This window comes from Gossypium arboreum, chromosome 8 (assembly GCF_025698485.1).
Source record: "Gossypium arboreum isolate Shixiya-1 chromosome 8, ASM2569848v2, whole genome shotgun sequence".
Classification (NCBI taxonomy): Eukaryota; Viridiplantae; Streptophyta; class Magnoliopsida; order Malvales; family Malvaceae; genus Gossypium; species Gossypium arboreum.
This window is the reverse complement of record NC_069077.1, coordinates 129,918,247-129,990,335: the sequence shown is the minus strand read 5'-3', so window position 1 is coordinate 129,990,335 and position 72,089 is coordinate 129,918,247. Positions and strand designations below refer to the sequence as shown.

Here is a 72,089-nt window from a genome sequence, read left to right as displayed (position 1 = left end):
AATAACAACAAGAGTTCATCTAAGTCAAAGCATATTGACATAAAGTTCCTAGTTGTAAAAGAAAAAGTGCAAAATGGTCAAATATCCATAGAGCACATTGGGACAAACTCCATGATAACGGATCCGCTCACCAAAGGTTTACCACCCAAGGTCTTTCATGAGCACACTACTCACATGAGTGTTACATTATTTGAGGATATTATGATTTAGTGGGAGTTTATATTTCAGACATTTATGTATTTAGTTATTTTCTGATCAAAAATGAAGTATTCAGTTTATTCACTCTGTTTATTATTTTGAAATTTACCTCACTTAAGTTTAAAGATGACCAGTTGGAAATAGACATGTTTAGATCATATTGCATATAATTTCCATGCTACACATCCATACTTGATCTATGTCATTTGGTTGTGTTAATATACGTGGTCATGGATGGATTTAGTTACCATATTTGTAACAAAAGTCACCTTGGTTCTATGTTAACATAATTAATGGACGAGATTGTTCGGAATGCCTTTTGGATATGATAATAAAATTTTGAGCTTATAAGGTTATATAATTACATGTAATTATAAAATAATTAGTATATATATGTGGTCCAAGTGGGAGATTGTTGGAAAATTTGGACGTCACATATATAATAAGGATAATTACATGTTATTATTTACTATCATGATAGGTTAGCCCAAATTAAAAGTGATCTAATTTGGTTAGAATTTTATTGGGATTTTAATTATTAAATAAAGTATGGGTCAAATATGTATTGATACTCTTCTAATCAAATTCTAATTAATGGAATTTGATTAGAACTAATATGCTAAGCTTATAAATATTAGGGTTATGATCCCCAAATTATACACAAGATATCTTTTCTAATATCCACCATTAGGAAAAAGAGAGCAGATATTCTCTGAATTTCTTGTGTGCTAATTTGGAAGATCAAATTCCCAAGATCCAGAAACTTTCAAGGAATCCATAGATTCAGGTACGCTTCCGCATCTAGTTTTGTTCTTGATTTATTCTTGATGATTTGACATGACAGATCCTGGTTTATTAAGTTGTATTTTAGATTTATTTTATAAATCTAACAGTATATGTCGATTTTAAAGAAAATCTAAGGTTTTAGGTTAGTTTTCTCGAAGGAAATAGTTTTTTTTAGGGAGAAGGTAAACATGCCTCTTGCATGCAACATTTTCAGCTAACATGGTAGGAAAGAGGGTGAAAACGCATCCTACACTTGCCGTGTTAGCTTAAAATGCTCCTTGCAAGAAGGGATTTTGTCTCAACTGAAATGCATCCCCACGAAGCATTTTTTAAAACTGTAACCTAACCTTAAACTCGAGAATCCCGAGATAAAATTTACATTAGATCCTATCTTTTTCATGGAAAAACTAGAATTTTTAAAAGCTTTTCAAAAAAACGTTTTTTTCCAATCTTTTCCAACATTTTGAAATTATGTTTCATATTCAGTGGTAGAGTTTCCAATAAAATGAAGACATTTTGTGAAGAGACTTTCATAGTTAAGGAGATGATTGTTGATGTTAAAAATCTGAAGTTCAAAAATCGACCCAACAAAGTAAATTAGTTCAAGTAGATGTCGTTGTTTGATTCTGGTAACGAGTACTTATTTTTTGCATAATATTTTCGTTTTAAATATGTGAAACAAGTTTTTTGGACAAAGATGAGTAAACGAATTAAAGCCCTTATTTATTACAATGGTCAAATTTGTGACACAGATATTAGGGTTATTTTTGTATCATCCCAATCTACAAAAATGACTTTCAATTGGAGCATAAAATTTAACGAGCTTTAGTCAATAATTAGAAAAAAAAATGTTTGCTTCAAGCCGAGGGAGAATTTCGAGCTTGAAATATAGATATCTAATGTCACTCAACCCTGTTAGATATGATATATTTGAGCTCAAAAGCATCAAGGATGTCGAGGGAACACTTGATACGCATTGCTCTAGTGGAAATGTTATACTAGAGTTATATGCCCAATTTTTTGATGTCGAGGAAGGTGGTTCGAGTTTGACAATAGTTTTAATAAATTTATTTCGAGAACAGGAAGCAGAAAGTCCAACTACGCTGTTGTACAGTGGTTTGATGTTATTGTTACAAAACTCCTATCATGAAATGTCAAAATCATCAATGGAAAGGCATTCCTCAGTTTCAACCCTCGATTTCAACTTCAACGTACAGTCGGGGTTAGTTGGCAACCCAAACTTGGAGGCCCCGATACAAAAATTTTTAAGTGATTTTGATTTCAACTTTCAAATGTTGATGTTCTATGTTGGAAATACTTATGCAGGTATGCCACCAAGTTACATAGGTGAGTAATCAGTAAGTAATCTTGGTTTTAATGTAAGGTTGATGAGAATGGATGATGTGCTCCCTACAACCTGCATCGATGAAGAGACATCCAACCCTGGACATGCAACTAGGGTTGATAACGAAAAGGAAGCTAAGAATGAAGAGGAATCTAAAACCAATGATGATCCAATCCGAGAGTCTGGGCTAGATGGTTCAAAACTTGCATTATTTTTTAAACTAGAGGTTGTTCCTACTGAAGGAGGGAGTGGTTATGACGGTGAAGGTTCGAACAATGCTGAAGGAACCCATCCAGAGTTTACAACATATGCACCTCCATCCCACATGCTTAATGTCAACCTTAATGTTGAAGGTGGATTAGAATTTCCAAAAATTCCACATAGAAGACCGAACCATGCGAATTCTTCTACAAATTTCGACAATTTACAAGTTGGAATAGAGTTTTCCTTAAGATTTTTTTGTTACTGAAGTGAAGCAATATAGCATAAAACATTGGGTCAACTTCTATGTTACAAAATCACGTGCCGAAAAATATGAGGCAAAGTGCGCAATGCATGTAGTAGATGTTCATGGAAAATCATGACATCTATGAGAAAAAAAGATAGGGTTTTAAACAATTAAGAAATATAACGCTCCATATACTTGTGTTGTTGCAAGTATGTTACAGGATCATTCGAAATTAGATTCTGACCTGATCTCTAACATTGTCTTCGTATGAAAAAATACTTATGTTGTTGCAGGTATGTCATAGGATTATCCAATATTGGATTCTAACCAAATATATGACATTATCTTACCTATGGTGAAAGCAAATCTTAGAATTAAGGGTGAGAAAAATTCGATTCGATTTGAAAAAATCGAAAAAAATCAAATTTTGAATTAATCGACTCAAATTATTCATGTCAACTCAAATAATTAATTCATGTTTCAAGTTAGAATTGAGTAGAATTTTATAATTCAAATAATTTGAATAATGATTGGTATAAATGCCCTTTAGTCCCCGCCTATTTTGAAAATGAGCAAATTGGACTATCTTTCAACAAAAATACAAAATAATCAAAATAATTCTCATAAATTAAAAATAAATTTTAAAATTCTAAATATTTATAAAATCACAAAATTTATATATTTTTAAAAATTATAATAATTAAAAAATTTAAAGAATATATAAAGATAAAATTTCTAAAATAATAATTTTGGGGCCTAAATAAGTTAATTAATGATTCAACTTAGTCATACTAATGTATCTTTTATTATTATTATTATTTTGCTTTGAAAAAGTTTTCAAATATATATGCTTTCAAAGTTATGTTCTCTAACATGGAATTAGTTATCTTGGATTTTCATTTGACGTGTTTAATATTTTAATTTAACTTGAACAATTTCACTCAATTAAATTTGACTTGAATTTCATTTCATTTTACTTGATTAAAAAAAATTCAAATCGAGTTAGGATGATAAAATAGGACTCGTCAACTCAAAATTTTCCACTCGATTCGATCGAACGCTCACCCTTACCTAGGATTCTCATGTCAATTTTAATTGCTAATATCTATAGTCAGTACCACAGCACTATATCGTACTACAAGGCATGGGTTGCAAAATAGAAGGTTATGAAAAATATGTATAATGGGTGGGATAAATCATATAATGATCTGGGGAAATGGTTGAATGTATCGAATCAGTACATCTCAAGTACTATCATTGATCTGCAAATAGAATTTACTTATCATGGAAATCGAATGGTCCAAGGGAAAATAATTTTCCATTGTCTTTTTTGGACATTCAAGCCATGCATTAAAGCATTTTGGTACTATAAGCCATTAGTAAAAATTACATGGTTTTGCAATTGCTGAACAAGAAATAGCTAATTCTTAGGACTTCTTGACTAACTTGAGAAGGCACGTTATACCACAACCAGATATATGCATCATTTCTGATAGGACACCTGGAATACAAGCTGCAATTGATCGACATGGAATCCTATAGGATCGTGCACACTATAAGTACTATATACATCATATCGGGTCAAATTACATGGGCCAATTTTACAAGGATCATGAGTGATGATATGTTATTAACATAGGTAAGTAGTAATATTCTTTTCTATATCATTCTTTAACATATACATTGTTTGTATTCATGGATATACTCTTAACTTTGTTCAATAGGGTACAAGCTCATCAAACATTGACTCCACGAAATGTTGGACAATTTGGGGGCTATAAACAAACGTGGTGTTAAATACCTCAATTGGATATCCAAAGAACAGTGGACTCAATCATATGATGGAGATCTTCGATACGAGCACATGACAACGAACCTAGTGGAATGCATAAATTATGTATTGAATAAGACATGACATTTACCAATAACATCGGTGGTCAAAGAAACATATTTCTGCTTATCATAATTGTTTCCAAAGCGGTCAAAAAAATATGTTAGAATGATAAAGGGCAAACACATTTGGTGTGAGGGAGTGATGAAAGATATTATAAAAAATGCAAAAAGAGCGAACTTTATATATGTAGTCCAAATGAAATATTTTGGGTTACGAAGATCCATAGACTTGATAAGGGTATTATCAGAGGATTGTTTTATGTATACTTCAGAAAAAGTACTTGGGACTATAGGAGATTTCAAGCATTTTGTCTTCTATTAGCACATGCAATTGATGCATATGCCTCGACACATCTATATTGCATGAGGTATTTGATGAAGTGTACAACCTAAAATGGATATATGAATTATGAAAGTCTGAATACCCACCAGTCCTAAATGAAAGTGTGCGGCTGCTTGTTTCAAGCGCTCCGCTCGAATTACTACTAGATATTTCGTTGTGTTACAAGCCAAAAGGTCGACCAAAGTCTAGTTGGATATGCAACAATATATTTGGGAGAAGATAGACCAACCAAGGTTATGCAGTTATTATAGGAACCAAGGGCATAGTAAGACAACATGTCCACATTTAGAGGCAACATTGAGGCGAGGATCAAATTAGAATTTTTATTTTATTTTATTGAAAAACATACAAAAAACAAACAAACAAATTGTTCATTTTTTTTTCAATTTTTTAGGGTAAATTGTAAATAAGTATATTATTGATGTAAAAATATAATAGAATACAATACAAACAATTTTTTTTTTTGGTAAATTGTAAATAAGTATATACTATTGGTGTAAAAATTTATTACAATATACAATACAAACAATTTGTTCTTTTTTTTATAAACATACAAAATAAAAAAATAAACAAACACTTTATTGATAAAATGTGAATAAGTAGATATTGGATGTGAAAATTCAATGCAATACAAATTAAAAGTTAACTAACTAAATGATGATGTACATGATAAAAAATTAAAAACAAAAACCATCTCCTTTGCCGGCTCAAATGTGTGCCATAACTCGGTGGGTGTCAGTTACGAGGAGGATTCCATCGTCATTGGACTCTAACTCTTCATATTCTTCTTCATCTTCATTTCCACTTCAACCTACACCTCCACCTCTATCTTGATCTTCATCTTCATCTCCAACATTGCCTTCATCTTATTCTTTCGTGCTAGATTGCATTCGCATCCTAGGTTCTTATCATTTATTATTGATTGTATTAATAGGTGGTTGTGAAGATGACTCACCTTTGAAGAACAATTATTTTGGGTTGTTTGTAACACTATTATGAAAAAGTATATGGTATCGAATAACCTGGTTGTGCATAGATTGCTGAAATTGTAGGCAATGGCGGATACATAGGTGTTGTTGACGACAACATGTAATATGCTCCTAGAGATGGAGGTGGTACAAAAATTATTCCTGAAGAAGGTGTTGATGCATGGTATGATGGTACATATGTGGTGGTTGTGAAAAAAACATGAGGTTAGTAAAAGTACCAGAAAAATATGAACCATACTAATCAAGAAATGGTGCATCTGTTGGTAGAGAATTTGGGGTTAGAGATGAGGATGATAAAATCAACGCATGTACACCCAATCATAGCCTCATGTAGGGTCATTTAGCCTTCTATGACAAATTTGTCTACTCTTTTCCTCCTCTAGCAATAGATATGGCTTACCATGAAGTATAAACCATCTCTTGTAATTCGAAGATGTTTCCAAATTTGGTTGAAAAATTGGGTTGCGTAAAGGTAAGAAATCGTACCTATGTTCCCAAATGTAGATATAATTGGCATGAAATTTAGGCCAATCTTTATCAGTTTTTCTCCACAAGTCAGTCTTGTAAAGTTTATCGAGCTCCTGGATTAAAGGCGAAATATTTTGCACAAACCCAAACTACCGCATCACTTAAACAAATTCATGCATTTTAACCATAGAAAAAACTATCAATGGCACTTTGACATGCTAAATATTGCAATTCGTCAAAATTTTGGCCGAGATGCATTCTTGAATTCTCGGATCAGAGTATGATATTCATTCAAACCAAAATACGAAATTATAAATGTTATTACATGTAGAAAGTAACTATAATAGTTGAGATGGACTCTATGTATTCCAACTCAGTGTAAGAACTTGTAGACTTACTGAAAGGGATAAAACCCATAAAGTGTAAGTGGATCTATAAGAGAAAAAGAAATGCGAATGGAAAAGTAGAAACTTATAATGTCAAACTTGTAGCAAAAGCTAATACTTAAAAAAAAGGCATCGATTACGAAGAAACCTTCTCTCCGGTTACCATGCTCAAGCTAATTCGTATATTACTATCCATTACCATGACACTTGATTACGAAATCTAGCAAATGGATGTAAAAATAGTATTTTTGAATGGCTATAACAAATAGAGCATTCACTTGATGCAACCCACTGGATATATAGTTAAAGGAAACGAGTATAAAGTTTGCAAACTTTTTAGATCTATATATGGACTTAAGCAAGCATCCCGCTCATAGAATCAAAGATTTGATCAAACAACCAAAACTTTTGGATTTGAGAAAAATGTAGATAAACTTTGTGTTTATAAAAGTTTAGGGGGTGGAAATGTGGTCTTTCTTGTTCTTTATGTTGATGATATTCTACTCATTGGGAATGATGTAGGGACATTATTATCGGTTAAACTATAGTTAACTTCATAGTTTAGCATGAAGGACTTGGGAGAAGCTAATTTTTTTCTACGTATTCAAATCCTAAGGGATTGAAAAAACAAAGTGATAACATTGTTACATTGTTTCAGGCTTCATACATAGATAAGATATTGGAGAGTTATGCAATAACTAATTCGAAGGAGGAAAATCAACCCTCCATATCGAGATTTCATCTCTCTTTAGATGACTGTCCTAAGACAACGGAAGAAAGAGAAAACATGAGAAAGGCTCATTATGCATTGGCGGTAGGAAGTCTAATGTATGCTATGTTATGCAAATGCCCAGATATTTGTTTTGTAGTATGGTTGGTAAGTCAATATCAGAAGAATCAAAGACCAAAACATTGATAGGAAATTAAGCATATACTCAAGTATTTACGGAGAACGAGGAATTATATGCTTGTGACTTTAGAAGAGACCTTACTCCTATCGAATGTACTGATTCTGACTTTCAAACGTGTCACTATTTGACGTTAAGTCGTTTATGCTAAGGGTAGAAAATTAGTAAGTTAGCAAAATATTCGTTTTGGCTAGTGGTGTATTCTATGGGTTCATCATTTGGCAGACTCCAGGATTTGACAGACTCTTCTGTTAAGCAATCTGACAACCCCAGATGTTTTGAGTGAACTCTTGAGTTCGTATTTTGACAGATTCATTTTCGTGTTTTAATGTGAATACAATGGCTCTGTAACGCCCCGTACCCGAGACCGTTGCCGGAGTCGAACACGAGGTGTTAACGAACTTAATTCATTACTTAAACAGCTCATACAATTTATTTTAAAATTTCCAGACAAGCTGTCTAACTACATCACAGTCACTTTAAAAATCATATCTTGAGTTCCGAAACTCAAAATCCAATTCCGTAAATTTTTCCTGAAACTAGACTTATATATCTATCTAGTAATTTTTTTCTAGAATTTTTGGTCGGGCCAATTATTACAGTTTATTAGTTAAAGTCTCCCTTGTTTTAGGGTTCGACTACTCTGACCTCTGGGTATTACGAATCAGATATCTCCCTGTACAGAGCTTCAATGACTATGTAATTTGTTTCTAATAAAACTAGACTCAATAAGGAATCTTTACATATAAATAATGACTTCTAATTACCTTTGTACAATTTATGGTGAATTTCCAAATTCAGAACAGGGGATCCAGAAATTGCTCTGGCCCTGTTTCACAAAAATTTAAGCATCTCATAAAATATAACTCACATACCTGTTTTGTTCCATTCATATGAAAATAGACTCATAATTCTTTAATCACATATTTTATTCATCATCTAATTATATCTCTACTATTTTTAATGATTTTTCAAACTCACGTCACTGCTGCTGTCTTAATCTATTTTATGGTAAATTTTACCTATTTCATGGTTTCCATGAATTAGCTAGTAATTTGACATACATAACACCAAATATGATCATGATTAGCCATTCCAATGGCTAATCATTACCAAGCATTTCCACACCACTCAATAACCATATCATAAGACCATATATACAAAATGATTATAATGCTATACATGCCATACTCAAAATATACAAGCCATTATGCCAAGATGGTATACGGATAGTGTGAGCGAGCCTCCGACCGTTCCCGATTTCCGAGCTGGCTTGTCAAAACTACAAGGAAAGAAAAGGAGGGAGTAAGCATAAATGCTTAATAAGTTCACATGCAAAAAGCAAGTAACATAACCATATAAGCAAACATAAAACATCATTTGCATAATCATCACCAAGACATTCATATCACATTTTCATTTATCATCTTACCATATTGCTGTTATAAGGATTTTTCAACCCAAGGGTTAAGTACATACCTGTTCAAAGTACCCATTTCACAACACTTACCAATAAGTCCCTTTCATCTTGAGTATTCCTCCATTTTAGTAGAACTTTACCCGTTGAACACATCGGAATATAATTCGGATACATGGAAAGTTTGCACATAAGTGCCACATATGTAGCAAAGCTACCATGTAACCCGCCCATAAGCGAACTCGGACTCAACTCAATGAGCTCGGGTGTTCGCATCCATAAGTGAACTCGGACTCAACTCAACGAGCTCGGATGCCTAGTTACATCTCACGAACTCGGACTCAACTCAACGAGTTGGACGTCGCATCCATAAGTGAACTCGGACTCAACTCAACGAGTTCGGATGCCCAAATATCCCAAAGACATGTCACTTGTATCCTAATCTATTCCTAAGGTTCAAACGGGCTTTTTTCCTCGATCTCATATCTTTGCCGTCTTCCACGGAATATCGAAATCGATACTTCGGTGATAGTTCATACTCATCAAGTAATTCACATAATTACATATTATTCAACAATAACCACAAAGCATAATATTTCATGATAATAATCGGCATCATATCATATAAACAACATTAAATTGCTTAAAATGACAATTATGCTACTACATTTACACATGAACTTACCTCGTATGCGAAAATGGCTACTTTTACCATTTCGTCCACAACTTGGTATTTTCCCCATTTTAGCCCGAATTTCAGTTTTCCTTGCTCTATCATTTAAAATATAGTCTAATTAGGACTCACATTATTCAAATTGACCCAAACTCATATTTTGGAAAAATTATAATTTTGCCCCTAAACTTTTACATATTTACACTTTTGCCCCAAAGCTCGTAAATTAAACTTCAGCCTATTTTCTTATGTCTTATGACATGCTGATCATTTTTCCCTTCTATGGCAACATCAAATTCTCACTCTAACATGTACTTATGACTATTAGGTATTTTTACCGATTAAGCCCTTTTGCTCGTTTTCACTTAAAACTGAGTAGCACAAGTTGTCTAACATAATTTAAAACCTCATATTCTATCATAAAACACCAAAATACACAAATTTCACCTATGGGTATTTTTCCAAATATAAACCCTTGGTTAATTTATTGCTAGCATAAGCTAAATCGAGCTAAGGGACTCCAAAAGCGTAAAAATCATTAAAACGAGGCTAGAACGGACTTACAATCGAGCTTGGAAGCTTGAAAACCATAGCCATGGTTTCTCCTTACTATATTCGGCCATGGGGTTGAAGATGAGCAAAATTGGCTTTTAATTTTGTATTTTAATTCATTTACCCTAAATGACCAAAATGTCCTTACTACTAAACTTTCCAAAAATTCCATCCATGTCCAATTTTTGTCCAAGACTTAGAAATTGGTAAAATTCTATTTAAGACCTCCTAATTAATATTTCAAAACAATTTCATACTAGAAACTTCTAGAATGCAAGTTTTGCAAATTATTCGATTTAGTCCCTAATTTCAATTTAAGCACTTTATGCATAAAATTTCTTCACGAAATTTTCACACAATCATGCAATCATATCATAGACCTTAAAATAATCATAAAATAATTATTTCTATCTCGGATTTTGTGGTCACGAAACCACTATTCCGACTAGGCCCAAAATTAGGATATTACAGGCTCAGTAAGTATTGTTGGAGTTTAGTTAAGACCTAGTTAGAATTGAACTAAGGTACTGTAGAAGATTAGACTTTAAAAATACTAAGTTTATTCACGAGAATCGAGAGGGATAGTGGGATTTTTATGATTCTTCATCTAAACCTTGTCCCTGTTGTTGCCTGGGTATATAAGGATATCGATTGCCTGCATGTATTACTTTTACATCTTCTTCCTTGAATTATCCTTTAAGTTTCTGAAAAACCTTAAGGTAGAAAATTTCAAATGAATATGGTTCTCAGTAATTAGTTGACACCATTGTTAGTACCACATTACTGGTAAATTTCTGGTAAACCCTTAGGTTATTATTGAAGAAATTTAAGTATTTGCAATTTTGCATGCATGGGTTCTTAGAATTGGTTGTAAGGAGGGGAACTTATTGATTTTATATCTTTTTTCCCTAATACTCTATAATGTGATCCAACCCGATTCAGTTTTTCTATTTCCCAAAATAAACTTTAATATTTATATATAAAACAAATTTCTTATCCCTATTCTACCTTTAGCAAAATTTTGATTATTTTACCCTAAATAAAATTTTGGCGATTTTGCCATTGGTAAAATTTCTAGAAAATTTGTTCAATATTTCACAAATCAACATATTCACTATGAACAAATAATTTATTTTCATTTTGGGCTTCAAAATGATCAAAAAACATAAAATCATTCTTTCGATCATTTTTTAAGTAATCTGTAGAGGATTGCAAATGGATCATTTCCATTTTCATTTTCCTTTCTATTTCCATTTTTAGAAGCCTATATTTATTTTCAAATGATTCTATTAATCCATTTCAGAGAAAACCATAATCATTCCTCAATGTTTCTTCTTTCTCTTTACCTATTCATTTCGTTCATTTCCATTTTCAACGAGTTAGTAGAGAGACCGATTGGACATATATAGTTGAGGCTCAAATGGTTTATAATTAAGTTTAGAATTTTCACCTATTAATTATAAACTCACTTAGTCATGAAGTTATTCCACTGTAGTATCGTGACTGAGCTCTCCCCAATGACATACCATTACAAAAGCAACTATTCAGTACTTGTCCAATGACCTTGTCATAAGTGTGTTACCCTTATAGGATATCCTTGATCTCTTTGGGATAATATTCGTTCCCTAATATGATCCTATTTTACCTCATTGTAACCATTACATCTTCCTTTATGAAGAGTCAATCACTATCAAATAGTGATCAAGTCATCCATCACAAAGACGGATGACCCGTTGCCACATTTACTTTTCATCAACCATGTAATACCAATGAGAGAATATCATTTACACAAGTTTTAAGCTATGAATTCCACTATTGTGAATTACATTACATACTACAGAAATCATACACCCAATGTACTAGCTTTCGGTTCCTTACCTATTTAAACTCAAGCTTTTACTTACATTAAAATGTACGAGTCACGCATACATAGTTCACCATCCTTTCAAGATTTAGGTATGCCCCGCTATGAACGTTACAAGTGAATAAATCCATAAACAGATTCAAGATTTATTCTACTTGGGTCATGTCCGATGTATTGTCAATCTAGTTAGTCACATTTATGTCTCTATCTTCTAGAAGTCATCTCTTCTGATGCCTAAAACAAAACTTCTGCCCAATTAGACTTGATATACGACATATTAGTTTTTTAATCGGTTTGCTCATTTCCAATTAGACTAAAGACATGTTTAGGTTCATCTACTAATACAAGTTGTCTTTCTGTACTACGATCCAACCATGTAAACCCCTTAGTATTAGTTAAACATTTAGGCAACAAATAAGCAACATTTGCTTCCATTTTGCTTTGCGTGCAAAAACTATGTGAGGACAATTTTACAAAGTATATTAATGTAATCAATGAATTTGTTTTATTAACCATTTTGCTCGGAAAAAATACAAGTGTATATTGACGCAAATGTTACACTTAGGGCACCAAATCCAATAGTTTTGTAATAGCCCAAAATTGGGTCTAGTTGGAACAGAGGTTTTGGGACCATAAAATCTGAGATATATATAATTATTTTATGATTATTTTGGGGTCTATGATATGATTTCATGATTGTGTGAAAATTTCGTGAAGAAATTCTATGCATAAAGTGCTTAATTCGAAGTTAGGGACTAAATTGAATAAGTCGCAAAACTTGCATTCTAGAAGTTTCTAGTATGAAATTGATTTGAAATATTAATTAGGAGGTCTTAAATAGAAATTTGACCAATTTCTAAGTTATGGACAAAAATTGGACATGGATGGAATTTTTGGAAAGTTTAGTAGTAAGGGTATTTTGGTCATTTAGGGGTAAAATGAATTAAAATACAAAATTAAAAGCCAATTTTGCTCATCTTCTTCACCATGGACGTGTATACCAAGGGAGACTCCATGGATAGGGTTTTAAAGCTTCCCAAGCTCAATTGTAAGTCCGTTCTAACCCGCTTTTCAAGTTCTTTCGTTTTGGAGTCCGTAACTTGATTTAGCTTATGCTAGCAATAATTCAACCTAGGGTTCATATTTGGAAAAATACCCATAGGTAAAATTTGTGTATTCTAGTATTTTATGATACAATATGAGGTTTTAATTTATGTTAGATAACTTGTGCTACTCGGTTTTAAGTGAAAACGAGCAAAAGGGCTTAATCGGTAAAAATACCTAATAGTCATAAGTATATGTTAGAGTGAGAATTTGATGTTTCCATAGAAGGGAAAAGTGATCATCATGTCATAAAACATAAGAATAAGGGATGAAGTTTAATTCCCGAGCCTAGGGGCAAAAGTGTAAATATGCAAAAGTTTAGGGGTAAAATTGTAATTTTTCCAAAGTTTGAGTTAAGGACTGTTTTGAATAGTACATTAATTAAATAAGTAAGATATGATGTTTTAGATCCCGGAAATCGAGATTTGAACCTAGAATGAGAGAAAAATTGAAAATAAAGTTGGTAAAATGGCCGTTTTAATATCAAGGTAAGTTCATATGTATAATAAGCATTAATTTATGCATGTTTCAATGTAAAATTGATATATTTACTATGATCTCCGAGGTGTTGAAAGTATGTAAGTTGGTATGATAATAATACAACAATAATCTTGTAATTTATATTTGAAAGTTAAATTTAGTGAATTAATTGAATTATGTTAAATTAAATGATTATGGTGCCAAGTTTATGAATTGATTTAAAAATATGTCTATGATACATGAAGTGCATTGAATTATCATACATAAATGTGATTTCTATGATTATGGATATTATGGGAAATTGTAAGTTCATATGATTTTTAATAAGACAATGTGTAATTTAATGTTATTGCGTTGATATTAAATGAGATGTAAGTTTATATGTAAGTAGTACATCACTATTACTTGTATTATGATATTTTATAAAAATATTGGAAATATGTTTGTGAATAATTACTTGATTGGTGAAATTGTTGGAAAGAGAGAAATCCCGCTTGAACCTTCTGAAAGATTGGATGATCTGAGATGGTATGTAGCTAGGTCACATGTATAGTCTTTGAGTGCACATCATGTGTACAAGAGAGCTACAAGACATTATGATGTAGCTAGGTCGCATGGGTGATACTATTTGTACACCATATAGACAAGAGAGCTACGGGATATATGTAGCTAGGTCACATGCGTGGTTCCAAGTGAAGGACACCATGTAGACAAGAGAGCTACGAGATAAACTGGCTAGGTCACATGGGTGGTACTAAGTGTTCACCATGTGTACAAGAGAGCCGAACTATATGATGGGTGGAGCTATGTGCTGAAACCACCAAGTATCGAGGATTGATCCGAAGTGTTCAACGGGAGACTCTCTATGTATTGCTTTGTGAGTTTTGTGATGAATAAGTGCAAGAACTTGGTTATGTGAATGATGTATTCATTAAGTGACCAGGATGTGGTAAGGTTATAAACAAGTAAGTTATACATGAGGATGATTTTATGGTGACCTTGTGATCATGGGCCTATACTTGTGATGTATGAAATGTGGTGAAAATGATTTGTGAAATGTATGTTAAAATGAGGTTAATACAAAGAAAGTGTGAAAGAGTGAATTAGAAATAAAACTGTTTTTGACAGTAGCAGTGACGTGATTTTGAAAAATCACCAAAAATAGTATAAATTGAATCAGAGATTGAATAAGATATCAAATTAAAGCTTAATGAGTCTATTTTCATATAAAAGAAACATACAAGCAAAGGAGTTGTATATTTTGAGATATTTATGTTTTTGTGAGACTGATTCGAATGATTACGTGATCCCTGCTCGACTTTGGAAAATCACAAAATTTTGAGAAAAATAATTAGAGGCTAAAAATTATATTTTTAAAATCCATAATGAGTCTATTTTCAAGATAAATCAACAAGAACATTATCCGAGTTCATCTTGTGAGATAATTATTTTTAGTGAAGAGAGGTCGAACTATCGAAAGTGAAATAGGGAAAATTTTAATGAATAAACTGTACTAATTGGCTAAACCAAAAATTATGAAACTTTTATGGGGAAAGATATGTGAGTCTAGTTTTAGGGGAAATTTACGGATCTTAATTTGAAGCTCTGTAGCTCGAATTATAAATAATTAAGTGACTATGACTCGTGTGGACAGTTTGATGTGAACATTTATTAGTAAATTGTGAAATCGTAATTACAAGAATGCTATATACATTAAGGATGTGGAATGGAGAGGAGGAGGAGGAAAATAAATATATGTGGAATACATGGAAACTATGGTATATGAAATATTGATATAATGAAATAAATGATATGTGTTTATAAGAAAACAAAAGAGAATGTTATGTATCATGACATGTATATATATATATATATATATATATGACTAGTCTCAATGTAATGCTTGTTGGGTGCGAATTGAATTGAAATGTTTCAGCAAACATGTTATTCGCATCTGAATCGTGGTATTTTATAAAGATATGATCTAGCTTTAAATATGAATGCTTGATGATTAAGTGAAGATATTTGGTAAGATGATAATCTTGGTATAAATGTATAAGTGGTACTATAATAAACAAGGTAAAATGAGTATGAGAGACACATGTATGATGACATACAAATGCTATGTTTGTGGTTTAATTGAGGATGTTTAATCATTAAATGAATACCATGTTATATGCTTTTGATTTTGTATACGTGTAAGAGATCAAGGTTGACCAAAGCTTGGAAAATAGCCTAGGTATATTCCACAGTGAGACACGACCATGTGTCTCACCTGTGTATGGAACACTGACTTTGGGACACGGCGTGTGGAGCCTTAAAGCATGAAATTTCCAAGACTTTCATAAGTTCTCGGTTTAGTCCCAAACCCTTTCTAAAGTATGTTTTGGGCTCCGTAGACTCAAATAAGGGACTATGTGTAAGAGAATGAACGCTTTGAAATATGAATAAAATTTTGTGGCTCGTATTTTAGTTTAATGTTTGTATATTTGTCTGGTAACGCCTCGTACCTTAGCCCGGCCTCGGATACGGGTAACGGGTGTTACAAGTTTCCTATTTGCCCTAGTGAATTAGATTTGTAACACCCATGCTTGACCTGATCACCAGATTCGAGTATGGTATGTCACAACTTAAAACCATATGAGTTTGACAAAAACACTTGAAATTTTTATAGCTTTAAGGTCTCTACGTATACCCCTGAATTGGCGCTAACCCTAGTATAACAATAACAAAACAATCAAATCAATATTACGCCAAGTAAAATTAAACATAGTTTAAACAAATATCGAATGGAAACCTTATAAAAGTTGACAGGGTTATATAAAATGCAAAATGAGTTATTTCTCATGCAAAAGTTTCAAGTGCATCACGTGCAATTAAATATAATTTAAAACAGTTTGACATATATGTCTTAAAGATGATCTTATAAATCATAATTCACTAAGATTTATCACATATTGTAGGGGTACGCAAAAATTCTCTTAAAATAGTGATTTTGCGAAAAATGTAAATTTATTACAAAACTTGGTTATGAAAGGGATCTACACACTACCTACCCAAATAATCATGCATGATACAGAAATAATAAAGTGACTCACTATCAATAGTAACTCTAGCATAGTCCCTCTTCTACTGAATCCCTTTCTACTATCTACACACCTGAGAAAGAAAAAAAAACAAAGTAAATTCAATGAACTTAGTGAGTTCCATACAAAACGAGAAACATAAAAAATATATAGGGATATCGCCCGTAATCAAATATTAACACTCGTAAAGTGCATCAGACTTTTCGGTGAAACCATGAGTTACTAACACGATACAACAAATGGCATACACAATACTTGGACGAACCCTTTCTGCCAACATAGACACAACACATAGAAGGTCACAACTGCCAACTTAACCATGACTTTTCAAAATCATGTACGTTTGCAACTAACCTATCCTTGTGCCAGCTATAGACCCAGAACTTCAAAATCATATCATTCAACCATATTCATATACACATACCATCATTTCTATTAAGTGGAACATGTGTTTTCGTGATCTGCCTATCAGGTTTGCAATATAGCTACCCTACCGAAGGCATCACAAATAGATCTCCTTCTCATATATTACATATTATGTATAATATATAATCAGCATTGGGCTGTGCAACAATGAGGGTATTTACATTAGAAATGACCATACTCACATAAAACAAAACTGGTTGATATACAAGTATAACCAGACACCACACATTAACTTATTAGGAGTAAGAATACTTACCTTACACAGTTTATCTTACTTGAGAAGTTTATAATACAAATGAGTAAAAAGGAACTCACTAGAAACTCTAAAACAAGAATATACTCTGCAGGTCCTTTACCTTTATTGCTCGAACCTTCGCTAGCTTTTTGAGCTAGATGAGAAATAAATATAAATATCATATAATTAGACTATTGAAATTTAACATGCATGCATGAATCGGTAGCATGCAACCTAGGAAATACTTGTAATTGGACTTGATGTAAGAGAAGCCTAAAACTCTTCATGGACATGAAAAGGGCGACAACCGGAATACTAGGGTGTGCCATCCACCCTAATCCTATTCTAAGTAAGATGTTTTTCTATTTGAAATAAACCACTACAACTCAAAAAGGGTTTTATCTTTTCTTCCTAAAAATAGATGGCACTGGGATAACTATTAACACAACTTTGAGAGATTGTGATTTTGCTGAAAAATAGAATAAAAATTATTCTCAACTATTACATATATTTTTTCCGGAATAACAACTCAATCAGTTTCTATTAAGAAGAGATAATTTCATTTTCATCCCAAAAGAAGAGAAACTATTTTCTAGTTCTGTGTTTTGATTCAATTAGTTTGATCCTACACTCGTAATTGGACATGATGTAAGAGAAGCCTAAAACTCTTCATGGACATGAAAAGGGCGACAACCGGAATACTAGGGTGTGCCATCCACCCTAATCCTATTCTAAGTAAGATGTTTTTCTATTTGAAATAAACCACTACAACTCAAAAAGGGTTTTATCTTTTCTTCCTAAAAATAGATGGCACTGGGATAACTATTAACACAACTTTGAGAGATTGTGATTTTGCTGAAAAATAGAAAAAAAATTATTCTCAACTATTACATATATTTTTTCCGGAATAACAACTCAATCAGTTTCTATTAAGAAGAGATAATTTCGTTTTCATCCCAAAAGAAGAGAAACTATTTTCTAGTTCTGTGTTTTGATTCAATTAGTTTGATCCTACACTCGAAGCAGTTCGTGGTACAAGAATAAAGGAGAATATCATTTGGTTGAAAGTTGGAAACAATAAACGCTTTCTAAGTTGAAAACATAGATATGAATTTAGTAAAGGTTTATTGCTACAAATATCACAAACCAGGTCGATTTTCAAAATTTTAATTTTTCTTTGTTCAAGAAATCGTTTTTAAACTGGATTTTTTTTCCAACAAAACTATGGTAGAAGTCACCCAATTATGTTTTTTTTTGTCACTTGATTATGAAAAGTTACAAAATTGTCACTCAACTATAAGTAAATTTCCTTTTTAGTCATTTAACTATGAAAAGATACGAAATGGGTGCCCAACTATTCAATTTTGTCATTTTTTATCACATGTTGGCTAACTTTAAATGGAAACACTAAAAAATCTAAAATAGTTAGATGATTAAAAAAGGTAATTAAACAATCAAATGGTCATATCGCAATTTTTTATAATTAAATAAAAAATAACTACTAATATAATTTAGCTTGAAAAATCAGCTTTTTACCCTGATAATACAAAAAAAATTTAAATACCAAAATGATATTCCCCTGGCATTATTTACCAAAATGGCTTGAAGCGAACAGTGTCGAAAGGTGGTGTATGAATAAGTGGTGACACCATCCATTTTTTTGCCCAATCATTTATCCATCATTAGCCCATAATTTATTTTTTAAATAATATTTAAATGGTGGATGGGTTATATACAATAGCACATGTATCATACACCTATATTGGGCAAAATACAAGTTTTTATGGGTAAAAAAGGGTGGAAAGGCACTCACTAGCGGCATTAGGGTTGGAAGGCACATGTCAGGCGACACCAGTAGGAGAAGAGAGACTGTCAGGCGACACTAGTGGAAGGAGGGACATTGTCAGGTGGCACCGAACCATTTTATATTTAAATTGAACAGTTATAGCAATTTGTGTGTTTTCTTGAATTGTTGTAGTAAATTTTGTGTTTTGTTGAATGGTTGTAGCAGTTAACCAATAAGAACAAAGGAAAGGAAATTTTTTTTGTAGAAGAAGAGAAAACAAAGAAGAAAAGTCAGAAAGATTTGTAAGATGTAACACCCCTAACTCATTTTAGACACCGGATTTGGATTACTGAGTATTACGAAAAACTTACCAACAGTTAACCTTACATACAATTTTTATTCCTATGTAAAATTTAATAACAAAACACATTCAATTTAAGTCAAACATGCTTTTACAGTCTTGAACTGAGGTTGCGGCCTAATAATAAATTGGAAACATTCGAGGTTCAATTTGAAACAAACAGAAAAAGTTAAGAAAATTTTAAAAATTTTAGGTATAGGGGTCACACGGCCGTGTGATACAGGCCAGCCCTTGTGGCCAAAAGCATAGTCGTGTGTCAACTCACATGCCCGTATGGCTAATCTGCATGCCCGTGCTCCCAAACTCTGTGACTCATTGACTTGGGACACACAGCCATGTCGCAGGTCATATATCAACTCGTGTAACTCACTGACTTGGAACACATGGTTGTGTCGTAGGCCGTGTGTCGGACCATTTGAAAACTATGCATGAAACTTAAAAGAAACACGGCTGTATGAGTAGACCGTGCGTACCAAAATGTACCTTAAAAATCAAGTTTACCAAAAATATTTTCTTGGACCATAAGTATACCATTAGCCAACTCTTAGACCTATTCAATAATTCACAAAAATAAGACCAAAACATGCCCAAATCACACATACACAATTTATTCCCATTCACCAACCAATGTACCCTCATTAGTACCACATGAAAATATTTAATCAAACCCAAACACCAACAATTTCAATATATCAATTAGTGAAGATTATATATGCATAACACATTATACCCACATCAAAATGACCATTTCCAACTAACTAGTTCAACTACATATTATCTCATAATACTACAAGACCTTTTTATTACATGCCACTTTTAACCAACTCAAAACAAAACACAAAATAACTACCAAGGTATGGATGATAGTGTGTGAACTCTCGAACCGATCCAACCGACGACAAGATTCTAAGAGACCTACAAAATGAACTCAACGAAGTAAGCTTATCATAGCTTAGTAAGATCGGTAATTAACGTAATTACTTAACAGCTCAATTCAAAGTTTTATAAACATCAATAGACCAAACAACTTGATTCACTAGCACGAAGCCTAGTAGGCATTAAGCCCGATAACCACACCGGCATGAAGCCTGCTAGGCACTAAGCCTGATTAACACTGGCACATAGCCCTACTAGGCATTAAGCCTGAATAACATAGGCACATAGCCTGAATAACACAAGCACATAGCAGGCACTAAGCCCGAATAAAACTGGCACGAGGCTTGCTAGGCACTAAGCCTGATTAACACCGGTACGAAACCTGTTAGACACTAAGCCTAAATAACACCAGCACAACCAAATATTTTCGTGAAATACTTCTCCAATCATCAATTTGTAATACCATACGAATTTGAAGTGCAACTAATAATGATAATTAAAATGTAAACACAAATTATATAATACGAACTTACTTAGTAGCATGCGACTATGTCTTTATGGAGGTTTAGGCGTGGAGAAGATTAAACAAACAACAAACAACAAATAATAAAAATAAAAATAAAAATAAAGTGTTTTGTGTTTCTTTTTCTTTTACGTTAACTTTCTTATTTAATTATTAATAATATAATTATAACATATATAATAATTAAACAAAGCACTAATCGTGCATGCTACTAAACTTTGGCACAATTGCCATAAAAGCCCTTGCAACCAACTAAATTAACCTTTTAATACCTTTAACTTATAGAAACCAACTTTTGCAACTTTTTTTATATTAGTCCTTTTTAATTATTTAACTAACTAAACATTAAAATTTCATAACCAAATTAATACGACCTTAATGACCTTGTAAATATTAAGTAATTCATATTTACAGATTGACATGTCACCATTGTGGTCTCGAAACTACTGATTCCGACACCACTAAAAATCTGATTGTGACATAAGGTCTGTGTAGTGATTAATTTTTGTTATTATATTTTTTATAGTAGAATCTTGTTTTGTTTTTCAAATAATTAGTGAGAAACTTAATTATGTTTACATATTTTTACAGATTTAATATTGAAGATGAATAATCAATTATTCGTATGCGTTTATTTCAATGAAGTAATTTTAACAACAACAGTTCAACAGTTGGTTGTATATTTTAATGTCGCCAACAAATAACAATGTGATTTAATAGAAATGTGTCAGTTGATGATATCAAAGAAAGGATTAGTACAAAAATTGTTAGACATTGTAGAAGAAGGATCTTGAAACTATTCTATAAATTCCCAATTTCGTCAAATCCCATCAAATCTCCGAGATAGAACTTGTAGATGATGAATACGTGGAGACAATGGTTACACTTTATTCCCGAAATAAGAGTGGCCACATTGAACTAATTCAGTTGTTTGCTGAGTTAGCTGATGTGGAGCTAGTTGAAGATATCACTACATTAAGTGAAGAATATGAAGTTCAAGATCCGTGTACTAAGGTTTCGAGAGCGTCTGTTGATAGGTGATCATTTGTATGGGGGTTCGACATCAATCTTAATACTCCACATGCGTCTAAGAACCTTAACTCGGGTACCCATTTACAGATACATCCAACCGATGTGGATGGTGAAGATGGATATGATAATAATGCCCTTTCTGATCACAAGGTTGAAGATTTTAGTGATCTTGATCTAGATGAGGTCTCGGATGATATCAACGACGAAGGCATGAATGGCGATAGAAATTTTTATGCATCTTCATTTGGGAACCCGAGTCTAGGCATTGTCATATGCAATGTTATTGAGGCACACATGTCTATCATAGATCCCAATGTGGCGTATGCATCCAAGTTCTCTGAGTACCTTGATATACTACTTACTCACCAATTGACTGCAGATCTTGAACGTGAGGAGTTATTCGTGGGACAAAAATTCATGACTAATAAAGATTGTCCATTTGCTATCAAGCGTTATAACGTGAATGTGTCGATTGATTACAAAGTCATCGTATCTAAACTGATATTGTATATTGGGGAGTGTTGGAGGTTGGCATATCTTTCACTATTGGCATGATGTAGTTACAGATACTTTTCACATAAAGTTTTCGATAATCTTGTCTCACACCTACAGAAGTGGATGTGTGAGGTCCAACAAAATTTTGGGTCTCCCATATTTGCGACCTTTGGATAAATGTAGATCGTACCCGCTAATTTTATCCTTTTACCAACTTCCAACACATTCCAATATATAATGTCGGTTTAGACATGTCGACTTTATACTGATTGCCAAAATGCAAGAAAAATTCTAATACCAAGTGCTATACTGGAAAGTATGGATAATTAAATAGATGGCCATGGAGCAATTGTATGGAGATTGAGATGCGACGTACAATGAACTACAAAGGTAGATAGCCGGTATACGGGAGTACGTGTTAGAGACTATTGTTAAGTTGTAGATATGACCTTATTACAGCCCAAACGACCAACTACAATTGGAAAGAAGAATTTTCTACCAAATGTTTCAGACATTTGATCCATGCTTCTAGGTCTTTTCCCGCTACAAGCTGCTTGTGCATGTTAATGGAACTTGTCTATATGAAAAATATACGCTGATCTGATTTATTAAAATTGCTCAATACGAGAACCAAAACTTTCTCCTGATAGCATTTTCCATTGTGGAGTTGAAGAACATGGAATCATAGGAATTCTTCTTAATGAACTTGCAAATGTATGTTGTTAGAGACGCCAATATTTGCATCATATTTGATAGATCAAAGGGACTAATTGTCTTGATTAGGCGTTTATTAGAGATCCATTTACTAAATCCAGCATATCGTCACCAACTTCCACAAAGACTACAGGAATACAGACTGACGAAAACAAGTAGTGAACATAGGTAAATTTTAGTTTCAACATATTTTTTAAAATATTCTTAATACTTCTACAAATTAATTCGAAAAGGTAATGTGTCTTTTTGGAATACGTACGCAACGTACAAGCTAGAACAACACCATTTTAGGCAAAGTCTGACCAGGCTTGAGGGTGTTATACACGATGAAATGAATACTCCTTTTTTAGAGTGGTCAGAGTTTTAATGACGGGTTCCAATATGGTCATATGACCACCAACCTGAAAAAGGCGGTTAACTCCGTATTAAAGTGAATATAAAATCTTCCAATTTCATCTATTTTCTCAGTTATGTTCTACAGATTAACAACCTTGATACCAAGGATGGGGCTGAAACAAGTAAACCAGATGGAGGCGGGACATTTTGTCGAGGAGGTTAAGAAGGCAATGGATGCGAACCGTTAGAGAGTAAAGTCGATGAATGTAGAAAAATATTATCGATAGTTAGAAACTTTTCGAGTTACGGAGTCTATCAACTATTAACCCGGTATCCCACATAGGTCTTACGAAGTTTATCTTCGAAATAGACGGTATGACTGCGAGAAGTTCTAAACACTTCGTTACCTTTGTACGTACGTCGTTGTAGCTTGTGCTCGGCATCAATCAACATTGAACAATATATCAATAATGTGTACACTCTGGAATGCACATTGCATATTTGGGGAAACAAGTTCCCCATCTTGTTTGATTTATTTATATAGAAAGTGCCTCCGTCGACTTTTGAGCTTATCCTAGACAATGGGTTACGTAGGAAACTGAGAAGGTCGCCTACATATCATCAGGATTCATGGTGAAATGGACACGAGGGAGAAAATAGACCCAAACTTTATGGTTTGTGTAGAACAATTGGTCGTAATCATACTAAATGCCTACATTGAACCTACCATATTGGACAATTGTCTCGATCGAGTAGAATATGAATTAATGTATTCCATGTTCAAATGTATGTGAAATATTGTTTAAACATGTTCAAATATAAAAAAAAAATTCAATGAATATTATACAAACTTGAAAATTTGAATTACAATTACAAAACATAAGCAATAAAAATAATGATACACGTACTAAAATTGATGGTTCAACGGTATTGTCCGTGGGGTAAACTGTTGTGGTGCCCGGCGTTGGTGTTAAGAGTGCTTGCGATGATCATTGTTACCCTCATCCAACACATCGCTCTTAGCATCCATCGTGGAGTACTAGGGTGGTAATGGCTTGAAGATATCAAACATCATAAATGATCTCAGATCTGGATGATCAGAATCAGAACTGGGAATCTCTGACCCATACACGTAGCTAGACAACCCTAGAAAATAATTATCTATCCCCAATTTTTGATGAGAAGAACTACCCCCAGACTATGTATAAAATCGTTCTGGTTCAGGCTCAGGTTGCAGGGTAGGGGGCGAATAACCTCTTCGATGGTGTTGGTGCCCTCATCGGTGCATGTGTGAAAGGATTACCATCAATTATTCACCATATAAAAATGATTTCCTATTCTTGATGTACCAAAGTTGGTACTCAAATGAAGGCAGTAAATCAAGATTAAAATTCATCCGACGGTTCCACAATGCAAGATATTGTTGATGCTTTAGTACCCAATTATTTTATTTTTTCCTCCTTTTGTTAATTCCATGGATATCGTAAAAATTTTGTGGAACATCTGGAACATCTTGTTTGCACCCGAACTATCGCAAAACTCTATCCTCGTTGTACCACTCTACTGTTGAGAAATTCAACAGGGGTGCATTAATGCACCACAAGTGTGAGTGGATGAGAGCAGATTGAGGAATAACAACTGCAATGTCTAGGGCAGAATATGACATCCAAACGAACTACACAATTAATAACATAGTCATAGTAACATGAGTCAAATAACATATATAAAGTAATTACATGACATGAATATTAGGAAAAATTACTCTCCGACGCGTGTCTTAATTATCTGTCGATAAATCACAAGCGTATAAGACCTCCAGATACCAAGACAAGTGTACCATTTACAACAAAATTAAGTATACCATCTACAACAAAATTAATCTTGTTAGAACAAATTTTCATTAAAAAAAACAAAATTTTTAATGTAATGCTACAATTTTATTACCTATTTACAAGTGGGAAGATGTGTGTTTGGTGACTAACCAATGCTAAAAATGGCATCCTGTACAACGTTCAAAACTGTAGCAATATCAAGCACTCGCCTATGTCTTGTGTTGCATGCTTTGTCGCCTGACAAATCTCACGATACAACATTGCTAGTACTGTTGAGCCCCGACTATATGAACGAGCAAGCTTTAAATCAGATAACAGGGGCAAGTACATCAAGTGAACGTTATTGTTATTTGCATCCGACATGAGTACACCCCTTATTAGATGCATGATATACGCTTGAGCATCACACATCATCTCTTGCTCAGTGGAACTACTCGGTAAAGTTTCAAAATTTACCTTCAACCATGAAGATCTCAAACTCGTAAAATTATCTCTAAAATCATCGGACTAGCGTCCTAGTAAGTAATAGCAAAGTGTCGCTAGTTCGAACATTTTACTCATACCCATGACTGCACTACAGTCAATTGGGAGCCTGAGTTGCAGTGCAACATCTTGTAGAGTGATGGTGCACTCCCACACGACAAATGAAACATGTGGATCTCTGGGTGCCACCGCTCAACCAAAGAATATATCAAGTCGGCCTTTAAATCGAACATGCCACTGATTCTAATCTGGATGCCTCCGAGTATGGCATAATACATTCATTCGACCGATAGTGCGAACCATTGACATGGGCCTTCAATATGTGGTACTCACTCTGACCATATTAAAATACCGCATTAAAATCTCCCAATTAAATAAAAAATTACGTGTGACTTTATTAGGGGACCCGTGAATAAATAAAATTTTTTTATCGGCTGATTAATCATATTTGCTGTGTGAATAAAAAAATCCTGAAAACCTCAAACATACCATTCTAATATTTAATTAATTTTTTTATACTAATTAAGTAAGAAGCATACAAATAAATAACAATACAAAAAGAAAATCTAATATATACCATTTCAAAGATTTATTTAGTTTTTTATACTAATTAAATGACAAGCATACAAATAAGTAATACTACAAAACGAATTAAAACCCTAAATATACTTGCTATCTCCTCTTCTCTTCAACCTCAATAGATTTTTTTCTTTTCTTTCTCAAATAGCAGTTGGTCCTCGTCCTAGCTTGTTTTATATAAGGATAATGTAACACCCCCTAACCCCAAACCGTTACCGGAACGAGGTTATGAGGCATTACCGGACATATCAGACAACTTACTAATAATTTACAATTATTAAAAATTTTCATAGTATAATATAATAATTGAGTCCCTATCTTGAACTCTCGAAGTTCAAACACGTATTAAAAGTAGAACGGGACTTGTTCGAGTATTCCAAATTTTTTTATAAAAATTTCGGCAGCATTTCTGCTTATTTTTACCTAAACCTCCTGCAAATTCAAACCAAAACAACCAACACCAATATTTCACATTCATATACTAATATTTATATTATTAACAAAATTTTAATTTAATAACTATTATAGCATCATTCAAAATTGATTAAAAACTTCATTCATTTAACAACTTGATGTTCATGTATCAAAATATCATGTACTTTCCTTACCATTTCATTTAACCATCTAAATTTTATAATTCATCCTTCACTACCCAAAGTAATATACATATTCAAGTGACTAAATAACACCTATGTACATGCCACCTTTACCCAAAAGAAAAATATACATCACCAAGTTTGTGCTGGAGTCGGGATTGTTCGGATGCTTGAGCGGGACACTTGACTTCTACTAACTGCATGACGGAAACAACAGTCTGTTTTGAGTATGGATATACTCGATGGTATTACTATAATCCAAGACTATTTAACTTTAATAAATTACAAACATCAATTATTTACCCTATTAACAAATAATCTCATTTTCAAAATTTCATTTCAATTATTTACCCTATTAACAAATAATCTCATTTTCAAAATTTCATTTCAATTATTTACCCTATTAACAAAGCTCTGGACTATGATGAGATCACGCGGATTTCCACCCAAACACACCGAATATCCAACCCAAACACACCCGGAATATTGTAAATCCTCCATAACACACCGGTATAATATATCTTCTCAAACACACCAATAAGGCATTAAATGCCTATTCGAATAAACCGAAGTATATAATAACAGAAACATCTTCTCGGCCGAACTACAATCTCTTCATCACATCACAAATCCAATGGCATGCCATTTGTATCGAATCTAGTCCGACGAGTTAATAGGGTATTATTTTACTTTTTCTAATTTCAATTTCACATACTTACCTCAAGTCTTATTTACCATACATAACAATTAAAATTTCAGCAATCAATAATAATTAAAATTCGAATTATAGTAATACACACCGTAATTCTCCCGTTTTAGTCCTCGATAACTTTCTCCTTTCCTTTCAATGCTGATGCTTCAGGTTCTTTGTTGGCTACGAAAATAATAATTTATAATCATCAATACAACATGATTCAATTTAATTCATGAGCCTAAACATGCAAATTTAACCATTTTAATGTATATATATATAATTTCACCATTAAGCTGTCTACTTGAGTCATTGTTACTAAATTATTTATATCTTGAGCTACGAAACTCCAAATTAATATCCATAAATTTTCCTTAAAACTAGACTCATATATCTTCTAACCATAAAATTTCCAGAATTTTGGTCTAGCCATTTAGTACAGTTTATTCGTTAAATACTCCCTGTTATTTCATTTGACAGTTCTGACCTCTCTCTACTAAAATAAATTATCTCTTTGTACAGAACTCGAATAAGGTTCTTGTTTATTTATTTTGAAACTAGATTCATTAAGGAGTTCACATATATAAATTACACTCCATAATAATTTTTGTACAATTTTTAATGATTTTCCAAAGTTAAAACAGGACATCTCAAAATCACCCCGAACCAGTATTACAAAATTTCAAATATCTCTTGATTCATCAATTAATTGCTTACACTGTTTCTACTATAAGAAACTAGACTCAATAAGCTTTAATTCCATATTTTGTTCATCCTCTAGTTCAATTTATAAAATTTTTAGTGAATTTTCAAAGTCAGACCATTGCTACTTCCCAAAACTGTTTTGATGTAAAATGTTAATAACCAAATTTATAACACCAATTCACACCTTATTCCTATTCAAATTTCATTTAAACTCAAATTTAACTATTAAATTTTCAACATATTTTCTTAATTCCGAATTTTCCTCAATTTAGTCCCTAAAACACAAAACTTATAGCTTACTTTGCAATTCAATCCTTATATCTATTCTAACTTGAATTTCATTCAATTAAACCCCTATTTCATCATTTTATTCAACATGAACTTTGTTTAAAAACCTAAGAACTTCCAAACTAACAACTTAATTTCATCAAAAACTTGTTTTAAGACTTCTAAAATATCAAAATTATGAGAAAATGACTTGATTGAGCTTACCAATTAGCTCCAAGCTTCATAAACCCTATTTCCCCTTTTCTTTCTTCTTTCTCCCCTGTTTCTTCTCTGTTTTCGTTTTCATTTCCTTTTCTTTTAACTTATTTGTTTCTTTTATATATATAATAATATAATATACTTAATTATTAAATAAATATATATTTTTTTAATCAATAAAATTTTTGATATTTTCCACGTTAAACCGCCTCAGCTATAGGAAATAGTTTAATTTCCTCTTAAGTCCTTCTAATTTTTTTAGTCCATAATTAAACTTTTACCTTATTCAATTTAATCCTTTTTACTAATTACTCTAAATTAAGCTAAATTTACTTAATTAAAACCTAATTAAACACACTACTAGACTCATAAATATTTTTAATAATTATTTTCGAACTTATTTCACTAAGACGGAGGCCCGATAACATACTTTTCTAGTGCCCACGGATTTTGGGTCGTTACAGATAAGGGAAGGGGAGAGGTTAAGGTCAGGCGGCACCGATCTGATCGCATACGGTGGACGTGGCTGGATAGCCACGGGAGGTCTCTGTTTTTATTCTCAAAGTGGTGCCACTAGTGAACCGCCTTTAAACTTGTTCATAGGTCAGTTACCCACCTAAGCTTGAAGGCCCACCCTAAATTTAAGAGGGTTTGAGCAAAAATATTAGGCCCAAAAAATGGGTTTTGTCAAAAAAAATTAGGCCAGTTTAAAATATGGGCTGGGCTTGGGCTTGAACATTTTCAAGGCCCGACTTGACCTATTTTAAGTTTATAATACTTTATATTATGTAATTTAGAACACATTAAAAAAAACCTATACTAAATATATAATACCACTCTAATATAAACATTAAAATAATGTTAAGATGACTATATAAAAAAAATTCAATAAATAAAAAATGTATAAAAATATTAAATATTTAAATAAAATAAAATAAAATAAAATATTTTTTAAAAAAATAAAAAAATAATATAGGCGGGCCTAAAATAGGCTTAAGTTGGTCTTTTGCAAATATAGGTAGGTTTAGGCAAAATTTTAGGCCCAGATTTAGGTCAGACTTGGCTTGGGCAAGCATAAAGTATATTATTATCATGCTTAGACCTAACCTGGTTCATGAGCACCTCTAACCACCTTCCACCGATTAAAAACTATTTTTTAACTCGTATTTTGACATTATTTAATTCATTGAGTTTACTAGTGCCATCGTTTATGACCCCTTCACCATTTAAATATTATTATTTATAAACAAATTATGGGCTAAAATTAATTAAATGATTGTGCAAAAATGAGTGGTGACACCACCTATTCAAGTACCACCCCTCAACACGATTCACTTTAACCTATTTTGGTAAATAATGTCAATAGAATACCATTTTTGGATTTAATTATTTTTTTTATCAGAGTAAAAAAACTTGAAAAATCAGTTAAAGTTTAGTAACACAACATGAAGTTCCCTTCTAATTGCATCAATTAACGAGTCTGGATAGAAACATGAAAAGTAAATGCAGGAAACCACCACCAATGAAGTGACGGGAGGAATCGAATCATGTGATGGGTACGAATGATAAAAGTAGAGGGACCCATGATTTAGGGGGGTTGATCAGCCCTCTGCGTCCACTTGTCAAATATTCCACGTGTCTTCCACTCCCATCAACTAAATCATATGACCACATTTTATTGTTTAAACATCGTTTAACTACATTATATACCATCAAACTATAATTTCAATTTTAAAATATACTAAAAATCTTATCATACGCTTGTGCTTGTGAAAATTATAAATTTATAATACAAATATGTGTTTAAAAATATACAATAAATAATGAGACATATGGTTTGAAACTAATTAATCACAATAGCATATGAAATATACACGATATTAAAATAACAAATAAATCAGATCGTAAGTAAAACAAAAATTGAACACATAAATACATCATATAAACAATCCTAAATGCACTATAATTATTTATCATGATTTTGTCAACAATTGTGAATTAGTGTCGAGTTGACTTGTGAGTTATGACACCAACTGAATGAATAACATTATTAATATATATACATTTAATGGAGATGAAAACTTATGCATATTAAAATCAATTTTTAGTTGAGTGGTGAATTTAAAATTTTTATTAATTTAATTATTGTGGGTTCAATCACCATATGCATATTTTAATTAATTTTTGTTAAAATAAAATAAAAATAAAAATACCCTCAAATGGTATAATTTTTTAATTACAAAAGGATATTTCATAAATTTCTAATTGAGTTTGTGATTTGGTTGAGGCGACACAATTTTAGTAAAACCCTTCATAAGTAGTATAGATTTTTGAGTTTTAAAATATCAATATTGTATTAATTAATTAATTAATTAATTTGTGAATCTAATCACTAAACTATTTTTTTTATATAATGCTTAGAATTACTCATAAGTCATAACTCCTTTTAACCCTTAAATATGAGGATAAATATGCTTCACGAGACCTCGTCTTTCTGCATCGACAATAATATTAATACCAAACAGTAAAACTCAATCAATCATTAGACTAGAAGTTAAATGATAATTTAGACCTAATGAGAAATATATTTAAAATATATGGATTAAATTATAAATACATGTATACTTATTTTATAAAATAGCTTAGGTTTGACACGATAAAATAGCATCTTAAATTTTATTAACAATGTATTTTATTATTGTATCAAATTTAAATTGTCCAACTAATAAGTATATAGGTGTTTATGATTTGATTCATATATATTTATATATGTATTTGTTTAATTTAAACTTACATTTACTTATTAAATTGAAAAAAATACAATATGGACATTATAAAATTTAGAAGTTAATTTAAAATATCTTCTTTTCTTTAAACAAAATTATAAATTCTTAAAATTATGTTTTTGTCATTAAACTTTAAATAATTAGTATATGGTTATTAATATTATTGATTTATTATATTATAATCATTTTATCGTTAACTCCGTTAAAATTGAAACAGAAAATTGTTGTGGTAGATTAATGCCATAATTTTCAAATTTTGTAACTAGTTATTATTATTATTATTTAAATGAATTTAATTAATTTTCTTTTAACTTTCTTTTATTTGTCTTCCTTCTCGTCTTCTTTTCCCTTTCTTTGTCACTCTTTTTCAATTTGGGTTCAAAAATTTTAAAGTTGTTTTAAAAGAATTAGTATTTACCTTTACGTGGGGATTTGGGGCTTTGTGGGACAACGCAACAATAAGAAGAAAATAAAAGGAAAAAAAATTAATTCGCTCAAAACATTTATAGGTAATAGTTATACAATTTAACTAAAATATAGTCTAGAATAATCACACTAATGTCTACCGTCAATTTATTATTATACTCTTAACTTGAGTTAATGATAAAGTAATCCCTAACAAGCTCATAACGTTTGTAATTATATAGTGAAATTTCAAAATTAAATCATCAAAATATAATTTTAAGTAAATATAAGTGATTAAACTTGAAATTTTTCCTTTTATTAGATATACAATTCAGATCGCTTCGATTTTATTAATGTTTAATTTTGCAACTAAACAATTTTTTTCCTTGAAAAGGAAACTAAAACTCATCGGAAGAGTCAAAGTAACTGCTCGATACATAATTACTAGAAATGTTTATGGGTTGGATCGAATTTAAGCTCACATTCGATATAAAATTAAGTTTTTTGTTTTGTTTTGTTTTGTTCAAGTCCAGTTTAATTTAAGAAAAATAAACTTGGATCCAATCCGACCCGTCCATATTTGATTTTTAAAATTTTAGTTTTATTTAAAAATATACATATTTTAAATATATATATAATACACTAAATGTATTAAAATATTAAATTAAAAGTTTTCTAACACATTAAAAATACGTTAAAAAGTATTTATATTAAAAACACTATCATAAATATAATAAATGTTTTATTATATTAAAAAACATAGATAAATATAATAAATATTTTATTGTATTAAAATTTTGTATTTTGAGTTCAGTTATTTGGTTGAGTAAGATTTTATTTATTTATTTAAATTTTGGCTAATAAATCTAATTATTATTAAATTAATGATTTAATATAAATATATATAATTATTATTTAACATATATAATTAATATAATTTTTTATAATATAATATATTTGCGCTGAGCTGAACTCAAAAAAAAATCTTCCCAAAACTTAAACAATATAGAAAACGAATCATAATTCTAATCTAAAGTTATTTTTTAAATCTCGTATTTTATCCCAACCCTTCAAATTTTTTTAAAGAAGAAAACCATCTAATGATTACCCATTAGCATCATCCACTAACGCATGGAAAATAAAGACATCCAAGTAAGATGAAGGCCAAAATCACTGCCGAATCGTGCTAAAGCATAGATATATTTGTTCCAATTCAAAGAACATACTTTAATGTTTTAGAATTGACGAGAATGAAAACATCATGCATTAAATTAATAAAAAAAGAGCTCTTTTATGGTAACAAATAGTAGAATACTACTAAAGCTTGATTGTTGACTGGAAAGTCGAAACTAGACAGGAATAGCTTCGTAACTACGCTGTGGTACCTTCTTGAAGAGCGCCCAAGCCAGATCAAGGTATAGGGGAAACTGCGCTATGGCAAACAGCGTCACCGGCAGGCAAGTCACTGCATATACCGGAAATGCCGCGTATTTCAACTTATCTTTCAATATAAAGAAATGTCCTGCGCAAAACGATACTAGCACCGACGCGATCGACACGAACAGCGACGTCAGCCCCAGCAACAGCTTTCGCGGCAAATCTATGCCGAAATCCCTCTCTTGGTACCTAGACGTCAATATCGACAAGAACATTACCACCGCGGTCACAGAGAAGCAGAGAGCTATGAGAGACGAGATGGCGAAGACGTCGAACGCCGGATGGTTTTCCAAAGTTGGTTTCCCGCTCTCCGATTTCACCCCGCCCGGAACGGTGGTCGATGTGGCGAATGCCACGGTTGCGATCAATGCTGCTACAACGGAGCACGACTCGGAGGTGTTGGTTAGCCATTCGCCGCCCTTGTCGACCAGTTGTTTGTGTGTGTCGGTGAATATGTCCTTCGGGGTCTTGTTCTCCTTGTTATAACGAGCGAAGAAGTGGATCGGCATGGAATGCTTGACAAACTGAAGAAACACCCATGGTTCAAAAATCAAATGTAAGTTTTTTATTATTACCCATTGCTGATTTAAACTTATGTGAACATAGCAATTACCTCGTACCACTTAATTTCCCATTGCATTTGTAAAGCAGCACCAGGGATGAGCCAAGGCTTATGGTCACCAAGCATCGCGGCGAGGTGCAATGCACTATTCCCCTTCTCATCCACCGCTCGGAAAACACTGTCTTTCATTATATTTTTCTTAAGCAAGAGCTGGTAAACGTGAGGTTGCCGATTCTCCACCGCCAGCAACACTATGTTCTTGTTTTCCGAATTCATTTCATGGATTGCAACTGGGAAACGTTGTAGGATTTGATCCACCATCTCTGTGATTCCACTCTTTGCAGCTATTAGTATGGGTGTCTCTCGTTTTGCCACTTCTTTAGTTTTCTTCTTCTCTCCTGCTAGTTTAGTTAATTTTTCCAGTGTTCAACAAATTGAAATCAATAAATTACTTTACAAGCTTGATACATGTGCCACTAGTATTTTATATTTTACCTTCCAAAGTTTTTCCCTTGCTTTGGTCACGTTGTTTAGCTGGGTCTGAATCATCAATAAGCATTTTAATGTCACCATCTTCAGTGAATTCATAAGGCTTTATCTCATCGGCATCATATAATGATAGCTGAGGTCTACATCCATTGTCTTCATACTGGTAAATAGAAACATGTTGTAGAAGCTGATTCATGACCTGAACTGCCCAAGTATGCTTCTGTTTCTTCTCCCTTAACTTCCTAATTCTCCGTGATCCTTATAAACATGCAGCATTAATGAATTATCAAAGAGATGTTATGATTAGTAAGCGAGTAAAAGAGACCCGAAATCCAGTCTAGCTCGACCTACCTAATCCTAGTATAACCATCATTGCTTTGGATAACAGTTTGACAAAATCAACTAAGGTAACATAATTGGAAGGAAAGAATTGATGTCCATCTCCATGGCGTCTTCCGTCCTCTGTACAAGTAAGTTACAAGACAAGATTATTTCATTAGATGCCTGCAAACCGCAGGGTGGTTAAACAGAGTTAAACATGTAGATGTTGCTGATTTATGGTTATGGTACTGTTAAACATGTGTTTTTTTGGTAAGAATGGCTACCACATAATGATGTTGATTTAACGTTTAGTAGAGTAATATTAGAAGACAGCCTGTTATCTCTTTCCTTTGTGATTTCCTGCTGAGGTGTGTGGGTGATTTCAAGGTGTTGGGTTTCTTAATTTGATCTTATGCATTTTGTTTTGTGGTTTCGATGCTTTCTCCATCATTGATGTTCACTATGGACTTTTGCCACAATATCAACATATGGCAGGCTAAACAAATATTTGGAGGTTTAGAAACTACAATAGGTCCTATTGCATCATAGTATTTGGAGTCAAAATCAGAAAAATATTTCTATGCAATGCAGCTAATAAGTAACACATAAGATCCCAGTTCCTAGTTGTTTATTTGGTGTCTAATTTAGATATCCATGTTCAAAACCCTTTGATCTTAGGATCAAATTCTTAATGTATCGTTTCTCATAATGACTAATAGATTCGAATGATTGTTATTCCACAGATCCATCAGGAAAAAGAGTAGACAACGGATTGCTCACCTTTCGGTACTGTCTCAGAGGTGACATTAGGAGCTTCAATATTTTCATCCGAACCTCCTCCTTGGTTTGTCTTCCGTGAACTTCGTTTTGTCACTGGAAAATGTAATAACATTGAAGTGTCCAAAAGATGAAATGGGAAATAGTAATACTTGAATGGAACTTAAAAATAGCATCCCCGATGTCACATTGTTCTATTAGTCTCCTTAGCTTACCTACTTGAACCAGCTGCTTTAGTAGGTGAAATAAGTGCATGCATGTTTGGTAATTGCCAGGATAACTAATTCTCATCTTTTCCTTGGATTGACCTTTGCTTGAAGATTGTTTGAATGAAGTTTCCACCTTAAGCGGTTCCACAATTATACCTTCCAAATAAAAATCCATTTGTTCACAGTAGTAATGTTTGGTCTCTTGAAGTTACAAATTTTAAGCTTTTGACAATGAAAAATATGAATTATTTTTGTGTTTTATGAAAGTTAAAACTATCGACTAGCACTTACAATTATAGATAAGATGGCTGCAACGACCAAGATGGCTACCGCTTCTGAAGGCAGTAGGGTTGCTAGCCAAGAGATGCAGGGCTGATATCCCATTCTCGTTTACGTAGTTGACAAGATCTTCATAAAGGTAAATGATTTGAAATGCCAAATCTGTGAATCACAATATAGTTAATACAATGTAGTTTATGCTAATATGTTTGAGAAAAGAATTTGGGAAATTCTTACCAAAATAGTCTCCAGATATGGCACAGTGGAGAACATTTTCACCATCCTTTCTTCTACAGTAAGAATAGCCTTCTTCTTGGCTTTGACAGTAAGAGTTAAGACAAAGGAAAGCCTCTTTCTTGCCATAAAGAGCTGCCATGAATTGCGGGGTTTCTCCGACGTTGTTTCGGATTTCAAGCAATGATGAGTCTACTCGCAATATGGATTGGCACATCCTTACATTCCCTAGTGAAGCCGCAGCATGCAGAGGAGTATTCCCGTGCTCGTTTCTGATTTCCAGTGCTTTCCTGCGTTCGCTCTGCGCCGAAATCAACTCCACTAGCTGTTCTACAATGTCTTCTTGGACGTTGGAGACGGCAATGTGCAACGCGGTATCACCTGATCTAATGATCTTGGCCACATGTACTGACGGATTGTTCTTGTATATTCTTATAACAGTGTTCCATTCACCTTTCATGGCACATTTGAACAGTTCTTTCTCTTCACTAATAGCCTCCATTTCTTTTCTTCCTCTTCGGATCGGAAGCTGAAGTAGAGACACAGGTACATTAATATGATTGAAAAGTACTGCATTGATTATTATTATTATTATTATTATTATTATTATTATTATTATTATTATTTTTTGGCTTTTGAAAGGATATATTGCTGTCCATTAAAATCAATGGAAAGTACAGCAAAAGTGAAAGAACGGAAGGTTAAAGGTCATTCCATTTGCAAGAAAGGAATAATTTAGAGACTTGAGGGAAACAAATTTGTACAAGGACGTAGCTACTCCCAGTCTTCGTTTATCTTCAAATATTTTTATTGAATGGTCCACAAATTTGTTATTGCATGGAAGCTTATTACATTGCAAAACCAAAGGACCACTGTGCAAGACTCGTATAAATTTCGCAGTGAACAAAAAAAGCTTCCCCATGATTATAACCCTTATTATATTCATAATCCTCTATTTGGCCCTACTTTATAAAAATGCTTATTTTTCTATCTATTTATCTTTTCGTCTCTTTTAATTATTAAACTTGTATTTTCATCATACCACTCCAAAACGGACATATTGACATTTAATTAATTTTTAAAATTTAAAAATTCAAAAATATATAAAAATTATTTTTAAAAATTAAAATCATTAAAATCATTAAAATTTATTAAATATTAAAAATAATATTTTTAAAATTTTAAAAATTAATTAAATGTTGATGTGTTACACATCAATGAAGTTAATAATTGTTAATTTTTCTATATCTTTTGTGGCGGTTTGACAAAAATACAAAATCAAATGTTAAAAGAAACAAAAAATTAAATGGAGGATTAAAGTGACTTTTTTTTTAAGTTGGAGGCCAAAAAATTATTATACATTATTTATATTAGATTTTAACACAAAATATAATCATGTGACAAATATTTATAAAAATCAATATAAAAACTAAATGTGATTTTATTTGAAATAATAAAATAAAGATGTTGAGTGTTTTAAGTTAAAACTTATATTTTTCTATTGTTTTATATGAAAGATAAAAAATCAGAACACCATTAAAATAATATAATTTATTTTATAAAATAATAGCATTTTGATGATTACCAATTGAGTTGATGTCCCTTGATATATATATACATATCAATTATATACGGGTAAAAAGAACCATGTCCATTTGCATCTCATAGGTTTTGTTAAATCGTAGGTTGAGAGCTCGACCATTTTTTAATTGGATAAATTATCTTGTTCGTCATTTAACTATTTTTAAAAATTCTATAAAAGAAATAACTATGAAGTTTTTACTCAATTTGGTACTTGAATTTATCATTTTTCTTAATTTGGTACTTAAATTTGGTTTTTTTAATTTAGTACCTAAATTTATTAAATGTTATAAAATTACGTAAAACATTAACGGTGTTAAATTTTTTTTGTTATGCTACAAAAATATTGTCAGTTTTAGAGAAAATTCATGTTAAAAAAATAGGTATTCAACTATGCTTCACGAATGAATGTTAAATAAGAATTTTTTTAAAACCTCAAATTAAAAGAAATTCATTATTTTCAATTAATAAAATAATTAATTAAATAAATAAAACTAAAAGTAATTGAACATATAAAATACAAAAAATATCATATCATCTATCATTGTAGGTCATACATTGATTATTTCATTACCTCGTAAAAAAATAATATTGTTATATATTGGAGTAATTTGTAAAATGTTTGATAAGTACCAAATCGAATAAAAAAAAGTTTAGGTATCAAATTAGGAAAAAGAGTCAAATTCAGGTACCAAATTGGACTCCCAAAAAGTTTAAGTACCAAGTTAGGAAAAATGTCAAATTTGGGTACCAAATTAGACAAAAAAGTTTAAGTACTAAATTAGAAAAAGTATCAAGTTCAGGTACCAAATGTTATATTAAGCCTTTTATTTATATAACTAGATGGTATACCATGTCATGCATGGGTTAATTATATCTATAAATTAAAATATACTAAATAAATATTTATGTTTAATTTAAATTATAATAAATTAGGTAATTAAAAATATTAAAATTGTATACAAATTATTAGAAAAGTTTAGTTTTATAAAATTGTTTGTTTATATAGTTAAAACATATTTAAATAAATTTAATATTTTTTACATGGATTTAATTAAAAGTGATGCATGGGATGTATTTGTAAAGCGTGTAAACCAAAAATTTTTATATTGTATTTATAATAATTACTTTGATATTTAAATATTACTAAAACACTTTCACATTTTTTTAGTAAGTTTTGTATTTAGGAACTTTATATTATGATAATTTTTCAATTTGAATTTTTTTCGCAATTTCTTGTTGAAACATTTTTAAAATGATGAAAACAACCTTTTTATAAACTTATTGTCAAGCCCAATGAACCTTGTTCTTGAAAAAAAAAATAAACAATTTATTGGATTAGTCTTGGAAAGATCTATCCATATTTTAGGTAAATGGTAAATCCAAGAAATTACTAAAATTAACATTTTTAGGACTTTGTTATGGGATGTTTTATTTTTGCTATTGGGATTGTTTTCTTTTTGTTATTTCTACTAGTGAAACGTTGCGTTTAGTGTCTAAGTTCAAGTTAAAAGGTGTATTTTGTTTAAATGTCAAAACGATGTGTATGAGAAGTGTAATGGTGGGTGCTACTGTTTAATGAAATAGTGTGCATCATGCCATAGTTGTTACCTTAACGTCCTTAACCGAATTTCAATTTTCCCTGTAACTTCCTCCTTTGGCTTTTTAATATCAAAGGCAAAGGGGAAGTAATTATCCATTTAGTTATTGAATGAAATTCTCATTCCCTTCCTTCTTTTGTTGCTCTTTGCTTCTCTTTTTCTTCTCTCTCTCAACTTCTAGAAACTAGTCGTATCAAAGGTATCAAAGCAAGATGATCCTCAATGATAAAAGAAGGAATTACGGCTTGATTGTAAAAGGAGGTTAGGCATCTTTAATAGGAGGTTGCCACACTTCAAACTGAGTTTTTTCAATGGGACACCAGATTGGATGGTCACTTGAAGGAATTGAAGGATGATTTTCAAGGGGAGCTCAAGTTGGAACTACAAAGGTAGTTTGAGCATTATTTGAGCAATCAGACTTGCTCTTCCTTTACTGGGCAATCTCTAAATAAAGGGAAAGGAATTCTTCGTGGACCTCCACATAGTTTCCCTCCTTAGGAGACTCTACCACTATTTCTTAGGGTGGATATGGGGAGTATAAGTCTATAATAGCAAGTTTTTAGTGGTGTCGAAAATGGTGGTTTTGGAACTGTAACACCCCACACTCGAGCCCTACGCCGGGATAGAATACGAGATGTTACCACACTTAATCACATGTATACAATCATTTCGATGTCATTAAGACTTGGTCAAATTTAAAACTTTTTGAACTTTGTCTAAACTCCTTAATATGGGGCCAACGAGACCCCAAACATCCATTGGAAACCATTCAGGACCAACCCGGGTCCTTTAACTAACTTTAGAAAAATAACTCTTGAAATAGGGCACACGCCCGTGTGGAAGGGTAACACGCCTGTATGGTCATTATAACATGGCAGTGCTGATGGCCCGTGTGACACACACGGCCTAAGCATCTAGGGACACGCCCATGGTCATACCCATGTGAATTAAATTCTAAATTCAAACCTACATGGGTTTTCACACTGCCTGGCACACGCCAATGACACTCCCGTGTCCTAACCCGTGTCTAAAAACCTTGACATTCTGTTTCTGATGTCAGCATCCAATAAGGGGTACACAGCCAAGGCACACGCCCGTGGCCAGAGGCCATGTCTTCCACACGGCTGAGACACATGGTCGTTTCTCTGCCCGTGTGTTTACTACCATGCATACTGACTTGCAAATTTTACATGCAGAGGACACACGGCCAAGCAACACGCCCATAGGGCTGACCATGTGTCATACACGGCCTAGTGTGTCTACCCGTGTGGATAATATAAGGCTATCTACCAAGCCTTTAGCCACCCTAAAACACCATCTAATGCCAACTAACATATCAAAGTTTAACTTAATATGATTTCTCAACCAAACAACCACAGCTAAGGCCAATATACATTTCTTATATTAACCATGCCAACAATTTCACATTTATGAAAGACTATCTTGCATTTATATATAAACTTTCAATATTAGCCATTTTCCATGGCCTTATACAAAATGAATCAAATGCTAAAGTAAGCCAGCACATTTGGCCAATTAACAATGACACAAAACTCAAAAGTTAGGGTCATATACATGCCATAATCAAAATAAAAGATCTAACTATACCAAGTGCTTTGGATGATAGTGTGATTGGCTTCTCCGACGTAGGCAATGATCCTCAAGCTACTTTGGCGACACTATAAGAAAATGGAAAGGAAATGGGGTAAGCATAAAGCTTAGTAAGTTGCATGAAAATAAACATCAACTAATTATCATAGGATAATATACTCATAACCTTTCATAGCTTACTCATGAATACCATAAGTAGATATAAGCACAACTTACTCATCACCATCCAATACAATTCATATGGCATATACTGAGCCCATATCTCATACATTTCAAATAGGTACCTGTACCACTCACAACATGGTTCTACTTTTCTCGTTTAACTTAAACTGAAACTCTCACCGTTGAACCATTTGGAATGCTATCAAATATTCACTAAGCCTCAAACATAGGATATAATGCCGATGCCATGTCCCAGACATGGTCTTACACTGGCTCATCCATCAAGTCGATGCCATGTCCCAAACATGGTCTTACACTTACTATCGAAATCGAGGCCGACGCCATGTCCTAGACATGGTCTTACACTGGCACCTCTATACGTGCCGATGCCATGTCCCAGACATTGTCTTACACTGAAATATCTTGTAGCCGATGCATATACCAAACATGTCTTACCCTGGCTTACATCTCGAGGCCGATGCATCTCCCAAACATGTCTTACACTAGCTCTCGTTTCAATGCTGATGCCATGTCCCAGACATGGTCTTACACTAGCTCTTATAATGTGGCCAATGCATGTCCCAGACATGTTTTACTGTAACACCCCTTACCCATGTCCGACGCTGGAGCAGGGTATGAGGCATTACCAGACTTAAACATACACATTCATGCAAAAACTGGAGCATAAAATCTCTTTTAATTCAAAACCTTTCAAACACATGCATTCTTCCCTTATTTGGGTCTACGAAGCCCAAAACATTTATCGGAATTGATTCAAGACTAAACCGCAAACTTTGAAAAGTTTCACGAAAACTTAGAAAATTTTCCCATGAAACAGGGTCACACGCCAGTGTCCTCAGGCCGTGTAACTCTTTGTTTATGACGTCAGCATGCATATCGAACCACACGGCCAGGCTACATGCCCATGTCTCCAGGCCGTGTCCCTCACACGGTTGAGACACACGGCCGTGTCTCAGCCCGTGTGGCCAACACTTAGGCTATTTTCCAAGCCTTCATGTTACCTATAATCTCTTACAAACTTATTCACAACAAAGTCGCAAATCATGGCATCATTTTAGTGATTAAACACTCTTTATATAGACATATCCTTAACATTAACATGTCCTATACAAGTAATGCATCTACTCATGCAATACCAAGTCTAGATTCCTTATTTCATATTCATAAGACTTGTCATTTTGATGATCACTTTTACCATTATACTATGGTTACCAACTTATCCATTAAGCACTCATGTTCAATCATTATCACGTTGTGTTTATAACGTACAATTACTACATGACTATGACCACCTCAATTGGTCATAGAGCATACATCCAACACACATGTCATATTACTAACCATGCATGGCAAGCAAACATAATCACATTATAAACATTAGACATGACATGAATAGCTAGACTTACGAGCCATAAACAATATGAGCCACATCGCTTGGCCATATACATATAACTTAATATAAGCCAACACATTTGACCAAAGCAAAATAATACATGTCAATCAACTAGATTCCTATACATGCCACTCACTTGAAATTTCTAATATATACTTCATTATTCCAAAGGTAGCGATTTGATAGTGTAATGCTGCCTCCAACGATCTCCAACCCCGAGCTAACCTGAAAACACTAAAGGGAAGGAAAATAAGGGAGTAAGCTTTATAGCTTAGTAAGACCGTATGAAAATAATAAGCAATTTATCAACTTGCTTCTCATGGTAATACAACCCTATTTGCATTTTTACTCATGTTCCAGTCAAGCTATTTTCTCGATTCATAGTCACTAAATCATTTATATCTGGAGCTACAGAACTCCAAATTAATTTCTGATAATTTTCCCTGAAACTAGACTCATATATCTTCTTACCATAAAATTTTTAGATTTTTTGTTTAGCCAATTAGTACAGTTTATTCCTTAAATTTACCCTTTTTTAATTGTCTGATAGTTCTGACCCCTCTTCACTAAAAATTAATTATCTTATAATATGAGACTCTGATAATGTTCCCTTCTATTTCGATTGAAAATAGACTCATTAAGAATTATAATCATATAAATTATAACCCATAAATATTTTTTTACAATTTCAATTATTTTCTCAAATCAGAATAGGGGATTTTGAAGTTATTATGACTCTGTCTCACAATAATTTAAATATTTCATAATATGAAACTCTTTTCTAACACCGTTTCTTATATGTGAAACTAGACTCATAGGGATTTAATTTCATATTTCATTTAGCCTTTAACTCAATTTCCACAATTTTTGGTGGATTTTCAAATTCAGACTATGGTTGCTGTCTAAAACTATTTTAGTGTAAATTAATGATATTATGTTTATCACACCATATTAATTCATTTTCGCCTCATTGGTAAGGTTACATATTCATACATCATAATTATAGACCTATAATCACAAGGTCATCACAAATTCATTCTCATAGGCATGAATTACCTATTTACATCTTCACCAAATGTGCATCATAAATTGAAATCGTTTCTCATGAGCTTGGCATACATGCCTGTGTTACTCAACATGCTCATATTCATTCCTTACTAATCATATAACATGAATTGAATTCACGTCTCATCAATTTCATGTAAGTACCTGTACCACTCACAATATGACCATAACCTTTCTCATTTAGCTTAAACCGTAACTCTCACCGTTGAACCATTTGGAAAGCTATTGGATATTCATTAAGCCTCAAACATAGGGTATAATGCCGATACATGTCCTCGACATGGTCTTACACTAGCTCTCACATATCCGTGCTGATTCCATGTCCCAGACATGGTCTAAAACTGACACATCTCGTAGCCGATGCATGTCCCATACATGTCTTACATTGGCTTACATTTCGAGGCCGATGCATGTCCTAGACATGTCTTACACTAGCTCTCGTCTCGATGCAGATGCCATGTCCCAGACATGGTCTTACACTGGCTCTCATTATATGGCCGATGCATGTCCCAGACATGTCTTACACTAGCACACAAATAACCTGAATGTCATGGCATGAACATCCGAATTGTTTCTTAAGGTTCAACGGGAATTCTACTATATCAATATTCATCATACATAATCATTTCCACAACCAAGCAATTCATGCTATATCAATTTAAACACATATAATAACAATATAGTTATATTATTTACATAGAACTTACTCGTTTCAATGGAATATCATATTCCATCAAATCTCCAAGCATTCAATCAACACATAAATGTTATTTACATTTGACATCACTTTCTCATATACAATATCATCAACATAAAATTTAATACAATCACGGCAGGATGTATTTTCAAGTATAATAACAATGGCATAAATATCATGCTCATTTAATCACACAGACTTACCTCAAATGCAATTTCGGCTAATTATTCTCTTTTTGTCCTTAACCACGCACTTTCTTGATTTAAGCCCAAATCTCGAATTTTTTGATCTCACATGACGAAATTCACCCATTTAATCACTAAATAAGTTTGGACAATCAAAATTCACATTTTTGGCAAAATGACCATTTTGCCCCTAGACTTTCACAAAATGACCATTTTACCCTTAGGCCTGAAAATCTATTTTTATCGAATTTCCTTATTAGCCAAGCTTAACCGACCAATTATTACTCTTATGAAAACCCCAAATTTTCACTATTTCACACAATTACAACCTATTTTATAACTTTTACAAAATAGCCATTTTAGGTGTTTTCCATGAAAATCCTTTCACAAAAAGTTGTTTATTACACAACCAAGACTCATATTCTTCCATAAAATTTCAGTTAACAACACACATTATTTCATGGAAAAACCCTAAACTCTTAACCATTTTGTAAAATAGTCCCCTCAATAGCTAGATTAAGCTTTAGGGGTCCCAAAAATGTAAAAATCATCAAGAAAAGTCATCAAAATCACTTACTTGCAAGAGAATAACCTAGCTGAAAATTTAAAGCTTCAAAAAGCCCCTATTTGCTCGTATTTTTGGTGGAGAAAGGGATGAGAAGAAGATGATATCATTCCCTCTTTATTTTATTTTCTTTTTAGTCAAATAAACCACCAAATTCCACCTAACTTTGAAAATTGTCTTATCTTTGTCTCTATGGTCGGCCAATCTATATTTAAGGGTCTATTTGCACTTTAAAGACCTAAAATTATGGTTCTTTAGCTATTTAACACATTTGGGTAGTAAAACATAACTTTTGCCCTTTATGCGATTTAGTCCTTTTTCATAATTAAGCTCACAAACATTAAAATTAATTCACCAATTTTTTCATGCACCTATATAATCATGCTATAACACATAAAATAACATTAAAAATAATTTCTCCGGCCCTGGAACAGTGGTTCCGAAACCACTGTTCTGACTAGGCCCAAAATCGGGCTGTTACACTTACACTAGCGCACAAATGACCCAAATGTCATGGCATGAATATCCGATTTGTTCCTAAGGTTCACCCGGGAGTTCTATTATCTCAATTATCATCATGTATTTTCATTACCACAATTAAGAAATTTATGCTATAAAAATTCATGCACAATTGGCAACAATGTAGTTACATTATTTATACACAACTTACCTCGAATTACAAAATGTAGACGACTAGTTTGGCTTAGTCCACTTGCTTTGCTTTTCCTCGGTCTAGGCCTGGATTTTGTAATTCTTGATCTATAATGATAAAAATTCAAAAATTTAATCATTTTATTAATCTAGGTGCTCAAAAATTTAAAAATTGGGCAAAATGACCATTTTGCCCATAGACTTTTACAAAATGACCATTTTACCCCTAGGTTCGAAAATCGATTTTTATTGAATCGCTTCATATCTTAAGCCTAGCCGAACCCCTTTTACTCTTATAGCAACCCAAAATTTCCATTATTTCTTACATTTATCATCAAATTTTCAACTTATACAAAATGGTCCATGGTTAGGGTTTCCATGAAAACTACTTCACAAAAGTTGTTTATTACACACCTATAACTCATTTTCTTCCATAAAATTTCAGTTAAAAACACATATGCTTTTATGGAAAAACCCTAGACTCTCAACCATTTTGCAAAATTGTCCCCTTATTAGAAAGCTCATGTTACAAGGATCTCAAAAGTACAAAAATATTCAAGAAAAGCCCTCAAAATCACTTACTTGCAAAGGCTTTAAGTTGCTGAAAATTTTCAAGCTTCCATGACCATTTTCTTGGAGGAAAAATTGGTGGAGAAGAAGGAGCAAAAAAAAGAAAAAATGAAAGCCTTTTTCTTAGGTTTTATTTTAATCAATTTAGGCCACCTAACTTTGACTTTCTCATCCCTTTTTGTCCCTATGGCCGGCCAACTCTATTTTAAGGGTCTATTTGCCCTTTAAATACCCTCAATTTTGGTTCTCTAGATATTTAACACCCTTAGCTATCAAAATAGGACTTTTGCACTTTATGCGATTTAGTCTTTTTTCACAATTGGGCTTACAATCGCTAAAATTTATTCACCAAAATTTTCATGCACCTATATAATCATGCAATAACACATAAAAAAATATTAAAAATAATAAAATAGTTTCTCTAACTTAAGATTTGTTGTCTCGAAATCACTGTTTCGACTAAGCCCAAAATCGGGTTGTTACAGGAACCCTATTCTCCGATGATTTAGTTAGTAAATATTATTATTTAATATTTATGAGTCTGTTTTAGTATTATATTGAATTTTGGTATAGTAATTTTATTTAATAGATAGTTAATTGTGGTACAAGGACTATATTGTAAAAGTGATAAAAGTTAATCGCTATAGATTTTTAACCGCTAAAGGGATTATTTAAGAATTAAATCAAGGATTAAGTTGAAAATTAGATCATTATGAGTGCTATTGGATGGTTAGTGGTCCTTTTTATTGATTAAATTTGTGTAAATTATATTATTAATTGATAAATAATGATAAAACATTAACATAGTTTAAAATGTAAAAGAAAAAGAAAACATTCATCATATTTTCTCCTAAAAAACTCGATTCTAAAGAAGGGGAAAGACCTAGCTCACATCCAAGCTTTGTTCTTCAATTGGTAAGCTGATTTTTATTCGTTTCTTGTTATTTTTATGTTTTTTATATCCCGGGAGCATGATTTAGCTAGCCCGAAGACTATTTTGAAAGTATTTTAAAGTTTATAAAAGTTTTCATTGTTGCATCTTGAATCTTTTAGTACTAAATTGATAGATTTTGAGCTTAGATATGAAAAAGAACTAATTTGTAAAGTGAAAGTTATTAGTTTTGAACATAGGAACTAAAGTGTAAATATTTAAAAATTAAGGTTAATTTTTTGCAATTTCAGATATTAGAGGGCTATAGAAGGATGAAATTGAGATCAGTTTTAAAATTGAAGCTCAAAATTGAAAGTTATGATAAATTTAATTTTAGGGATTAAATTGAATAAAATGAAAATGAGGAATATCTAATAAATGAAATTGAATTGATATATAGTTATAGTTTGTCGTTAAATGATGTTTCAAATTGATAATTGAATTAAATTATGATTTAGATTGGGATTTAAACCAATCAGAGGATATTCGCAAGGAAGAGAAAATTGAGGATTAGTCCTTGATGCCTTATCGATTTTCATTTTTCCAGGTAATTTCATATGGTGTAATTATGTTTAAATCCTTGTGTATGTTATATTATGGACCTATGTATTTATTGTTAAACTTTGAATTAATTATAACTTAGTACTAGATGGTGAGATTTGGATTAAATTGAAAAAGTGTTAAATATGAATTTACATGATGGAATTACCTCGATGAAACTTTGTAAATGTATCATACACATGGTTACAAGTTGATTTCCGATAATTATAAGACCCAAAATTTTATTGCAGACTTGAATATACATGTGACACAGGTTTAGCTCGGACGAGTAACCTGATGTCGTTTTATAGGTTCAACTCGGATAGGTAGCCTTACATGTATATACAACTTCGGCCAACTATTTGATGTGCTGATAAGGTTTAGCCTAGATCGGTAACCTAACACTAATATCTATATTCAATTCAGACGGGCAACCTAAGGTTGTTTTAAAGGTTTAAACCGGACATGTAATCTGACCTTAACATTATAGCTTTGGCCAAGCTATTGATATGTCATTAAAAGGTTTAGCCCGGACAGATATCCTAACACAATTGGATATGATTAGCTCAGATGAGCATCAAATGTGATTAATGCTAGTGTATTCGAGTTCTTTCACGATGTTTCATACGGGTAAAATTATAAAATGCAAAGTGTGAGAATTGGATTACATATTGTGAGCTTAATGATTAAAGGTGTCAAACATATGATTTAAAGACAAGTTGAGTATACATATGTGATTGAAAGATAGGTTACTTGGAGTTCAAGGATATGAAATGCTATGCTTAGTAGTTGAATTCTATGTGTTGAATATTAGTTAAGCTCACCTTATTGTGATTGTGTTTTGGTTTGTTAAATAAACGTGGATTATACAAATTAGATTAGCTTATGTACTTGTCATGTGAGGTAAGTTAATTGTTTATATCCATATGAGCTTACTAAGCATTTCGTAATTCTTACCTTGTCACTTTTCCTTTTTTTGTATATTTTAACTTTGGAACGTGTTGATTGGATCCTTGAGGAGCTCTAATTATCAACCTTCGATTTAGTAGTCTTTTAATTATTCTGGACTCGGTTATGTGACATGTATATAGGTTTTGTTGTCACTTGGATGATGGTTGAGCTAGGCCTTGTAAATGTTCAAATATGGGATGATTGTGTCGATAGTATAATGAGATATATGTGAATGGCCTCTAAACATTAATTGTGTATGTAATGGCATGAAAACATAGTGATATAAGATGATGAATGGTATGCTTTGTTGGTATAGAATGAACATATATGTGTTATGTTTGAATGTTAATTATGATATGTTAGAATTATGGCTTGTGGAATGAATGAATTGTAGTATTTTGGCATGTTTTGGATTGATTTTATTCAGGTAATAATGTGTTCAAACGTGCCTTATAAATTTAGGTTTTTTTTTTTGGCATGAAATAAGATTAAAATGTATTGATAATATATTGACCCGGAATATAAGTTGAAGTTGTAACACCAGGGTACCTGTATTGGCTTGAAACCTAAAGAAAGTTAGGACTAAATTGAAAGGACTAGTGAATTGCCAAACTCCATCGAGAAATTTAGAAATTATAGTGGCCAAATTTTAATTACTTGGATCTTAATCCTTGATCGGTTAGGATGTAGCCGGTTGTTTCCAAAGTGGAAGACAAAATTATTAGGGATGAATGGTAGAGACGGTTGGTAAAAATCATGCTAACAGTGTATATATATAAGAGTGCATGGAGACATAATTTTCTCAATTCTATTTAACAAATTTCCACTCTAAAGATGTATATATATAAGAGTGCGTGAAGACAAAATCTTCAGTCGTTGAAGAAAGTTATGCATGCTGCAACAATCGTGTGAATTGAAGTCTAGTAGTGGAGAAATTGAGGAATTGGTAAGCTTTCTTACCCATCTGAACTCGTGGATTAAAGGAAGAAGTAGAGTAGGAAATCTTAAAAGCTTCTAGGTTTTAAGGGTTGAACACATTTAGTTTAACCAATAAATGGTTGTTATGCTTAGCAACTAAGACAAAGAAGGCTCTGGTGTTTGGATAAGCTAAGCTGAGGAAGATAAATGAATCCAAGTGAGTTTCTGTACTCTGCCTTTTTTGGTGGTTTATGGTGCTGAAATCTAGATCGAAATACCTTTTTGTTTGTTATGCATTGTGCTTAGGACTCTGGTTGTGAATGAAAATTGATAAATGGGTATGTTACGATTGTAGGCAAATGTTGTAGGAACAATTGCTTTCAGTCTATTAGATATGTTTCAATGTTCGAATATTTGGCGTATTATGTGTATGGAATGCATGAATTGCATGTTTTTAATGGAGGAGTATGGTAGGGAAATTATTAATGGGACAGATGAAGTTAGGACTTGAGGGATGAGAATTTCTGTTAGATACTGTCATACGATAATGCTGAGTACAAACCGTGATGTACAAAGCTCTACTGCCTTGCGGTGGGGACACCGCGATGTTTGAGCATCAATGTTAGGAATGGAAAAATATAGGAATGGGTGGATGAATAGAGAAATGGAATTCCATTAAGATACTGCCATACAGTGATGTTGAGTGCAACTGTGATGTGCAAACCTCCGGGCCTTATGGGGGGCACGTCAGTGTTCAAGCATCAAGGTTAAACATAAGATGAATCAATATCGATGGATATTAGGTTCTGTAGTGCAATACCGCAACGGCAATTAATAGGTTTTGTGGGGCAACATCGTGACAACGATAAGGCTGCATGGGACGACACCTCAAAAGAGGTTTAAGATGTAAGATCATAGCTCGTCTATGTCAATATATGGAGTTTATTTGAACAATAAAGGTTACAAGGTGTAAGACCATAGTTTGGCTACAACAACCAATGGAGTTCGCAAATACAGAAAACATGAGAAATAATGTGTAAGACCATGATTTGGTCATGTCAGCTTAGGTAGTCCATTGGAACACTAAACATGAGGTGTCTTCCGGGACATTAAACACAGGGAAATCTGTCAAGGTGTAAAACAAGGGGTCTCGCTAGGGAAGTTTGCAAGTCTGTATACCCAGGGAGATACCAAAGTTTAAAGTAGAAATTGCGATGTGATTGGTGCGATAAGTCACGAGAATGAATGAGCTTGGTGCATTTGAAGAACACAGACCATCGAGACAATGAGAGAATTCTCTAAAGGGGATAATGAACAAGGCCAAGGAAACATCCTAACCCGGTTAGGGAAAAGAGGAAGAGATTCTTTAAAAAAAGAGGTATACATAGTGTAGATCAAAACGAGTTCGTCAGGGAAGCTACGAATTTGATATGAACTGTGTGTATCTACTCCGATAGTAGTTGTAACACCCTCTAACCCTAAACCATTACTGGAATAGGGTTACGGAGCATTAGCGGACCTTTCAGACATATTACAAACCTTACACAAATAAATAACATACATATTGTAAAACATTCATAATGTCCCTTTTATGGACCCTTGAGGCCCAAAATATGTGTTAGAAGTAAATCTGGACTAATTCGAGTGCTCGAAAAATTTTTCGTGAGATTCTAAAATTTTTTTCCTACGCACAAGGCTCACATGCTTCTGTGCCAGGCCGTGTGGACTCAATATAACCCCTTTACAATAACCTAACCAACCCTGCAAATTTTAAATCGCAACCAATTCAAACCAATATCACAACTAATTCAATTTTAATATACAAATACATTTAAAAACATATCAAGATATCAACATGATAATCTATTCACTAAACATTCACAAGCAACATTAAAATTAGTTTAGAAATTTCATTCTATTCCATTTGAAAGTTTAGTATCATATGTGCCATTTTGTCTTTTTATCCTGTCATATGACCATTCAAAACAACACATGTCATCTTTTACAACCAAATCCACCATAACAAAAGTACATAACCTAGGTACATGCCACATTTATCAAAAAGAAATACACATCACCAAGTTTTTGAGGTCGGGATCAGCTCTGGATGCTGGACCAGAACATTTGAATTCTACTAACTTACCCACGGAAACAATCGTACGTTGAGTATGGTTATTCTCAGTGGTATTACATCAAATTATATAACAATTAATTCATAAATAAACTATTTCATATTTAACTTTCACTTTTTAACAATAGAAACTCAATTTAGCTATTCATTAATTTGATATTATATAACATCTCATTTGAATATCAATCACTTCATGAACCTTTGATTCGTTCATTTCCTTTTCATTTCTTAATTTCAATTCACTTTTCATTTTATAAACAAAATCATTCATTTTCAATCAATTTTGCTATTTCATTTATTTACTCGTATTAACAAGACTCAGACTTTTACGGATACACAGATCCAACCAAACACTCAGTATGGCACCCAGTGCCTTATCGGATGGTTTGAAGCAAATTATTGACACCCAGTGTCTCATCAGCCAAGTCAAAGTAAGTTGGTACCTAGTACCTCATCGAATCTATCCGAAGTAATATAATGACACCCAAAGTCTCATTGACTTGAGGTCAAAATATCCCTGAACACTTCTAATCCTATGGCGTGCCAACTATATCTGACTTAGCCCCGACTAGTTAATAAGGTTTCCAATTCACTTTTCAATTTCAAATTCACTTTAAATTCAATCACAATTCAATTCAAATTCACTTTTCCACTTTCTAGTCAATATTCGATTCAATGCCAATGCATATTTATCATTCAATTCAATTTCCATTCGATTCAATAATAACACTTACCTCATAATTCACTTACCATACACATACTTTAAATTTAACATTTGATAATAAATAGCTTGAATTATAGTAATACAAATCGGATATTTTCTCGATTCAATCCTCGTCCACTTTTTCCTTCCCTTTCTTCGTAGATGTCTCCGGTGTAACGTTGGCTACGAAAAATTAAATCAATTTAAAATTATTAATATAACACTATTTCACATCAAATACTTAAATTTCCTATTCAACTTTTACCTTAATTCCAATTTAGTCCTAACTATATTCATCCATTTTTCTATTTTAATTCATACTATATTCTTACTCAAATTTCAGCTAAACTTCAACTTAACTATCTAATTTTCATCATAAAACCGAAATTTTGAATTTCTTTCAATTTAGCCTCTAATACTCAAAACTTATAATCTATTTCACAATTTAATCCTTCATCCAATTCCAACTAAAAATTCGATCAACTAACTCCTAATTCATCAATTTGTTCAATATGAACTATGTCTAAAAATCTAATATCTTTCAAAATTTTAACATAAATCCAATAATACTTTGTTCTAAGACTCCAAAAACATCAAAATTATAAGAAAAGGAACTAAATTGACTTGCCAAATTAAGCTTGAAGCTTTAGAACCCTAATTCCCCCCCTTTTTTTTTTCTTTTCTCTTTTCTTTATTTCGATTTTGTTTCTATTCTATTCTTCTTTCCTTCCTTTTGTTTCACTTAATTTATTTTATTTCTTATATGTTTTATTATTTAATTAACATAATATTATAATAATATAATATAAAATATCTTTTACTTAAATTATAAGTAAATACATTTTATAATACAAGTGTACATATATATTATTACCATTACACATGTATAATTTTATCACCATACATTTGTCATTATTTTATTTATTTGTAATATAATAATGTTATAATTTAATTTTTTATAAATTAATATAATATACTTTATAACTAAATAATATATTTATATAGTTTTAAACATAATAAAAATCTAATATTTTTATCATGTTTGTCGCTTCATGTAATGCATTAGGCATAATTGCCTATTTATTCCCTTTTATTTTCTTTTGATCTTTAATTAAACTTTCACACCTATTTCAATTTAGTCCTTTTTTTCCTAATTATTCTTAATTCTAGCTAATTCACCTAACTAAAACCTAATTAAACACACAACTAGTTTCTAAATATTTATGAACTCGTTTCACTAAAATGAAGGCCCGATAATGTACTTTTCTAATGCCTTGAATTTTGGGTCATTACATTTCTCATCCCTAATAAATTTCGTCCTCGAAATTTACCTGAGAAGAGATGGGGATTCTGAGCTCTCATTGTTTCCTCCGGTTCCCAAGTTGCTTCCTCCACATTGTGATTTATCCACAATACTTTTACTAAAGGAACTCGTTTATTTCTTAACTTTTTTACTTCTCAAGCTAATATCTAAACTGGCTCTTCTTCAGAAGATAAATTAGGTCGAACCTCTATATTTTCAGTGGAAACGATATGAAAAGGATCCAATTTGTGTCTCTGTAGCATGGAAATATAAAAACATCATGGATTTTCTGTAACTCTGGAGGGAAAGCTAATCGATAAGCAACCGGTCCAATTCTTTCTACAATCCCATATAGCCAGATATAATGAGACTTAATTTTCCCTTCCGACCAAATCTCAAGATTTTTTTCCAAGGCGACACCGTAAGAAATAATTTATCATCGACAAAGTATTCAATGTCCCAACGTTTCAAATCCGCATATGATTTCTGTCTGTCAAAGGCTGCCTTTAACCTTTCTTTAATCTTCTTAACCATATCTTCTGTTTCTTGAATTAACTCCGGCCCAATTATTTTTCTTTCACTCAATTCCGTCCAACACACTGGTGATCGACATCTTCGACCATATAGAGCTTTATATGGAGCCATTTGAATACTTGATTGGAAACTATTATTATAAACAAATTTTACCAGTGATAAATAACGTTCCCAACCTGATTCAAAGTCAAGGATACAAGCTCGTAGCATGTCCTCTAAAATCTGAATTACTCGCTCAGACTATCCGTCAGTTTATGGATGGAAAGCTGTACTAAAATTAAGTCGAGTACCCAAAGACTCATGCAGTTGTTTCCAAAACCTTGATGTGAACCGTGGATCCAGATCGAAAATTTTGGATAAAAGAATACCATGTAATCTCACAATCTCTCGAATATAAACCTCAGCAAGCTTCTTAAGTGACCAATCAGTCCTGATTACTATAAAATGAGCTGAATTTGTAAGTCGATCAACAATCACCCATATAGCATTCTTTTTACTTGCTGATAATGGCAACCCCGTAACAAAATCCATCGTGATGCAATCCCATTTCCACTTGGGAATATTAATAGGCTAAAGCAAATCGGAAGGTACTTGATGTTTTGCCGTTCCTTGTTGACAAGTCTCACATTTACCAACATGCTCAACTATATCTCTTTTCATCCCCGGCCACCAATACAACTCTCATAAATTCTGGTACATTTTTGTTCCTCCGAGGTGTAAAGCAAACACGCTATTATATGCTTCTCGGAGAATCGACTCTTTTAGCTCAGAAACAGCTGGAACACAAATCTGATTTCAGAACCTTAAGCAATAATGTTCATCAATACTAAAATTTTCTACCATACCATTCTGTTCCATTTCTCTTTTCTTCATCAACTTGTCATCTTCTAGCTGTGGTGCTCTAACCTGATCAAACATCATCGGTTTAACTCTCAACTCAGCCAATAGACTTCCATCATCACTGATACTGAGCTGTACAAACATTGCTCGCAATTCAACTGCAGCTTTCCTACTCAATGCATCAACTACTACATTTCCCTTTCTCGGATGATAATCTATAACACAATCATAGTCTATAAATATAACATTTCTCACCGTATAGGTAGTGTCTTTAGATCTTCAATGCAAAAATTACAACAGCTAACTCTAGATCATGTGTTGGGTAATTAGGCTCGTGTGGTTTCAGTTGATGAGATGCATCAGCTATTACCTTTCCATCTTGCATCAATACACAACCCAGACCACTCAAAGAAGCATCACTATACATAATAAAATCTTTTTTCGATTTTGACAATGTCAAAATCGGTGCCTCAGTCAACATTTGCTTTAACATCTCAAAACTTCTCTGACACTGATCATCCTAAATAAAAGGAACACTCTTTTGTAGCAGCTTCGTCATCGGCAATGTTATCTTCAAAAACCCATTTACAAATCTTCTTTAATATCCAGCCAGTCCAAGGAAACTACGTACCTCATATACATTTCTTGGTACTTTCCACTGAACAATTGCTTCAATCTTTTTTGGATCAACTCTGATTCCATCTGCAGACACAATATGTCTAAAAAATACCACCTCTGATAACCAAAATTCAAATTTGCTAAGTTTCCCATATAACTGTTTCTCCCGTAATATTTGTAGCACAATTCTGATATGCTAATCGTGTTCAGATTCTGATTTCGAATAAACCAATATGTCATCAATAAAGACCACCACAAACTGATCTAAATATGGATGAAAAATACAGTTCATAAGATCCATAAAAGCGGCTGGGGCATTAGTCAATCCGAAAGGCATTACTAAAAATTCATAGTGGCCATACCATGTTCGAAATACTGTCTTCGGTACATCACTTTCTTTTACCTTTAACTGATAGTAGCCTGATCTTAAATCAATCTTTGAAAACACAGAAGCTCCTTTCAACTAATCAAATAAATCATCAATGCGAGGTAACGAATATTTATTCTTGATATTCACTTTATTTTACTGCCGATAATCAATACAAAGTCGCATCGAACCGTATTTCTTTTTAACAAATAAGACCGGCACTCCCCACGGTGAAATACTAGGTCAAATGAAGCCACAGTTTAAAAAATCCTGTAACTGTGCCTTCAACTTTTTTAATTCTATGGGTATAGATATTGGAGTTGTACCAGGATAAACTTCAATCGCTAACTCAACCTCTTTGTCTGGTGGTAATTCTTCAGGAAAAAGATCAGGGAACTCACAAACAGTTCAAATTTTGCTGCATTGGCTTTCAACAGAATCAAAATTGATAACATAAGCCAAATAAGCTGCACAACTCTGGTGAAGTAGTGTATTAGCCTGAATCGCTGAAATGATATGTGTTTACCTATTAGTACGAATACCATTTACCTCAATCTTGCCTCTATCTTCAGTCTGAATACTAAACTTCTTTTTATAACAATCTAAAAACACCCCATGCTCAGACAACTAATCCATTTCCAGAATTATATCAAAATCACCGAATGGTATTATCAGCAAGTCAATAGAGAAAATTCTATTCTGTATCATTAAAGGGCATCTTTGACATAATTAGTTTACAAACACTGTTTGTCCCAACGGACTAGACACCTCTATAGATACTCTAAACATTTCAGATTCTAACTTTTCCGACTCAACTAGTTTTGAATTAATGTATGAGTGTGAAGACCCGGGGTCAATTAAAACATAAACAGGTTCTGAATACAGTAAAAATATACCTGTTACCACGTCATGAGCATTACCTTCTTCTCGAGTCCGGACTACATATGCTCTAGCTGGTACTCTAGCCTCTGACTGCTGAGTAATATATCGCTCCCTCTCCTTGCACCCCCTCCTTTAGAAACTGAACTGCCTCTACCCGATCTTCTGCGTCTAGTAGTAGATACTGACCTTTGTGATGTCACAGGTGCAGCACTTTCACCTTTCGGACAATCTCTAATAAAATAATTTCTAGACCCACATCGGAAACAACCTCTAGTCAATTTCCAACATTCACCTCTATGTTTCTTCCCGCAGTGCTCACAATCTAGAATCTCAATGTCCCGAGATGGACCTTTCACACTGCTAGTGGAGACTGTAGTCTGTTTCTTTCGACTTTTATCACCTCTGTCTGATCTAAAACTAGGTCTCCAACCACCACGAGATTCTCTTGATCTTTTCGGTTAAGGATTTGAACTAGTAGATACGGTACGTTTCCCAGGCGATCAAGTAATTTTAGGCTTTTTATCGAGACTTAAAACTTGCTCCACCATTTTTGATCTTTCTACCAGATATAAAAATTCAGTAATCCGGTAAGATACCAACTGTACCTTTAATTCATCTCGCAAACCTCATAGAAATAGTTTACAATTGTCAGCTTCTGTCGTTATAAATTCTGAGGTATATCTATTAAGTCTAGAAAACTCCCGTTCATAATCCACCACTAACATCTCGCCTTGTTTCAGCATAAAAAACTCTTGATTTTTATCTTCTATGTATAATTTTCCAACATGTTTCTTCTAAAATTCTTTCTGAAATAGATCCCATGTTACCTATTCTTTCGGTAAATGCCGAACTACTGATTCCCACCATAAGTAAGCTTCCCCTTGTAATAATGAGACAGCACACAGTAAACTCTCCTGAGGGTAAATCAAAATCACTTACTTGTAAGAGTAAAGAGTGGCTGAAATTTTAAAGCTTCAAAACCCCTAAAATGGCTAAAATTTTCAATGGTGAAAAGAAGGGATGAAAAGATGAAGCCTTTTGTTTTATTTTAATCTTATTTCTAGTCAAAATAGGTCACCAACTTCACCTAATTTTGACTTTTCTATTTCCTTTATATCTAGGGTAAGCCACTCTTTATAAAATGGGTCTATTTTACCTTTAAAGACCCCTAATTATGATCTAGCTATTTAACACCTTTAGCTAATAAAATAAAACTTCTCCCTTATGTGATTTAGTTCTTTTTCGCAATTAAGCATGCAATCGCTAAAATTATTTCACCAAAATTTTCATACACTCATATAAACATGCTATAGCACATAAAATAATATTAAAAATAATTTTTCCAACCTCGAGTTAGAGGTTCCAAAAACACTATTCTGACTAGGCCCAAAATCGGGCTGTTACAACATAAATACTGTACCACTGAATTTTTGGGTTTGAAAGGAGTTGATCCATCCACAGCTGAAAATTGGATGGAGTCAACAAAGAGACTTTTATAGCAGATAGCTAATGAGGGGACTATTTTGTAAAGTGGTTGAAAGTCTAGGGCTTTTCCATGAGAGTACTCATGTTGTTTGCTGAAATTTTATGGAAGAAAATGAATCATGGTTGTTAATAAACAACTTTTGTGAAGTAGTTTTCATGAAAACCTTAATAAGGACCATTTTACATAAGTTATAAATTATGTGGTAAATGTGTGAAATAATTGAAATTATGAGATGCTATAGGCTTAAAGTAGTTTCAGCTAGGTTTGGTTAATGTGGAAATTAGATAAAAATCAATTTACGAGCCTAGGGGTAAAATCATAATTTTGTGAAACTCTAAGGACGGAACAATCATTTTGCAAAATTATGAATTATAAAATGGATTGATTAATATGATGATTAAATTAGTGAATTTTTATCATTTTAGATCAAGAAATACGAAATCTGGAGCTAGACCGGGGGAAGGCCAAACCAGTAGACTAAATCCAACTAGTCGTCCACTTTTTGTAGACTGAGGTAAGTTGTACGTAAGTAAGGAAACTTTATTGTTATTATGTGTTGAATGATTAATTTTGCGTAATATGGTTGAAATTGCTTATGAATAATGCATGATGAAATTTAATGTAGTAGAGTCCCGATTGAACCTAAGAATAGATTGGATATCCATGCCATGACATTTGGGTGATATGTGTGCTAGTGTAAGACCATGTCTGGGACATGTATCGGCCACGATATGAGAGCCAGTGTAACACCATGTCTGAAACATGGCATCGACGTTGATATGTGCGCTAGTGTATGACCATGTCTGGGACATGGCATCAGCCACATTATGAGAGCCAATGTAATACCATGTTTGGAACATGACATCGGCAATGTTGCGAGAGCCAGTGTAATACCATGTCTGGGACATGGCATCGGTATTGATATGTGCGCTAGTGTAAGACCATGTCTGGGACATGGCATTGGCTACATTATGAGAGCCAGCGTAAGACCATGTTTGGAACATGGCATCAGCAATGTTGTGAGAGCTAGTGTAAGACCATGTCAGGGACATGGCATTGATATGTGCGCTAGTGTAAGACCATGTCTGAGACATGGCATCGGCCTCGACATGTGAGCCAGTGTAAGACCATGTTTGGAACATGGCATCGGTATTTCAGCCTCTTGTGTAAAGCTTGTCAGATATCCTTTAGTATTCCAAAGGGTTACACGGGTTATTTTTAAGGCTTATCATAAAGATACGGAATGATATATTCATGTTGTGAGTGGTACAGGTTTTTATTCAAAACTCATGAGATATGAGTCTAGTTATGTTGCCTTGATGGTAAGAATGACATGAGTAAGTTATAGCTATGAAAATGATTTTGGGACGATATTGTAATGTTTGGCTTATACTTGTGATATATAAGCATGTTGTGATATTTACCTTTGTTCACTCAAGAATGTTGTGTTGATTTATAATATGAATGGTTGATGTTGTTACTTATTTATATGCAACTTACTAAGCTTTATGCTTACACCATCTCTTTTCCATCTTCATAGAGTGCCGCCAAGTTAGTATCAGGGATCAAGGGACGTCGGAGGCATCGATCACACTATCACCTAAAGCTTTTGGTATAGCTAGTTTAAATGTTTTGAGTGTGGCATGTATAGGGACTTGATCTTTTATTTAGTGTCATGTTAGTTTAGCCACAAGTAGGGGTGAGCGTTCGATCGAATCGAATGAAAGAATTTCGAGTTAATCGAGTTAACGAATCATATTTTATCATCCTAATTTGATTTGAAATTTTCTTAATCGAGTCGAGTGAGATGGAATTCGAGTCGAATCGAATCGAATATATTTGTTCGAGTTAAAATTTTAAAAAATAATTTTGAGTCCTTATAACCACTGTCACCCATCGTAGTAAAATTTGTCCACCTTAATCAAATCTTTTATTAACTTTCATTACCTCATAATTTATTTATTAATCTTTTATATATGAGTTAGCTTGTTTGCTTGGTTAGTTGTCTCAATTATCTTGATTCTTATCACTATGTATTTTGGAATTAAAAATATATTAAATATAAAATGTGATTTTTAATAAAAGTTATTTTAAAGATAAAATGTGAAATTGATACCAATATAAAATTTTAACACAAATATTTTATGGCATAATTAATAATTCAATTTTAATATAAATATTCAATATCACTAAAAAATTTAATAATATAAATAATATAAAATGTGAAATTTAATTTAATAATATAAATAGTAGATATAAATAAAATTATTACTATTTATATTTATTGATTTTTTTTTGGATAATTTTGATTTTTATTTGAGAGTAAAGGGTGAGAAGTAAAAATTTAGGGGGAAAATAAAAAGTTTTGGGGAATAAATTTTGAGGGAAAGTAAATAGGATGGAGTAAAATTTTGGAGGGAAAATATTAAAAAAATTGGGGGGGATGGGTTTGGGGTAGATGGGAGATGGAATGGGAAGGAAGTAAAAGTTTTAGGGGGAAAGTGGGAGGGAGTAAAAATTTTGGGGGAAAATAAAAAGGTTTGAGGGCTTTTGGGAGTAAAATTTTGAGCGAAAGTAAATGGAAAAGTAAAATTTTGGTGGGAAATTGACTTGGGGTAGATTGGGGGGTTGGGATGGGAGGGGAGTAAAAGTTTTGGGGGGAAAGTGGGAAGGAGTAAAAGTTTTGAGGGAAAAGTAAAAAGGTTTGGGAGTTTGGAGTAAAAATGTAAAATATTGTAGTTTGATATTCGAATTATTCGAATTTGAAAACTCAACTCGATTCGAACTCGAAATTAAAAAAAAATCAAGTTGACTCGAATAACTTGATTAACTCAAATAACTCGATTTGTTTAACTCGAAATTCAAATTTTTTTTATTTTTTTGAGTTGAATCGAGTTTTGCTCACCCTACTACAAGTGTTGGCTCTTATGGACGTAATATTCATTTTGTATAGGCCATTAATGTTGGCTAATATTGATTATTATTAAATGCATTTGATGCAAATTTCTCATGGTTGTGGTTGTTTTGGTTATATGTGTTATGCTTGGATTGGTTTTGGTTGATGTTGTGTAGGTCAGTGCAAGTAAGAGTGGCAAAAAGGCTTGGTAAATAGCCTTGTTTTTGTCCACATGGGCAGACACACGGGTGTGTGTCTAGACCGTGTGTGACATACGGCTTGCCCTATAGGTGTGTGGTAAGGTCGTGTGTCCCCTACACCTAAAGTTGGCAAAACAAAATGCCCAGTAGTAACCACACGGGCAGAGACACGGTCGTGTGTCCTAATGTGTGGAGGACACAACCTAGTACACGAGCATGTACCACGGCCGTGTTCCCCTAAAGGGCTATTGACGTCAGAAACAAAATGTTAAGGTTTTTGTACACGGGCTGAGACACGGGCATGTTATAGCCGTGTGGGGGACACGGGTCATGGGCACGGGCGTGTGCCAAGCCGTGTGAAAACCTCTATGGGTTTGAATCGAAAAATAAATTCGCACGGGCTAGGGACACGAACATGTCTCGATATGTTCAGGCTGTGTGAGCCACACGGGCCTTTAACATGGCCATGTTAAGAAGACACACGAACGTGTTGCCCTTCCATACAGGCGTGTGCCCTTGTCAACTTGAAATTTTACAAGTTTTTTAGAGTGCACAGATTAGTCCCGAATCAATTCTAAAGTGTGTTTAGGGCCTCATAGGCCCATAATAGGTACATTAAGATATCGTTAAAAGTTTTAATTTGGAGCAAAATTTCAAAACAAGGAATTGTATGTTGGTATGTGTTTAAGTCCGGTAACACCTCGTATCCTATTCCGGTGTCAAACTCGAGTAAAAGGTGTTACATTTAGTGGCATCAAAGCTATGGTTTAGTCAATTTTTGGACTAACCTAGCATGAGTATGAATCTAGCTATACATGCCATAAATATATTGTGATAATGTGACGACTCCTGACAAATTTAAATTTTGTTTTCATATAGTAAATGGATCCTGACGGAGTAATGGCGGACGATGTAAAGAGTAACGTACCGGCTCTCGCCGAAGTGATCACGCTAGTAGAGAGTGGGCCCGTGGAAATGAGTAAGGGCAGAAGGGCTAGGGAAACCTACCTCTATATGATGGATGCTTGGTATTCGAAGTTTATTCGTGAAAATCCGAACACTCCACCTCCCCCACCCCCTCCAATCCCTCAACCTAACCCCATAGCGCCCCAAGGGGTGGAGATGCTAAGAAGGGAGAAACATCCAATTGATAGAATTAGTAAGTAAGGATCTGAGGAATTTAAGGCGAATATGGGTGATAACCCAAAGAGGGCGGAGTTCTAGCTAGAAAATACCATTAGGGTATTCGATGAGTTGCCTTGCACACCTAATGAGTGCATGAAGTGTGTTGTGTCACTCCTACAAGACTCGGCCTACCAATGGTGGAACACCCTTGTGTCGGTTGTACCAAGGGAAATGATTACATAAGAGTTCTTCCAAGAGGAATTCCAAAAGAAGTGTATTAGTCAGAGGTTTATAGGTCAAAAGAGGAAGGAATTTCTAAAAGTGAAGCAAGGCCGAATGACAGTAACAGAATATGAGCGTGAGTTCGTAAAGCTCAGCAAATACACTAGGAAATGCATATCTACCGAAGCCATTATGTACAAGAGATTTGAAGACAGATTGAAGGAAGATATCTGATTATTAGTTGGCATCCTAGAGTTAAGGGAGTTTATGACGCTGGTTGAAAGAGCTTGCAAGGCAATAGAATTGACCAAAGAAAAGAGAAAAGCTGATATCGAGTCTCATGACTAAGGAAAAGACAGAGGGGGAAATCACATCAGTCCTCATCTAAGAGATTGAGAGAGTTCACTACTCGATTGAATTCTTCTGTGGGATTCTTGAGTAAAAATAAGTATAAGCAGTACACAACGTCTAAGGCTCAAACCACTTCTATCGAGTGTCAGTAGTGCTCGACCAAACAGACCAGAATGTTCATAGTACGGTAGATGCCATTTTGGTGAGTGTCGTGGGAATGAAAGAGGCTGTTTCAAATATGGGTCGTTAGACCACTTCATCCGAAACTGTCCGAAAATGGGCAAGAAAGATGAAAAGCAAGATGTGAGAGCGAGTAATGCTCCTTCGAGAGGTAAACCACAGAAGAACCCGGGAAGAGGGACTAGTAGAAAAGGTACGCCTAGAGATTCCACCATGAGGTTCGAGGGCTGAGCGCCTGCAAGAACTTATGCCATTCACGCTCGCAAAGAGGCATCATCACCGGATGTGATTATGAGTACTTTCTCTCTTCATGATATTTCTATTGTTGCTTTAATAGATCTGGGGTCTACCCATTCATATGCTTGTGTGAAACTGGAGTCTAGCATGAATATGCCTGTCGTGTCTACAGAATTTGTGGTAAAGGTGTCGCACCCATTAGGCAAGCATGTATTAGTTGACCAAGTATGTGGAAATTTTCCCTTCACAATTAGAGGTCATTATTTTTCAGCTAACCTCATGTTATTACCGTTTGATGAATTTGACATTTTCCTTGGTATGGGTTGGTTGTCTACCCATGATGTCATTGTAAATTGTCTGAAGAAATTCATTGAACTGAAATGTGAAAATGGGGATATTCTTCGGGTTGAATTAGGTGAATCGGATAGCTTACCCGTAGTGATTTCTTCAATGACTGCTAAGAGATATATGAGAAAAGGGTATGAGTCTTATCTCGCATTTGTGTTGAATACCCAAGTAATGGAAGTGAAGATGGAGTTAATACCAGTGGTATGTGAATTTCCGAATGTGTTTCCAAAAGAGTTTCCCAGACTGCCTCCGGTTAGGGAAGTCTAATTTGGTATCGTGTTAGTCCCTGGTACTGCGTCTATATCGATAGCCTCGTATAGGATGGCACCGTTGGAGTTAAAAGAGTTGAAGGCTTAGCTACAAGAATTAACGGATAAGGGTTTTGCGAGACCGAGCTATTCCCCGTGGGGTACTCCAGTACTTTTTGTGAAAAAGTAAAATAGGTCGATGAGGTTATATATAGACTACAGACAGCTCAACAAGGTGACGGTGAAGAACAAGTACCCCTTGCCAAGAATCGACGATTTGTTTGATCAGTTAAAGGGAGCCACGGCGTTTTCTAAGATAAACTTGAGGTCTGGTTATTACTAGTTGAGAGTTAAGGAACAGGATGTGCCGAAAACTGCATTTTGGACGAGATATGGGCATTATGAGTTCTTTGTCATGCCCTTTGGCTTAACAAATGCTCTTGTCGTGTTTTTAGACTTAATGAACTGTATTTTTTGGCCATACTTGGATAAATTTGTTGTGGTTTTTATTGATGATATATTAATTTATTCTCATGATGAGAGTGATCACGCGGAGCATTTGAGAACTATTTTATAGAATTTAAGAGATAAGAAGTTGTATGCCAACTTTTGCAAAAGCGAGTTTTAGCTCCGAGAGGTCAGATTCTTAGGACACATCGTGTCGGGTGATGGAATTAGAGTTGACCTGAGTAAGATCTCGGCTATTGTTGAGTGGAAACTGCAGAGAAATGTATTGGAGATTAGGAGCTTTCAAGGCTTAGCGGGTTACTATAGAAGATTCGTTAAAAGATTCTTCATGATTGCTACTCCGATGATGAGGTTGCTATAGAAGGATGTCAAGTTCGATTGGACAAAAAAATGCCAATAGAGTTTTGAGAAGCCAGAACCGGAACCGGAAAAAGAATTTGTAGTGTATAGCGATGCATCCTTGAATGTATTAGGATGCGTGCTCATGCAAGAAGGTAAGGTGATAGCATATGCCTCGAGACAGCTGAAGCCACATGAGAAAAATTATCCGACACACGACTCAGAGCTAGCAGCCATAGTGTTCGCATTGAAGATTTGGAGACACCACTTGTATGGTGAGAGATGCCGAGTATTTACTAACCATAAAAACCTCAAATACTTGATAAATAAAAAAGATTTGAATCTAAGGCAACAAAAGTGGCTGGAGTTGATTAAAGATTACGAGTTAGTAATTGACTACCACCCGGGAAAGGCGAACCTGGTCGCAGATGCATTAAGTAGGAAGTTGTTGTTTGCCTTGAGAGCTATGAATACTCAGTTGTCTGTAATCGAGGATGGTTCGATTCTAGCAGAATTGAGAGTTAGACCTATGTTTTTTCAAGAGATTTGTGAAGCTGAAAAGAGTGATAAAGATTTGCGAGCCAAGATGACTTAGTGTGAGACAGTTAACGAATCAAATTTTCGGATTAGTACCGACGGTTGTTTGATGTTCCTAGATAGGTTTCGTGTACCTAGAGATGATGAGCTTAGAGGGAACATTCTTCATGAGGCACATAGTAGTTGGATGTCAATCCATCCGGGTAGTACTAAGATGTATAATGACTTGAAGAGATTGTATTGGTGGCCGGGTATGAAAAGAGACATCTCAGAGTTTGTGTTGAAATGTTTAATTTGTCAGCAAGTGAAAGCCGAGCACCAAGTACCTTCGGGGTTACTTCAGCCTATGATGGTTTCCGAGTGGAAATGGGATCTAATTATCATAGATTTTCTGACAAGATTGTCGTTGTCACTAAGAAAGAAAGATTCTGTTTGGGTTATAATTGATTGATTAACGAAATCAGCTCACTTTGTTTCGGTACGTACCAACTACCTGCTTGACAAGCTAGCCGAGTTGTATGTTTCTAAAATCGTGAGACTTCACGGAGTGCCCTTGTCAGTTATTTCGGATAAAGATCCAAGGTTTCATTTGTGGTTTTGGAAAGAGTTACAAGAAGCTTTGGGGACAATGTTAAATTTTAGCACGGCTTTCCATCCGCAAACCGACGATCAGTCGAAAAGAGTAATTCAGATTCTTGAAGATATGTTGTGGTGTTGCGTCCTTGAATTCCAAGGCAGTTGGGAAAAGTATTTACTGCTGTTAGAGTTTGGCTACAACAATAGCTATCATTCGAGCTTGAGAATGACACCTTATGAGGCTTTGTATGGGCGTAAGTGCCGAACACCCTTGTTTTGGACTAAACCCAGGGAAAATCAGATTCACGGGGTCGACTTAGTCAAAGAGACCGAAGAGAAAGTTAAGGTAATTCGTGATTATTTGAAGGCTGCTTCGGATAGACAGAAATCCTACGCGAATTTAAAACGAAAGGAAATTGAGTTTCAAGTCCCAAATCAATTCCAAATTACGTTCAGGGCCTCATAGGCCCATAGTAGGGACATTCAGATATCGTGAAAAGTTTTAATTTGGAGCGAAATTTCATAACAAAGAATTGTATGTTGGTATGTGTTTAAGTCCGGTAACACTTCGTATCCTGTTCTGGCGTTGAACTTGCGTAAGGGGTGTTATATACATAATTCTTTGATTAGGGCTCGTCTAGTAGAAGGAGTAGATGTTGTAACAGGTGCAATCCTCGCTACTCGTTGCAAAGCATTGGCTATAACTCTAACTAAATGGGATTCATCTCTGTCTCTAACATTTTCTTGTTCTATATTAGAAGGTTGATTACCTAATGGATTTACACTCAGTGTAGCTGATTCTGTTTTATCTAATTCTCTATCTCTGGTGTACATTTCTTGATCTACATTGTCTATATGTTCATCCAACATTTTAACTATAAAACAAAACAAATAATTATATCAGCATCCAAATCTCGACTTAGTTTCGACTCAACAGTGGCATGTACATCTAAACTAATTTACGAGCTCGATTTAGTTTGAGAATTGGCTAAAGTTGAATAGCTCTGATATCAACAATTGTAATACTCCAGAACCTTAAACCGTTACCGAAATAGGGTTACAGAGCATTTCCGGACCTTTTAGACATATTACAAACCTTACATAAATAAAATTGTAAAACATTCATAATGTCCCTTTTATGGACCCTCGAGACCCAAAATACGTGTTAGAAGTGAATCGGGACTAATTCGAGTGCTCGAGAAATTTTTCGTGAAATTCTGAAAATTTTTTCCTAAGCACAGGGCTCACATGCCTGTGTGCCAGGCCGTGAAGACTCAATATAACCCTTTACAATAACCTAACCAACCTGCAAATTTTAAATCGCAGCCAATTCAAACCAATGTCAAAACTAATTCAATTTTAATATACAAATACATTTAAAACATATCAAGACATCAACATGATAATATCTTCACTAAACATTCACAAGCAACATTAAAATTAGTTTAGAAATTTCATTCTACTCCATTTCAAAGTTTAGTATCATATGTGCCATTTTGTCTTCTTATCATTTCATATGTCATCTTTTACAACCAAATCTACCATAACAAAAATACATAATCTAGGTACATGCCAAATTTACCAAAAAGAAATACATATCACCAAGTTTCTAGTGTCGAGATCAGCTCTGGATGTTGGACCAGAACGTTTAACTTCTACTAACTTGTGCACGGAACCAACTGTACGCTGAGTATGGTTATACTCAGTGGTATTACTATAACTCAAATTTTTAAAGTAAACTAACAAATAAACATATCAAATTATATAACAATTCATTCATAAATAAACTATTTCATATTTAACTTTCACTTTTTAACAATAGCAACTCAATTTGGCTATTCATCAATTTGATGTCATATAACATCTCATTTGAATATCAATTACTTCATGAACCTTTGATTCGTTCATTTCATTTTTATTTCTTAATTTCAATTCACATTTCATTTTATAAACAAAATCATTCATTTTCATTCAATTTTTCTATTTCATTTATTTACTCTTATTAACAAGACTTGGACTTTGACGGATACATGGACCCAACCAAACACTCCAGTATGGCACCGAGTGCCTCATCGGATAGGTCGAAGCAAATTATTGACACCCAGTGTTTCATCGACCAAGCCAAAGTAAGTTGGTACCCAGTACCTCATCGAATCTATCGAAAGTAATATAATAACACCCAGTGTCTCATCGACTCGAGATCGCAGTATCCTTAAACACTTCCAATCCTATGGCATGACAACTATATCCTACTTAGCCCGACTAGTTAATAGGATTTCCAAATCACTTTTCAATTTCAAATTCACTTTAAATTCAATCACAATTCAATTCAAATTCACTTTTCCACTTTCCTGTCAATATTCGATTCAATGCCAATACATATTTATCATTCAATTCAATTTCCATTCAATTCAATAATAACACTTACCTCATAATTCACTTACCATACACATAATTTAAATTTAACATTTGATAATAAATAGCTTGAATTATAGTAATAGAAACCGGATATTTTCTCGATTCAATCCTCTTCTACTTTTTCCCTCCCTTTTCTTCGTAGATGTCTACGGTGTAACGTTGGCTACGAAAAATTAAATCAATTTAAAATTATTAATATAACACTATTTCACATCAAATAATTAAATTTCCTATTCAAATTTTACCTTAATTCTTATTTAGTCCTAACTATATTCGTCCATTTTTCTATTTCAATTCATACTATATTTTTACTCAAATTTCAACTAAACTTAAACTTAACTATCTAATTTTCATCATAAAACCCAAATTTCGAATTTCTTGCAATTTAGTTCCTAATACTCAAAACTTATAATCTATTTCACAATTTAATCCTTTATCCAATTCCAACTAAAAATTCTATCAACTAACTTCCAATCAATCAATTTTTTCAACATGAACTATGTCTATAAATCTAATATCATTCAAAATTTTAACATAAATCCAATAATACTTTGTTCTAAGACTCCAAAAACATCAAAATTATAAGAAAAAGGAACTAAATTAACTTACCAAATTAAGCTTGAAACTTTAGAACCCTAATTCCCTTTTTTTTCTCTTTTCTTTATTTCTATTTCGTTTCTATTCTGTTCTTTCCTTCCTTTTGTGTCACTTACTTTATTTTATTTCTTGTATGTTTTATTATTTAATTAACATAATATTATAATAATAAAATATAAAATATCTTTTACTTAAATTATAAGTAAATACATATTTATAATACAAGTGTACATATATATTATTACCATTTCACATGTATAATTTTATCACCATCCATTTGTCATTATTTTATTTATTTGTAATATAATAATGTTATAATATAATTTTTATAAATTAATATAATATAATTTATAACTAAAAATATATTTATATAGTTTTAAACATAATAAAAATATAAGATTTTTATCATGTTTGCCGCCTCATGTAATGCATTAGGCATAATTGCCTATTTAGTCCCGTTTATTTTCTTTTGATCTTGAATTAAACTTTCACACCTATTTCAATTTAGTCCTTTTTTCCTAATTATTCTTAATTCTAGCTAATTCACCTAACTAAAACCTAATTAAACACACAAAAACCACGTGAAGAGATTATACAAATGAATATACTACACTTAGGGAATCAGACCCAACACGTTGATGTTAGACGTTGGGTGAGGGAATATGATGTTTGCCAAAGGTGTAGGCATGGCAAAACAACACATCTAGGTCTCCTTCAGCCATTGCCTATTCCCACTAGGGCTTGGTCTGCTGTCAACTTGGACTTTATTAAAGGGTTACCTTCTTCAGGGAGGAAGGACACTCTCTTTGGAAGGAACTCTTCAAGAAGTTAGGCACATGCCTACATTTATCACCTACTTACCACCCTTAAAGAAATGATCAGACTAAATTTAACAGCCTGTTTTTGGGTCAAATCGGAACAATGATTTTGAGACCACAAATCTGAAGTCAAAGTTTTTATTTTATCATTTTAACAAGGTTTAAAGCTTGATATATTAATTACGTGAAAGTTTCGTAAAGAAATTTTATCGTTTAAATGCTTAATTCGGTAAAAAGGACTAAATTGCGTAAAGTGTAAAAGTTGAGTTCTATTAGCTAAAAGTGTTTAAATGCTATAGAATTTAAAGGAGGAAGTCCTTATGTGTTAATTAGTCCAATTATGAGATAGTGACTGAAAATGGTTTGGCAATGTGGTAAATTGAATTAATTTTTAAGGTTAATTTTGGTATTTGATAAATAATGTTAATAATAATAAAACAACAAAAGCCACCATCTTTCTTCTTCAATTTTCCACCGAATTTTCATGCTAAGAATAGCCACGGAAGCTTGAGCATTCGGCCAAGCTATTTGGGCCAATCAAGGTACGATTTTTGTCCCATTTTTAATTATTTCTACATTTTTGAGATCGTTGTAGCTTAATCTAGCTAGCCTGTATCTCCGATTTCAAAACTATTAAAGTATTTGAATGTTGCCATTTTTGAATGCATGAGTATTTTTTTTATTTGATGATGGAAAATAATTCATTTTTGTTAGATGTACAAGTTTTGTAAAGTGAATTTTGGTAAAAATGTCAATTTTGGATTAAATTGTGAATTATGAATTTTGTGGTTGAATTTTAAAATAAATGAAAAATATGGGTTGACATGAGAATGGGCAATATTTGGCCAGCACGAATTTGTATTAAATTGAATGAATTGTGATTTTATGTGATAAGGACCTAATTGAAAAATGTGAAATAATAGGGCAAAATCTAATTTTACTTAAATATGTAAATTGTGCTAAATTGAATGAAATGATGATTAAATAAGTAAAATTTGATATTATATAGATTGAGATAAACGAGATTTGGATCTAGAACGAGGAAAGTTCATATATTTAATAAGCATTAAACTATATATGTATAAATGCTATATTATTGAAATGAAATGTGAATGCTATTGAGATTCAATATAGTGAAAATCCCGGTTGAACCTAAAGAATAGATAGGATACAAATGTCATGACACTAGAATTACTGAGATTATGTGTAAGACCATATCTGGGATACGGGATCGATATGAGACTTCGTGTAAGACCATAGCTGGGCTATTGGCATCGATACGAGATTATATGTAAGATCATATCTGGGATATGGCATTGGTACGATACTGTGTGTACGAGATTCTCGAGTATCATTTAGTATTCCAAATGGTTCAATGGAAAATGTTGATGAAACGTGATTACAAGAGATGGTATGACTCAGTCGAGGTATTCATGACAGAAATTGACAAGTGTTATAAGTGAATTTCATATGATGAGTAAGTGGAAAATTATGAGAATTCATATGGTTCAATTGATTTTATATATAAATGTGATGATTATTGAATTGAATATAGCTTATTTCTAATTGCTTATGTTTATGTAAATGTGAATGACTGGATAAGAAGTATTCAAATTATATAAGCATTG

At 33.1% G+C, this 72,089-nt stretch overlaps 1 protein-coding gene across 1 annotated transcript; it reads right to left on the bottom strand.

Moving 5' to 3' along the window:
• Positions 1–33,449: 33,449 nt before the first annotated feature.
• LOC108468183 (uncharacterized) lies at positions 33,450–55,239 on the bottom strand. The gene is made up of 9 exons (XM_053032101.1): positions 54,999–55,239; positions 36,599–37,165; positions 36,374–36,523; positions 36,089–36,238; positions 35,877–35,969; positions 35,127–35,237; positions 34,782–35,033; positions 34,338–34,693; positions 33,450–34,248 (listed from the first exon to the last, which is right to left on the bottom strand). Exons 1-9 carry the CDS (start codon positions 55,237–55,239, stop codon positions 33,637–33,639), a joined length of 2,532 nt encoding a protein of 843 aa, XP_052888061.1. The 3' UTR covers positions 33,450–33,636.
• Between the last annotated feature and the right edge of the window lie 16,850 nt (positions 55,240–72,089).

Bases quoted from the DNA above. Each gene is read 5' to 3' on its own strand.
- LOC108468183 (XM_053032101.1), bottom strand. From the start codon at position 55,239: ATGGATTTTGTTACGGGGTTGCCATTATCAGCAAGTAAAAAGAATGCT. The intron at 37,166-54,998 runs GTACTCGACTTA...TAATCAATGCAG, and splicing joins ACAACTGCATGAGTCTTTGG to TACTTTTCAATCATATTAAT. The intron at 35,238-35,876 runs GTGAGCAATCCG...TTACTTGTACAG, and splicing joins CTCTGAGACAGTACCGAAAG to AGGACGGAAGACGCCATGGA.